Here is a 57,387-nt window from a genome sequence, read left to right on the forward strand (position 1 = left end):
AGAAAAAGGGAAAATAGAGAAAAAAAAAAAAAAGGGGAAATAGAAAACACAAAATAGTCTGAAAGTTAAATGTGTACAGAGCTGATAGGATTCGGCCGATTCGCTCCCAAATGGCCAAATGTCTGGGGAGGTCGTTGACTAGTACAAATAAATTAATAAAACAACGCAGAAAAAAAAGAACAAATTTGCAGACCACAGATGGGTCCATTATCCATCTGCAAAGAACTCATGCACTGAAATTCATGCAGCAAAAACCAGGTCGCTGAATCTCAATTCCTTTTGCATATCCTCAACCTCAAGAAGAAATCATGGCTTTGGAGGTTGTGGGTGGAGCTTTTCTCTCTGCTCTCTTCCAGGATGTATTTCGCAAGATGGTTTCTGGGGAAGTCGTTGAATTCCTCAAGGGAAAGAAATTGACTGATGGATTACTCAAGACATTGGAGATCATGCTGTTATCTGTTAGCGTTGTTCTCGATGACGCCGAGGAGAAGCAATTGAGTAACTCAACTGTGAAGCACTGGCTGGATGTATTGGAAATAATTATGAGGTGTCTTGTCTTTAGCTACAAAAGAAGAAAAGAAGTGTGAAAGGGACAGGAATTATTCCTTTTGCTTTCACTTTCACTTTTCCTTTTTCCTTTCACTTTTCACCTTGTCTCCTTCTTTTCCTTTTCCTTGTTTTATGGCTTTCCTTGTCTAGTTGTTCTTTAATTCTGTTTTGTCTTCCTCCATTTATAGGACCATATCTTGTACTTGTTCTATGAGATTAATATACAGAAAACATCATATGAAGTAATAGTAGAAACATTCCACAAATAGTTGTCTTTCATTTTCTTCATTATTTGTCTTTCATTTTCAACATGGTATCAGAGCAGGAATTCAAAGCCTGACTCTATGCTCCTTCTACTGGGAGTATGATGAATTTCACCTCCAATCCCGCTGCTTTGATGAATGAATTTGCTGCCTATCTCAACAAGAGGCAGATGCATGGTGAAAAAGAAGAATCAACTATAACTGGGAGTGAAAGCCACACTCCACTCCTTGGAAAATTTGCTGGCTTTCTTGCAGAAACTGATTGTGTCCCACATGAAGAAGCCTCAGGTATTCTAAAATCCTTCTCAACTGCTCTAAATGTTTGTGTTGTGGATGATTATTGGATTATAGACTCAGGAGCTTCGGATCACATGACAAATAAGCTTAAAAACTTGCATGATTTTGAAAAATTGTCCACCCTTTCTAAAGTATCAGTAGCAAATGGCCAAAGTGTTTCTGTTTTAGGGAAAGGAAAACTAAAATTACTTTCCAGTCTCATTGATTCAATTGCTCTTTATGTTCCTTCATTTCCTTTTCAACTTCTATCTGTTGGAAGAATTATACATACCTTGCAATGTCTTGTCATTTTCTCTCCTCATAAGGTTATATTTCAGGATCTCATCACCAAGAAGACCATTGGTGAAGGTTTCTTCTTGAATGGACTTTATTACCTGTCAAAAAACTCCTTTCCCTCCAAGGTTTTTCAAACTAGTTTAGCTCAAGATCATCATCTTTGGCATCAGCGTTTGGCTCATCCATCTGAGAATGTGTTGTCTTTTTTGTTCCCTAATATGCACAAGGCAGTTAATCAATGTGATGTCTGCCATTTGTCAAAATCTTCTAGATTACCATTTACTTCTTCTTTGTCTAGGGCTAGTAACCCTTTCGAAATTGTGCATTCAGACATTTGGGGTCCAGTTCTTGAGTCCTATGATGGATTTAAGTATTTTGTAACATTTGTAGATGATTTTACGAGGATTACTTGGTTGTATCTTTTGAAACTAAAAAGTGAAGTTGTGGATGTTTTTAAGGATTTTCATAAACTTATCATCACTCAATTTTCATCATCTGTTCATATTTTACGATCTGATAATGGTTCTGAGTATATGTCCAATAACATGTCACAATACTTGAGCTCACAAGGCATTGTGCATCAAACTAGCTGTGTTGGTACTCCTCAACAGAATGGGATTGCCGAGAGGAAAAATCGAGACATTCTTGAAAAAACCAGAGCTCTTATGTTTCAAATGAATGTTCCCAAAATTTTTTGGTCTCAAGGTGTTCTCACTGCCACATATCTCATCAATAGATTACCTAGCAGAGTGCTTGGTTTCAAATCTCCTCTTGAAGTGTTGAAAGGCAGAAAGATTGATCTGTCTCACTTGAAAGTCTTTGGCTGCACATGTTTCGTTCATATTCAAGCTCATCAACGTGATAAACTTGATCCTAGAGCTGATAAATGTGTTTTCCTAGGATATTCATCTACTCAAAAAGGGTATAAATGCTACAATCATGCTACTAGGAAACTCATTGTCTCCAGGGATGTAAGATTTGATGAAGTTACTCCTTATTTCACAAGGAAATCATGTGATACTGGACAGGGGGAGTTCCTATCTGATATGTTCCCAAGTCCAAATCTCCCTATTGTTGAGGATTGCAATCCTTCTATAAATCCTGTTGTTCCAGTTCAAGATGCTCCAGCTCTCCCTACTGTTGAGGATTGCAATCCGTCTATCAATCCTGTTGTTCCAGTTTAAGAAGTTCCAGTTGTCCTTTCTGATCCAGAGATTGATAGGCAATCTGTTGATGAGCCCACTGCTCCATCTGCAGTTGTTCTTCGTAGAAACCCTCCACGAGAACGAGGTCCTCCATCAAAGCTCAATGATTATGTAACGTACAATGCAAGGTATCCAATGACACACTTCATCTCTTATAATAAATTTTCATCTGCTCATTCTGCATTTCTGAGTGCCCTTGATAATACTCATGAACCTCAAAGTTTTGAGGAAGCCAATCATCTTGCTGAATGGAAGCAGGCTATGACAGATGAACTTCAAGCTCTCAATGATAATAATACTTGGAGTATTGTTCGAATTCCTAAAGGAAAGAAAGCTGTAGGTTGCAGATGGGTTTATAAGACCAAGTTTCACACTGATGGCACGGTGGAGAGACATAAAGCTCGTTTAGTGGCTCGTGGTTTTACTCAAACATATGGGGTAGATTACAAGGAAACTTTTGCTCCTGTTGCTAAAATGAACACAGTAAGAGTTTTGTTATCAGTTGCAATTAATCATGCATGGCCTCTCTACCAAATGGATGTCAAAAATGCTTTCTTACATGGTGATCTTGAAGAGGAAGTCTATATGAGGTTACCTCCTGGTCATTCTCAATCTCATGATCCTGATATAGTGTGCAAGCTTCACAAAGCCATCTATGGCTTAAAACAATCTCCACGTGCATGGTATGCCAAACTTAGTTCAGTACTTGAAGAAGTCGGTTTTCACAGAAGTAATGTAGATTCTTCATTGTTCATTCGCATTGGCTCAACCAGCAAACTTCTAGTGCTTATCTATGTTGATGATTTAATCATAACAGGTGACAATGCTGAAGAGATTGAGTTGCTCAAACAATCGCTTCGAAACAGGTTTGCTATCAAAGATTTGGGGATTCTTAAATATTTTCTTGGTATCGAAATGGCTACTTCTCATAAAGGCCTATTTCTTAACCAAAGAAAGTATGTTCTTGATTTGCTGCAAGATGCAAATATGAAGGATTGCAAACCAGCTCGCACTCCCCTTGACAGTAAGCTGCAACTTGATGTATCAAGTAAGTCTCCCTGTAATCTAGCTGCCTATCAAAGATTAGTTGGTAAGCTTATTTATCTCACGATCACTCGACCTGACATTGCCTACGCTGTAAGCATTGTCAGCCAATTCATGCATGCTCCAACTTTGGCTCATCTTCACATTGTAAAGAGAATCCTTCGTTATCTCAAAGGTTCCGTTGGTAGAGGCATTTTGATGAAAAACAATGGAGACACTCACATAATGGGATACACTGATGCTGATTGGGCAGGTAACTCCCTTGATCGTAAATCCACTACTGGCTTCTGCACATTTGTTGGTGGTAACCTGGTTACTTGGAAGAGCAAGAAGCAAACTGTTGTTGCTCGTTCTAGTGCAGAAGCTGAATACCGAGCTATGACCTCCACTGCTTGTGAGCTTATTTGGCTAAAAGGTCTCCTCTCTGATTTGGGGTTCCCTACTAGTCAACCAATGTCCCTTTTCTGTGACAATCAAGCTGCAATGCACATTGCTTCTAATCCAGTCTTTCATGAAAGAACCAAGCACATCGAGGTTGATTGTCATTATATTCGAGCTCAAGTTCAATCCAAAATTATTGATACTCATTACACTCGAAGTCATGACCAGCTGGCTGATATTTTCACCAAATCTCTCTCCACTGCTCAGTTCCATGGAATTCTTGGCAAGCTTGGCTCAATGAATCTCCTTGATCCAGCTTGAGGGGGAGTATTGGAAATAATTATGAGCTGTCTTGTCTTTAGCTACAAAAGAAGAAAAGAAGTGTGAAAGGGACATGAACTATTCCTTTTGCTTTCACTTTCACTTTTCTTTTTTCCTTTCACTTTTCACCTTGTCTCCTTCTTTTCCTTTTCCTTGTTTTATGGCTTTCCTTGTCTAGTTGTTCTTTAATTCTGTTTTGTCTTCCTCCATTTATAGGACCATATCTTGTACTCGTTCTATGAGATTAATATACAGAAAACATCATATGAAGTAATAGTAGAAACATTCCACAAATAGTTGTCTTTCATTTTCTTCATTATTTGTCTTTCATTTTCAACAGGATGCGCTTAAAGAGGCTGTTTATGATGCTGAGGACTTGCTGGAGGAGATCAAGACAGAAGTGTTGAAGGGGAAGCTCGAAGCCGAACCAGGGAGTAGCACAAGTAAGGTACGAAACCTCTTCCCTTCTTCTGACGCAACACTAAACACCAGGATAGAGGAAATTCTTGTGAGACTAGAGTTCATTGCAAAACAAAAAGATGTCCTTGATTTAAAAGTAGGTGCTCCACAGAGAGTGTCACAGGCTCCGCCTTCAACTTCTTTGGTGGAAGACTCTGGTGTATATGGAAGAGACGAGGAGAAGGAGAGATTGATTAGATTATTGCTATCGGACGATGCGACTGGCAATAAGATAAGTGTGATGCCAATTGTGGGCATGGGTGGGATCGGAAAGACCACTCTTGCTCAGCTCATATACAATGATGTTAGAGTGAAACAACAGTTTAACCTTCATGCATGGGTTTGTGTTTCGGACGAATTTAACATTCTTAGAATAACACAAACAATCTATGAGTGTGTAGTTTCGAGGACTTGTGATATTAGGAACCTAGATCTGCTTCAATCTGAACTGAAGGAGGTCTTGACAGGGAAGAAGTTCTTATTTGTTCTTGATGATGTGTGGAACCAAAATTATATGCATTGGGATTTTTTTAAGGCGTCCCTTTGAATCTGGAGGAGAGGGAAGTAAGATCATTGTCACAACACGCAACGAAGGTGTTGCATTTACGATGGGCAATTTTCAAACACATCGTCTAATGCAAATATCAGAGGAAGGTTGTTGGTTGCTGTTTGCGAAACATGCCTTTGGAAATGCAGATGATAGCATAGACTTAAATCTTGAAAGAATAGGAAGGAAAATTGTTAAAAAGTGTGAAGGCCTTCCCTTGGCTGCTAAATCACTTGGGGGTCTCTTACGCTCTAAATTAAATGTGGAGGAATGGGAAGATATACTGAACAGTGACATGTGGGAGTGGTCGCAAGAGGAAATTAAATAACATTATGCCAGCACTTTGGTTGAGCTATCGTCATTTGCCTTCACATCTCAAGTGTTGTTTTGCCTTTTGTTCTATATTTCCCAAGAGTTATATGTTTGAAAAATCAGAATTGGTTTTACTGTGGAAAGCAGGGGATCTCTTACAACCGAAAAGAAATAAGACGTTGGAAGAAGTTGGAGAACACTATTTCATTGAACTACTCTCAAGATCATTTTTCCAATTACGTAATGATGACAAGTCATATTTCATCATGCATGACCTTATCAACGATTTAGCGAAGTTTGTATCCAGAGACTTTTATGTTAGGTTGGAGGAGAGTGACTCATCAAACTTTGCGAGCAAGACTCGTCATTTTTCATTTATGAAGAAAGATTGCCATAGCTTGGAGAAATTTAAGGCTTTACATGGAGCTAAATATTTGCGCACCTTCCTACCATTGAAACAACAGAATTGGTATAGTTTAGAGCTGAGAATGTTGGATAAGTTGGTACTACATGATCTATTGCCAAAGCTACGATGTTTAAGATTCCTCAACTTATCAGGGTATGATATTTGGGAGTTACCTGATTCAATTAACAACTTGCAACATCTTAGGCATTTGGACATGTCTGACACTTGCATAAAAAAGTTGCCAGATTCATTGTGTACCCTGTACAATTTACAAACTCTGTTGTTGTCAAAATGTAATGCACTTGCTCAGTTGCCTGGTAATTTGGGAAGATTAATCAACTTGAGCCATCTTAATGTCGAAGGTACAAAGCTAGAAAAGATGCCACCAGATATGGGTAAATTAAAAGACCTAAGACTATTAAGTGACTTTGTGCTGGACAAACAAGCTCCAAGATTTCAAATTGTAGAGTTAAAGAAGCTTCAGCATCTGCGTGGAGCACTTCAAATTTCAGGTGTTTGCAATATTGTTCATGTTAGTGATGCTTTGGAGGTCAATATTATGAAGGACAAGAAGTATCTTAATGAACTAGTTTTGGAATGGGGATCAAGTATAACTGACAATTCACAAATAGATAGAGAAGTGCTCGAAAAGTTCCAACCTCATGCTAACCTGAAAAGGCTGTCAATCTATTATTATGGAGGCACAAGCTTTCCGGGTTGGTTAGGATATTATCCCTCATCTACTCTGATTTATCTTGGACTTTCCAACTGTGCAAATTGTTACTCCTTGCCATCACTGGGGCAGCTACCATCCCTTAGAGAGCTTCATATCAGGGAGCTAGATGCAGTGGTCTCTATAGGTCCTGAGTTTTATGGTGACAGCAGTTGTGAAATTAAACCATTCAGATCTCTACAAGTTTTGACATTCACTTTAATGACGGAGTGGCTAGAATGGTTTTTTGTTGGAGGTGAAGATCGAGGTGGGGTTTTTCCTAATCTTCTTGAGCTTCGTCTGGTGGCTTGTCCCAAGCTAACAGGGACATTAGTCTTAGACTACTTCCCAATGCTTGAGAGCCTAAATTTGTTTGGAACTGGTCTATCCCTTGGTAGTTCACAAGAATGTAACTGGCCTAAACCCTTATCATTCACCACATTGGATATGTCTATTTGCCCAAATATTGTGACTTTTCCCTATGGAAAGCTGCACGCGTCAAACTTGACAAAAATGAAAATAAGTGAATGTAAGAAGTTTAGTTCACTCCCAGAACAAATGCACAGCCTTCTCCCATCTCTTCAGTCTTTGTTGATATTTGATTGTCCAGAACTTGAATCATTTCCGGAAGGTGGGTTGCCATCAAAGTTACAATCACTTGGAATCTTTCGTTGCAAGAAACTCATTGCAAAGCGTATGGAGTGGGGTCTAAGAAGACTCACCTCTCTCACAGAGTTGTCGCTTGGCTTCGATGAATGTGAAGAAGTAGATTCATTTCCAGAGGAGGATCTGCTGCCCCCTACTCTTACTTATCTCCGCATCTACGGTCTTTTGAGCCTTAAGACCATGGAAGGTGGCAAAGGGTTCAGGCACCTCAGCTGTCTCGAAACCTTGGTGATTGAGAGATGCCCCGAGCTCCAGTGCTTGCCAGATGAAGGGTTGCCCAGTTCTCTTTCTCGTTTACAAATCTGGGATTGTCCTTTGCTAGAACAACGGTGCCACAGAGAGAATGGGGAAGACTGGCCTAAGATTGCTCACATCCCCAACATAGACATTATATAGTGAAGCTGGAATGACGTCCGATGGGTCGTAGTTCGACTCCTCTCCAAGGTTTGACCTGTTTGATCAATACTAGTATATTGTCATTGTAAATCTAAATCCCATTGAAGTTAGATAATCTGTCTGCCTAAATAATACTTGCCCTTGTTTTGCAGAGGGAGAAGATTTGAGAGGTTGCTCATGGAACAAAATACAAGTCAAAGAATGCAGTACAGTATAGTGTTATGAATCTAACTATCTAAGTATTGGTTCCCAGGTTTGAGTAGGAGTTATATTGTTAGAGTGGATACGCACCGTTTTAATTAGTCAAGTGACGTCGTTTTGTTGGTAGGGTGCTGCACACTGCACGTGTCTTGCTACTGCTCTATATAACCATTTGTAATCATAGTGAGAGGCATCAATGAAAAATCAGTCTTTATCTTCTTAGTTTCTTTATCTTTCTCTTAATTCCTTGCCTCTGCGATGTCATTCCATGGCTACGATCCCGGGGATCGTAACAACTGGTATCAGAGCCCGCAACTGGGCCTGTTTCCGGTGAGTCCGGCGGTGGGATCTCCGGCGCTTGTTACAGCACACATTTTTCTCACCCTCATGGTAGCCCTAGCTACCCACCTCCTCAATTTCCATTCCAACCAAGTTACCCACCTCCACCACCACCTTCCCAAACAATCATCAATGGGTATGTTTTTCCTCACCAATTTCCTTTTCCCAACCCAACATATATGTCCACCCGCCACCCTATTTGCTCACAAGCTCAATTTGTGGTTGAACCAGCCTACCCGGATTTTCGCTCATTTCAGCCTGAGTATGCCATGAATCCATCGATTCCAACATTTCAGTCACCATCAGTCCCCACCTTTTTACCCCATCTCCAATTTCCCAACCCATTTCCATCATTCGTAGTCGGATCTCCCACTACACCAACCACCACCATCGCAGCTTCGACACCTGCCTTCGGCTCAACTCTATCACAGCCTATGTTCAGCTCAACCCCATCTCAGTCCCTGTTTGGCTCTTCCTCGTCACCGACGCCAATTTTCGATATTCCAGAGCAGAATGAGGTGCTCAACTCCAAGCCCGCCGTCCCCGCCATCATGGACGAGCTCGAGAAGCTTCGCCAGCCTCTCTCCGTCACCGTGGCTGAGGAGGTCAGCCTCGCCTCACTGGGCCGGAATCGTGATGCAGAACGCGAACGCGACGATGTCGTCCCCTCCAAGGGCGTCGACCTTGTGGTCTTGGATGAGAACTTGACCGCCGTTCAGTTGCTCTAGGACTTGACCGACGAGGACACTGTGGATGAGAACGACGAGCCCGCTCCAATCCTAGTGGATGCGCTTGTCGACAACAACGAGCCTGACGACACCACTTATCGCCAATCTCCACCTCAAATTGGAGGAGCGTATTTTATGAGCTTGAGGTCAGTGGAGGTATTTGGTTCTCTATTTGATAATTGTGACTTTTGGAGAGCAGTTTCTACTTTGCTTTCGAAACATAGGGAGCATTACAATCATCTTTCCAAAGCTGTAAGTTACCGTCTTTCACAAGATGTCTGGGAGCATGATAGTGCATTCAATATACGGGGTGTTTGGACCCAAAATGAGCATTTTGGCCTGACAAGGCACGTCTTGGAGAAATTGAGCCAATGTCAGTGGCTCAAGCTATATATTGTCGACAAGTTTGAAATATATATATATAGAGGCTAAATAAAGCCTACTATGGAAGCATGAAAAGTCAACTATAGCACATTTTCCTACTTCGGCTAGGAGAAACCGAGCTAAACAGAAGGAGCGGCCGCCTGACCAAATGAACTTGAAATGAGCTGAAACTCTGCAGATCCATTCTAGACAGCCCAAGGATCATTTCTTATGAAGAGTGCCAGAGCTAGTTTTGAGTGGAAGGCCTTCAAACAATCAATCCAATTTTCTGCAGAAGCAAAACTGGAAAACTGGACCTGTAAGAGGTCCAGCAGCATTTCCGGCCCAAACACTATATGAAAAGCTCTGAAAATTTATCAGGGTGATCTACACTCATAGTGGAACATTTCTTATGAAGAAGTCACGGTCAAAAACTGAGTGCTTGATGGAGATAAAAATTGAAGGATAAGGGAGAAGAAAATGACTCAAACCTAACATTCCATTAAGTGTTTAAGTGCTCAAACCTAACATTCCATTAAGTGTTTAAGTGCTCAAACCTAACCCATTATGATTTGTTTTTAAGGCCAAATAGTGTTGCTTGGTAGCCTATAAATAGAGGCTACAACATAGAACCAATAACACCAATTCATACATCAAAACATCTCTAAGATGATCTAAGTTCTCTCTAGAGCAAACCTCTCTAAGAGCAACTCCTTTCCTTCTCTTTCTCTTATAGGTGATCACACTCCTAGTCCTAGTCTTCTCGGAAGCCGACTTTCAGTGCCACCAAACCCTCTGTCAACGTACTTCGGTCCTAGTCTCCTCGGGAGCCGATTGTAGTACCACGACCACAGACCAATTCAAACAACAAGACCAATTCATACATCAAAACATCTCTAAGATGATCTAAGTTCTCTCTAGAGCAAACCTCTCTAAGAGCAACTCCTCTCCTTCTCTTTCTCTTATCGGTGATCACACTCCTAGTCCTAGTCTTCTCGGAAGCCGACTTTCAGTGCCACCAAACCCTCTGTCAACGTGCTTCGGTCCTAGTCTCCTCGGGAGCCGACGGTAGTGCCGCGACCACAACGGTTACAGAACCAGCCAAGCAAGGGTAACGCCCTAGCAACCCAGCCAAGCTAAAGTCACGCTTTAGCAAGATCTCAACACTTCTCGGTGATGTCGCTCTGCTCAATCTACAATATTGAGTATCGATTGTGTGAACAAGAAGAAACTACAGCAAAGTCCTTACCACAAGGCACAAAGAATCCCGCGACGAGGTTGGTGCTCTCCTCGTCTACAATCGCTTGATAGAAGTCAGGTCAAGGGACACCCCCGACGACCGCACCCGAACGGTGCTGGCACGCCCGCGCAGAAAAGAGACTGTTGACCAGCTGCAACAAAATTGGAGCCAAACACGGGGCTATAGTCTTTTGTTCAATTTAGGGTGTGGGCTAACAAATTCGGCTTACTGGCAAATGAGTTTGCCTCTTGCTGCTTGGCTTGATAAAATTCAAAGGGATGCAGTTTTGCCTCAAGTGGCTCAGCTCAAGCTGCCTCAATTTTCCCTGAGCATCGAGAAACTTGTGCTCCTGGCTGGTGCTTTACAACCTGTTATTGATTTACTGAGTTCACCTTGTTTGGAAAGCCAAAGAGAAACTGCTCTATGACTTGATACACATTTACGCAAGCGTACGTATCATTGTCAAGATAGGGAAATATTATGCCCAAGTTTATCGTACCACGGGGATTAGTGGCTAACCCACAATCCTTGGGTGGTCGGAACTAAAGTCATTAAGCAAACAAAATAAAAATAAAGTGAATAAAAAGGCTAATCTAAGGCACCAAGCCTTAGCAATGCTCGGCTTTGGTTTTCACCAAAGCCTAATCAAAACTAAGAGCCTAGTGGTGGATATGCACAAATGAGTCGAAATTTGTAGGGGGTTTTGAATTGGGAATCAACTAAATTAAACGCAACCGAAAAGTAAACTAAACAACTAATTAACGAACTAGAAAATTAAATTTGGGTTTTCAAATTAATGGGAACATGGGAGTGTCGGGTGATTCACACTAACTATCTTGCAAATATCAATGCCAATTTTACAAATGCATGCATTTCCTATATGTGTCAAGTCCCGTATCTAGTACCGGTTAAGGCTACTAAACCAATTATCCTTTCGGTGTATCGATTATGCCGGTTAGGGCCACAATCAACTCTCTAATTTGGGCATTACGCCGGTTAAGGCCGCAATATCCAAAATTAGAGGCCTAGAGTGCAAGATAATAGAGACCCAAGCAAGCTTAGCTACAATTAAGCTAGCTTGCTTGGGTCTCTATTATCAACACTTAAATCCTAGATGCAACAAGACCAATAAGTTGTCAATTTATCAATCCATTCATCACAATTGCCCACAACATAATTTCAAAGGGTGACAAAGCCTAGAAACATGCTTCTAAGGACCAATAAATTCGGATTTAAAGCATACACAATGGAAATTGCATTTATTAAAATTAAAGCATCAATATTTATACAAGATGAGTTAGGGCTTCACAACCCTAACTCCCAAAATTGAACTACTCACTATCCATAGTTAAATACATCATCAATAGCAAATAAAATTATGGAATAGATAATAAGGAAGAGAGGGGAGAGTTAGCTTGGTCACTCCTAGCTATGAGCTAGTATGAACCAAGCAATTTCTTCACCCAGCTACCCAAAATAGAGGTGTGGTGCTCTTGATGATGATTCCCTTGAAGCTTGAGTGAGAAATCCTCCAAATACCCACAAGAAAAATAAAGAAAATAAGAGAAATGGAAGGGGAGGAGTGGAAGGGCAGCAGCCCTCCCAAGGCTGCTGTGCGGCGCTCTATCTGTTGTAGGTTGTGAGGAAGAGAGCTATAAATATAGTCTGGTGACTGCGTTGGTCTCTTGAGTGAGGATAGGATAGAGACACGTGGGCGGTGATGATTGGAGGAAAAGAAATGGATAAGTCGTGCACGTGATGGACTGCTCCCTTCCATTTAATTAAACCTTAGTTTAATTAAGAAATGGTGGAGCTGCATGAACAAAAGAGAACAGATGCTTACTTAATTAAGCAATGCTTAATTGATTAAGCTGCTCCATTTCTTTCATTGTTTATTATTATTATGTTTTTTTTTTCTTCTTCCAATCACACAGCACATCCGAATGCCTCATTTTGAAATAATCGGATTCTTCTTCCTTGCTCATGTTGACTATGGTTGACCCGCGCCACAATTTCATCTTTTTCTCGGAAAATCTATTTTGCTCCAATTTTGCACATTTTTGTATCGGTTTCCGCAATTCCGCTTATTTCCTACAAGTAAATAAAAATGGATTACTTACATAATAATTGACTTGAAGATTAGCTTAATTCTAGTGTTTTAAATATGATTACACGTATATAAATGCGTGTAATCACTCTATTACTTGGTCAGTTAGTTACTGCTGATTTAGATTCTAAGGCACACATTGTTCAAAAGAGTGCGGTACAACCATCAATTAAGATGCTCCAGGCACCTGATTCACAAGTCAGGGTGATGTCGGCCTTTGCAATTGGGAGGTTGGCACTAGACACAAATAACCAAGCTGGCATTGCTCATTATGGTCGCATAGTGCCTCTAGTCAAGTTACTTAATTCGAAAAATGAATCTCTGCAAAACAATGTTGCATTTGCTCTATATGGTCTTGCAGATAAGGAGGACAACATTGTAGCTCTTATTACATTTGGAATTGTTCAGAATTTTGAAGATGGAGAATTCCTTGTTGAGCGAACTAAGGATTGTGTTGGAAAGACATTGCAACGATTAGAGGGGAAGATTTCTGGACGAGTATCGAACAATCTATTATATCTGATGCGGGTTACTGATAAGGCTGTTCAAAGTCGAGTGGCTTTGGCTTTTGCTCATCTTTGTAAGCTTGGTGATCCGCATGTCATTTTCATTGAACATAAAGGAATGTTGTTGGGGCTTCTTGAGTCCAAAAGTCCGAAGCAGCAACATGATGGTTCATTGGCCCTGCACAAATTGGCTACAAAAGCCACTCCACTCTCTCTTGATGTGCTTGTGGAATCTCTCACGACGGTAGCCCAAGCTTTGTGCACTGGACTACATATAATTTTGGCTTACACGTTTTATCAGCACTGTTCTATGTTTGTGGAAGCTTCTATAATTTTGCGGTATTTTTCTCTTCTAGATTCTTCATTGGATAGTGTTGATTTCAGGTCTGCAATGCTCAATTTTATTCATTACTGGGTTTGCCTTGTTCATGCACTAGACTATTTACTCATGACCTATTCTGTCCATGCACTCTCTCTCCCTGTGGCTACAATGTTTCTCACAGATGTTACTGGAGGTAACCCCTATCTATTTGACGTGGCTGTACTTCATTTCCTTTGCCAAACTAAAGCTATCTGCCACCCAAGGAGGTTTTTTGTTGATGAAGTTATTGACTTTCTCAAAAGCAATTTAAAGTTATCTTTTCAGAGGTACTATTTTGATCCACTTCGTCCAAGATATAATTGTGGGTGCTTTGTGACTAATATGCACAAGTTTTTTCAATACATGGTGGGACATATTCATAAGGATGAGCTTTTCATGGCAACATGCTCTTCCACTTTTTATACTCCATTCCATGCACTTGTGAGGAAACTGTTTCTCTTATCACCTATGGTAGCTGTCCATTCATTACAACTGCTTTTGGCTGACATATTGCGAGAAGATGCACAGTTTATCCTTAGAATTATGATGGTTCTCTCTATGAATGAGCTGATGTTATTGAACTCGAAGAAACAAGGCCTTGAAATTGGTGAGTGTCCATTAGAAGCAATGTGGTTGTCTGTAGACGTTATTGAGCTGCATATGAATTTTCTTGAAAACCATATGAAGCTAGATGAGAAGTGCTTGGGATATGTTATGTCTGCCTTGGATGCACCTTATACAATGCAGAAGTTGGGATTCAATTTCAATTATCAGAATTTGCTTCAGTTGCTCTCATCTTATGTTAGTGGGTTTGCTATGGGAGAAGAATTTAGAAGTGATATATTTTACATGCAACCTGCTGGACTTGGTAAGAAAATGTGCAGACTTGGACATAGGAAAGCACATAATTTTTGCAGTTTAAGTGATGATGCACATACACTAGGCTTGCTGATAATTAACAGAGCTAGTGCATTTCTTCTGCTCAGAGTCACACAAATTGTCCAAATTACCAGAGCAGCGAACATTTGTCTTGAGCATTGCACAATTTTTCTTGAGAAAAGAGGTATAGAGAATGTGCACAAATGGGGTTGGTACAAACTCCGAATTGTAGCAAATGCTATTGTGGGAGTTGATTACTTTTTTCAAGCTGCAACTCTAAAAGAATTCAGACAAGAGGATGTAGGAAATGGTATTCCACTAGTCTTTTCACCTAGTATACAAGACAATGAAGAAGTTGGTGGACTTACTGTAAATGATGAAGATGTGAGAGCTGGTGTTGTTTTACATGATGATGGAATGATGATTGTGGAAGATGATATTACTGATGGGGACAAGGAACCTACTATTCCATTGCTTTGGAATATGTTTGTTTATTTGCAGCTGCCTCTTTTGGTCAAGAGAACAACATTAGCTGATGGAACATGCAAAATTCAGGAAACTATGGATGGCTCCATTAATGCTGATTCCCCTCCAATATTTTTAGGCTTTCTTGATCAAGCTCTAATCATGATTTTGTACTCCTTGTGGTTGATTAGAGCCTGGCACAAGAGCATGGATTACTTGCCATTTGAAGACTTTGATTATCCAACAACACCTAGGTACATATACGTTTTTCTTGGCTTTGGGGTTACTCTCTGTGCGATCACATGTTCAGGACCTATTGTTGTAGACACTGCCAATGGTTGTGGGTTTCAAATGACATCTTGCAGCGGTGCCCAGATTGTGTTTCAGAATGTGAAACTTAAGGACACGTTTGTTTAAAGGGGGATGGATTGTTATGAATCTAACTATCTAAGTATTGGTTCCCAGGTTTGAGTAGGAGTTATATTGTTAGAGTGGATACGCACCGTTTTAATTAGTCAAGTGACGTCGTTTTGTTGGTAGGGTGCTGCACACTGCACGTGTCTTGCTACTGCTCTATATAACCATTTGTAATCATAGTGAGAGGCATCAATGAAAAATCAGTCTTTATCTTCTTAGTTTCTTTATCTTTCTCTTAATTCCTTGCCTCTGCGATGTCGTTCCATGGCTACGATCCCGGGGATCGTAACATATAGATGCAGCAAGTGTGCCTCAAATTAATGCTATGTTTATTAGCAGGTGCAGTATTGTTTGAACTGGCCTTTTTGTCATTCGTGAATATTTTTTTTTTCTCTTTTAATTTAAAGATGATCAAAGGGTTTCATTCCTGCCCCCATGGTGACTCATTCGTGAATATTTCAATTCAAAGATTTTTTAATAGGGTTTTTGTCCATTTACCCCATTTTTAGAGATTTTTTTCCCACTTACCCCATTAAGTTTTTTTAATTCCTTCTTACCCAAAACACTCTAAGGAGTAAGGAGGTCTTCCCTAATACCCCATTAAGATTTTTTTTTTTGTTTTAAATTTTTTTTTAATACCATTTTACCCTCACTCCTTTGAAACTTAGAGAGAGAGAGAGAGAAAATGGAAGAGAGAGAAACCATAGGAGACTTCACCGGAGCTCGGTCACTGGCCGCCGGAGTCCGGTCACCGGCAGCCGGAATCGGGCCAACTTTTGCCGGATTTCGGTCATTGGTCGCCGGAATCCGGTCACCAGCCGCCGCCCACCAGAATTTGCTGAAAATCTCACCCGAAAGGTTTTTTTTGCCCCCAATAGACATATATTGCCCCCCAATAGACGTCTATTGCCCCGATAGTCTATTGCCCCCCAATAGACGACTATCAACCATGTATTGCCCCCCAATAGATGACTATCAGCCATGTATTGCCCCCCAATAGACGCCTATTGCCCCCCAATAGACGTTTCGATTACCGAAATGAGAACTAATTTTTCTAAAATTACACAAATAAAACTTTGATTAAAGAAAAAACGAGGAGATTACATTAATTTAAAAATGTCTATTGCCCCCCAATAGACGTCTATTGCCTCCTAAAAAAAATCTCCTTAAATTTAAACAAATAAAACTTTGATTACAAAAGAAAAACAAGGAGATTACATCAATTCAAAACGTCTATTGCCTCCCAATAAACCTTTAACAGACTTCTATTGCTCCAATAGAACCTTTTTTTCTTTTTTCTTTTTTTCTTTCCTTTTAGGCCTGGTTATGAGCAGTGTGATTCTTTGACTTTGCCATTTCTGCGATTCAAAAATTAAAGAGAAAAAATAAACAATTAGAAGAGGAAACGAAACAGAGAGTAAGAATAAGCAGAGATAGAGATCAGATTAGAGCTAGAGAGAGGGAGGCAGAACGAACCGAAAAGAGAGTACGACGCTCCAGCTCTCTCACTCGCCGACACCAAACTCACCGCCACCTCGTCCTCGGCAGCGATCGTCTCCGGCAGCAACTCGAATGCATCGACGACAGCATCGCGGCGAGGCGACGTAGAGCACCTTGTAGATCTCCGCGTCAACCCGATCCATAATCCTTCCACATCTTCATCATCACCGGTTGCCGCGGCGTCGTCGGATCTCCGTCCTTGAGCACACTCACTGGATCTTCTAGTTAACAGCAGCCTCACTCCAATCGAAGAAGAAGACGACAAGGGAGCAGAGGAAAACAGAGGAGCCAAGCGCGATTGGGCAACTGAGACGCTCGAGGCCGGAGAAGCTTTGAAAAGCACTATGACGATTAGCAAATTAGGGTTTGATGAGGGATTCAAAGGCCGGAGCTGCCATGGCAGGCAGAGAGAGAGAGAGAGAGATCGGTGTACTGGGGAGGATGAGAGATAGTGGCATGAAGTAATATATTAATTAAATTGAGGGCAAATTTGTCATTTCAATATAAATTGGGTTAGTGGGAATAAAAATCTCTTGCTGGGGTAAGTGGGATAATTTTGGCTCATTTTGGTGCTTTTGGTCAAGGACCCTTTTTAATATTTGAGAGATATTTTGGTAAAAGAAATATTATGTTTTGGTTGACATACTCTCTTCTCTTAGTAATAATATAGATAACAGTTGATATGAAAGTAAGAGAGAGCCTCTAATGAATATCACTATCATGAGGACTAGTTAAGGACTTTTGCTTAATGGTTATTAGATCCATTTTTCGATTACATTTTAGCAATTCAACCGTTAGATGTTTAGATATTCATGAGAATATCACTTTTACAAATTTTCAACTAAATTGAAAATCGTTAAGTATTAAAAGAAGAAAATGAGAAGAGCCCAAATTGAAACTAGTGCTTTACTTGTAATCAACTTCTCACACAGAGATTAACCTGCAACAGCAAGCAAAGAAATGCAAGGCAGAAGTGGAGGACAATTAGCTCCATCTAATCTAAACTGTACAAGTAAGTTCTAACCTTCCTCTTAGCAATTATTGATAAATCCAAATTTGTCTGTTGATCTAATACGTTCAACTTCTATTTTAAGAAAAAAGAGTAGCTCATATTACTTGTTTCTAGTCTTTGTCGAGAAAGAGTTCTACTACGATAGATTTAGAATTACTGATACATTATTATTAATTCTCTGAAAAAAAAATGCAATATTGCAGTAATTCCAGTTATTTGTCTGATACTGAAGCACCATTTTTTGAAAAATGCAACACTCATAATGTTCTCCTGAAATGCTCATAGAAGAAATTGACATACTTCAGCATTCCTGTCCATCATGAAGTTCTAATTGTTACGATTATGTGAAGTTACGAAAATTAAGCTCCAATAATATCAGAGCTCCTAGGGTTTTCGACAGAAGTTTGGGGAGGTGAATTTTTTATTGGCGGCGCTTGTCCGGTGGCGCCCCAACGTCGGTGAGGGCCAACGGCTTCGCCGGTGATTGGAGGAGGTTGCTACCGGACAGGTGTGTGATGGGTTGGTGGTGGAGGACGCAAGGCGGCTGGGTTTTCTTACCCCTATTTTGGGTGGCGGCGGCTGGGCTCCTCAGGATGTTTCACGCAAGATCTGGAGGCGGGATCGATGATCTCTGGTATCGAATCTGGGCGGATATGGCTGTGATAGGCGGGACGTGGCTGTGCAGATGGATGTTGGGTGGGTTAGGCGGGGTGTGGCTGTGCAGAGGGTTTTTGGGAGGTGGTTCGATGGCGGAGGGTTGGGAGGTTGTAGCTTTATTGCTTCTCGGTTTCATTATAGTGTCCATTGATACCGGCGCCAATCCAGCAGTGAGTGATCTTGGTAGTTTGGCGGTGGTTCATCTTGGCAGTTCTATGGATTCCGGTGGTATTTCTTTGCTTTTTAGTGCTATTTCAGTTTTTGGTTTAGGTTTTTGGCTTAGTCTAATAAGTCCCTACTCTTTCGAGCTAGGGTTTTGGAGTCTTGGTATCGTAGGTGTGTCGTATTATTCCCAGGAATTCAATTTACCTTTTTGTGGTCAAAGTAATGGGGAGAAGCTCCTGCACATGGTCTGGTGGTTTTGGGTCATGGTGTTGAAGGGAGTATCTTTCCTCTTGAGGTTGGCTGTGAGGATGTATTTTGTCTCCTTGGTTAGTATGGATGAAGTGTCGTTGATATGGCGTTATGTCCGGGGACTACATGTTTTACTCTCGGTGTTTTCTTGTTGTCAATGTGGTAGTGACTTGCTCTTGCACGTGGTCTGGTTGGATTAGGACACGGTGTTGATGAAGGGGAAGTGGCTGTGTGTAATGTTGGCTGCAGAGATTTATCGTGACTCTCGGAAGTTGTCTTATGCTGTAGCCCGAGTTGAGGGGCGATTGGTTTGGTTAGGGGTTGGGCCATTTTGGCTCATGGATGTCATCGTGGATGACAGACCCGTAACTGAGGGTGTTCTTAGGGAGGAGAGTGGAGAACTTATGTCCACCACCAGTCATTCCCGTTTTATGTAATCGTGTTATTCTGGAATAAAATGTTTCTTTCATTCTCAAAAAAAAAAAAAAAAAAAAAAAAAAAAAAAAAGAAATTCTAATTGTTACACCCCTTCAAAATTACATAAATACAAGAGCTTTCAGCTGGACCGTATCCGGGTTAGTAAGTAATGAATATTTATGGTAAAGGAAGCAGGACGGCAGGGCGGCAGGCTATCTTATAGAACTCTTGAATTATAACTCATGAATGGAATTACCGGTCCATGTAAATGTATGCAGTATGCCTTATGCCCTATTGTTCATTGAGTGCAGGCTAGTGTTACTTTTGGTTTGCAATGCTCATAGAGAAGGATTTCTCCTCGTTATTAGATAGTTATAGAGAAGGTTTATTTTATTTTATTTTATTTATTTATAATTTTTTTATTTGGATGTTGATTTTGATTTGGTTACTTACGTACTCTCTCTTTTCATAACTTCGTATCCATCAGTTCTCCAAGCATGTATGCCAAGAGATTTATTTGTGCCGAATTGTCGCAAACAGAAATACATGATATATGAACCCTACCCGCCTAGACTAAGATGTGACGACATGCTCATCAGATTAACATACATCAGTCAAAGAGGATATTTTGAGACTGATCCACCTGGCGTTAAGTATCAATTTGATACACCACAGGTTACATATGAATCAAAGATTTGGATCAACTTCTACTCTGATGATAAACGACGAAAGAGCCTAGAGGACTTGTATATATGTAAACCTTATGCTCATGGATGTCGATCGACGATGAAGTCCTGGATGATATTGTGGAAACAATATCGGTTGCTGCAGTTCTTGACGGTGCCGTCTGCCTTCCCCAGTTGACTATTGATTTGACCATTTCGAACATCATTGCTACTGCAGTTGGTAGTTTCGATGATCATGATGATATCCTCTCTTGTAGCCGTGTACGAAAATCGTGGGCTGAGTTTAGAGCACTCAAATGCCTCCATTATGTGCTGTTTGTTTGGAGGATTTTGAAGAAGGTGGTTTTGACGATAAGTTAATTACTCGTTTGCCCTGCTTTCATTATTTTCATGGACGTTGCACTACCCGGTAGGTGAAGACCCATCACACTTGTCCGCTATGCCGACATCAACTGATGCCAACCCTGAATGATGAAAGTGCTGGCCCTCATGATATGAGCAAATAAATGCGACATTTATAATATTAAAACCCTATATTTCGCTAAGTTATTTCCTTTAATTTGCTAAAGCGTGACTTTAGCTTCGCTGGGTTGCGAGGGCGTTACCCTTGCTTCGCTGGTAGTAACGGTGGCGGTTGCGCTCGCAGTCGGCTCGCTGGGAGACTGGGACTGGAAGTACGGTCGCCGGGTTGGTGTGGTGATGATGACAGTCGGCTCTTGGAGAGACTGGGACTGGCGCGCGGTCACCGGGTTTCAACGAGGTTGAAGGTTTGCTCCGGGGAGGCTTTGTAATCGCTGGGATTGATTGATTTGAGAGAGGTCTCTGTATCGTCTTTAGCCTCTATATATAGGCTACTGCAGATTCTCCTTCCAAATAGGCATGCAATACTATATTTTAGGCCACAGTTATTGGCCTTGAATCAAATCAAAACTCTTAATAGTTTTGATATCTATCGTAGGCGATAATTAATAATTATTTTCCTCTGTCGTAGCTAGAATGTAGGCAAGGTTAATTGCCTCTTGGAGTCCCGGACGTAATCTTCATCTTGGATGCGGTAGGATATGCACGTATCTTAATTGCCTTCGCGACGACTCCGTAGCATAGTGGTATGCAGGAATATATACCCCTTGTTTATTGCAATCAAGCATGATTGTAACTTACTCAAACTGCTCCACCTTCATGAAACCTTAATTGCATGGCAGACTTGCTCGCTTGCATGTGATTAGCTGGTGAATGATGGCCCACCTTAATTGCATATATATCCTTTGCCACACTGCGAGGTATCTTCGCGAGGACTCCTTCTACAGTCTTTAATTATGTATATATATGTGTACTCCCACATAATCTTAGCCATGCAGCTTACCTTGTAGACATATATTCCTTGTTACTTGTGCCATGCTTCACGTATCCCTTCCTTAATTAAATCATGCATGAGCCATATCATATACATATATGTTCCATCATCAAGCATGATTGCATGGAAGTATATACTGTACGTGCATGCCATTAATTGCATGGGCAGCCATAATTATTGATTGTGAAGGCTAGTGAAGGGTAATTGTATCCTTCCTTCTTGCACAGTACTTGGCAATCAAGCAAACAAATCACCACTAATTATCAAATCTCTTGATAATTACTAGTGAATCAAGGAATATTCAGATTTGCTTCAAGATTGCTTGGCCTCCAAGTAGGCTTTATTTAGCCTCTAAACAATATATTCCGAGCTTGCCGAAAATATATAGCTTGGGCCACGGATATTGGCCCGGTTTTCCTCGAGTCCCCCTTGTCGGGAAAAAATGTTATTTTGGGTTCAAACAGAAATAATGGAGAAGAGATAGTGAGCTAGACATTTTCCTACTCCGGCTAAGAGAAAGTGAGCTAGACAAGAAAGGAGGGGTAGCCGCCTGACCAAACGAACTCCGAATGAGTTGAAACCTTCCAGTTTCATCCTAGACATCCCAAGGATCATTTGTTATGAAGAGTGTCAGAGCTAGTTTTGAGTGGAAAGCCTTCAAACAGTCAGTCCAATTTTCTGCAGAAGCAAAACTGGAAAACTGGACCTGTAAGGAGTCCAGCAGCGTTTCCGGCCCAAACACATGGAATTAAGCTCTGAAATTTGACCAGGATGATCTACACTCATAGAGGAACATTTGATATGAAGAAATCGGAGGCCCATTCTGAAGTCTTGGTGAAGAAATAATTGAATGAATAAAGGGGCAGAAACTGACCTAAAACCAGCTCAACATTCATCATGTTCATGTCTCCTACCCACATGAAGAAAGCTAGATGCTTTTCTCTTTTTCCTTGGATATATTTTTCTACTCCAATCTCTTTAATAGATCATCATCTTTTCCATATTTTACAAACCACTTCCATACTCCACTTTCATTATTTTTCTTCCATTCATCATTTCACTCTTCTTTTTCTTCCCTATATAAACACCTTCTCCTCTGACTCTCAAACACCAATTCCTTCATCCATTTCATCTTCTTTGTCTCACCATCTCCTCTCCATTCTCTAGTTCTTAGTTTCATTCCTTTTCATTCTCTAGTCTTCTAGTTCTGCATTTTTAAGCAAAGAGGAGAAGAAGAAGAATCTGTGAGCAATCCTAGCCGCCATCGTTCCACCTTGTGCTGTGATAGTGAAGCCTTGCTTTCAAGATTCAAGATCAACGTCTCAAGCTCTTCATCATCCACTCCCTTCACGGTGAAATTCAATCTCTTTCCTTGTAACTTCTTTTGGTTTTCTTTGTTTGGATTTGTAGAACTATGAATTGTAGTTAACAAATAACGTTTAGGGCAAAGTTTAAAACCCGTCTTTATGTTTGAATAAAAGTTGAAAATTATGGTTGGTTTCTATGTTGCTTATGTGAGATTGCTTAATTGATTTTGCATTATAGAAAGCTTTTATATGTTTATGTTCTTTGGTGGCCAACTTAGGATATGTGCATGTAATTGGAGCTCGATTTAGGTAAACAATTCACCTAATAGTTTTGTGAACCTATTTAAAGGCTTTGGACAAAAGTCGAGATCAATTAAGAAGGATTGCAAATAGATGAACTTTTTCATACTAGGTTGTGCACTTTGGTTGACATCCTTTCTTTGTTCTTCATGCATTGAATGTGTTTTTGATTAGCTAGCTTTCTAGACTATGATTGCATGTTCAATAGGATCGATTTAGGTGCTTTCACTTAGATCAATTATTCAAGGAAAGTAAAATATGGGAAATTGTTTGCTTATTAACGTTTCACATTGTCAACTTCTTTTTCATGACATTAAATAACCAACTATAAGAATTGTAACCGAATTTCTTGCATATGGTTGTGGTTTTGATCTTTGTTCCTTACGTTCCACCATTGTAAATGTGTTTTTACATTCTCTTTATTTCATTTAATTTTAATTCCGATTCTATAATCATAAAACCCCCTTATTTGTGTGTTCACTTGTATATATTTTTATTCTTTTTATTATTTTTGTAAATAATACTTTATTATTTTAATTTTTTATTTGTTTACACAATTACAGGTGTACCCTCAATCCTCGGTTTGAACGATCCCTATTTACCATATGCTAACGATGACATTTTACAGGGTTAAATTCCGTGCTACTTTTAGCGTGTCACCTGACTCATGATATTTGTTGAACATTATATATATATATACATGCCTGTTCCAAAGCGGATGTCCGCACTATCGCTAAAGTGTGGGAACGTCGATCTTCTGCAATGTTTCAGGCTGCGATGGTGGCGCGAATCAGGCCGGACAGAGGCCGGAGGCATCCAGACCTCTTCTGGGCAGCGATCGAGGTTATAGGTTTCTGGGCAGCGACCTCACCTGCAACTGCCGGTTCTGGCCAGCACTGCAACCACATTTCTAGCGACTCCACCCAACTACAGATCGGTCCGTCCGACCCCTGGGCTCCGTTCGGCAAGCGGCGCTACGCCGTCGCGGCCTGAGTGGGGCTGCAGCGTCGACGTTCGCTCTTTGGAACGGCTTCGTGTGTGTCTGTGTGTGTGTATATATATATATATATATATATATATAATATTTATCCAGAGCAAGGCCTCGCTCTGAAATTAAAGTACGAGGTTAGAGTTTATGGTCACTTTTTGGTCTCATATTCATATCTCGACCGTTCAGTTTTTAGGTACTAATATATAAATTATCTCTGCAAAATTTCAGCCAAATTGATGATCTTTAAGATATCTAACTCACTTAAACCAATGGACGAACTGAATTTGTCCAACCTGAACCGTATTATCTAAGGTAGTTATCAATGCTTTAACGACCATCAATTTGGCTGAAATTTTGCAGAGATGATCTACACATTAGTACCTAAAAACTGAACGGTTGAGATGTGAATATGCGACCGAAAAGTGACCCTAAACTCTAAAAACGCCCTTTAATTTTAGAGCGATCGAGGCCTCGCTCTGGATAGGATATGTATATTTATTTATTTGCCTTGCGGTTTTGATTCATATATTTTGGAATCTTACTATTGTCCATGGCAATTGACAGCGGTACCATAACTCTTTGCCACTTCTGGTGTCCGGAGCTTTGATAAAATTTTATTATTTACCATGTTCACGAAGTTAGTGATTATGCTTTTTTGACTGTGGTCACACATCAAGCTGTGAAAATCAAATGATAACAATAGTTATTTTTACTTTATATATGTACATCTGGATTTTCCGTATAGGCATTTGATTATGAAGGCTGTATGCCGGAAGAGTCAGATTTGTAAACCAGCTAATTAGAGTGCTACAGGTGAAACTAGCTCTTGATGTTCGCACAAAGGGAATTCCAGATATAGGGACGTCTCTATCTGGCATTTGTTTACATTGTTGATTCTTGATGTGCTGATTAATGTCATCTCTTATCCGTTCTAGTATGCCCTCATAACATTGACGAATAAGGGACTACAGCATAACATAGTTATTTATGTTCTGTCACCGAATTCACTTCACGTTTAATTTTTCCTGCTTATAGTCTGCTACTGATAATTATATATATGCACCTGACTGTAATTGATTGATTGTCTGATATGTTTTGCAGTGATGAAGAACCCTGCTAATCTAGCGAAGTATCAAGCAAATTGTAAGGTGGCTCCTTTAATATCTACAATTGCCAAGATGATGAGCAAATTTGGTAAACCAAACTGAAAGTTTCCGACTTGTCATGATGTTTTTGGGAGATGAATGAGATGGTGTTTTGACGTAGTGCTATATAAGATAGTTTCATGTGCAGTAATTATCCTCGGTAAAATTTTATCAGTCTACCGGAGGGTTAAATGTTTTCAGATTCCCCTTTTTTTTTTTTAGGTTGAGTTTCTTACCGAAACATCTCATACATTTGAGAGCATTATCTAGCTAATTATGCATGCATGATATTTTCCTTTGGATTCTTGATACAATATGGTCAAAAGAGAGGTCTGTTACGGTAGCCTGAAGATTTCTTGCCTTGAGAAGCAAACAACATGGTCCGTCAAGCACTGCCTTGAACGTGAAATCTGTTTGCTGAAAGTCTGAATTAAGCGTTGTTTGACCAGTGCTTGTATAAACTTTGCCACCAAACACCAACGGCGCCCTAGTAGAAGGAGAAACTCTTTCAATATGCGTCTACTTCAACTTATTGGGGTACTTGTTTTCTGGCAATATAGAATATGGCTTCTTTTTCTATATAACAAGCACTAAACTGTAATTAATCACCGGAACAAACAATTACCAATGTCATTACAACCAGCAATGTGATCCATGGACATTGCAGTGCCCAGTGTGATCTGCATGGACGGTGAAGCGTTAGAATGTCGCATGTGTGAATCAGCAGTGTCGATGGAGCCACTACCGCTGCTTCAGTGAGTCCGATCTTCATCCGAGCTCAATTAGAAGCTGCTTCCTCTTCCAATTCTTTACATTCAACTCTTTCATGAGATTCATTTAAGCCTATCCCATAGGCAAAGTCAAGTTCGTGCCTACATTCCAAGTTTCCACTACATCTACTAATGCTTTTAAAGGAAATGCATTGAGCTCACAATCTTCCACCCCCAGCAACAACAACCCAACTAATTATAGGATCATCAATGACCTGCTGAAAGAACTCTTATGTCTGTCCTAGTTCGCATGCACAATGTAGATATATCGGTTGGATCTGGCCGTTTGCTAAAGATAGAAACATGTTCGACTTCTAGATGGAGAACAAGACTTCTTAAATCAGAATTCAGTGAAGATAAATGAAATGTTCTAACAAAGGGAAGAACAAGTTTCTAGTGAATCGTATGTAACATCTGCTTCTCCAAGACAAATGAAAGTTTCAATTAATCACAAAGCACTAAAAAGAAGAAAAAGCCAAGTATATGTACAACTAAGGTTCAAAGCCTACAACTTGAGAAGACATCAAATAAATTCTTTATTATTGAATTGGCAGTTTATCTTCACATGAATAAATCTATCTATTCATTACAGTGCATCTGAAATTATTAGCTCATGAGGTGATGTATCCATTGCTCAACAATTGCGGGAGACCCATACCACGGTCTTAAGATATCATCTGAACCAACTGGTGAGTGGTAAACACCATCTATGCTAATATTGAGTGCACCCTCCAGATGAGCTGATACTTCTGGTACAACTCCATCACCCCAAACATCTGCCTGCCCACAAACCTGAGAAATATGGTATGCATTATGAGAATTGGTCTGCAACCATAAGGCTCAGCTTACATAATATGTATGACAAGGGCATAACTAGAAAACAATAAGTGCCATAATAATAACAATCAATGGATTCTAAATGACATTGAATCATGTTATTTTAATTTGTAGTAACTGCTTAAATGATGAGACAATTGGGTTTTACCTGCTTGTACCCTTGCCCCACGAAGCGTGCACGCAAAGTGGGTGTGGTTGATGTTGAAGTGCTCACATCATTTATAACAGCAACCTCTGATGAGTGTTCTAAACTCTCTATTGGAATTGCAGAATCAACACTTTCACTTGAGTTGCCAAATAAGCGAGCACCTTGGAGATACCTGTATTTTACATATTTATGGCCCATTTAGATCCGTGCAGTTTGCATTCAAGCCACTATTGAATTCTAGATGCAAATAAAAAAGTAAGTGCACTCATATTCTTTGATGGTGTCTTACATTGTCTGTGACTCTGTGAGGTCTACCACAATCAAGATCTCAAGAGTGTTGCTTATTGATTCTTACCAATACAAAAAAAGAAAAGAAAAAAAATATATATATATATATATCTATATATGTGTGTGTGTGTGTATTTTGTTAGTGCCATTCATAGGTGTGGTGTACTGTTCAACATATCTAGTTTATATAATGCTGCAAGATCTTCTGATGGAGCAGTAGCTATGAATACAGACTACTACAATGTATACTACAGCAGTAGCCAATTCATTTACCCAAAAGTAGAGATGGTTTCATAAAGTATATCCATTCATATAAGAACACAAGCAAATCTGAGAGGACCAAACAGGAACAATTTGAGTTTTACCTCCCAGCGATACATACATATTTCAGTTCAGGAGTGTAAACAGCTTTTGAGCAATTCTTTTCAACATAATACAGGAGTCCCCTTGTTTGATCAATAACCCCTGACACACCTTTTGGAGGTGGTCTGCACAGAATATAGGTGACAATTATACGTCAGGAAGAAATTTGAATTAAGCTTTTGTCGATGGAAACACATAAGATAATATAACATATTATCAGTAAGCAAGCAGCCCTCAAAGACACGGTCAGAGGGATCCAGAATTCTTAGCAAGAACTTATCATGAAAAAATTTAATAACCTACTGGTGGGGGGTTCCAAGAGTCAATAACAGGGAAATATCTGATTTCCCATATTCTTCCATGTAGAGACGTGCAAGCCATCCTCCTGCTGAATGTCCAACTAGGGATAAAGGTCCACCTAAAATGAAAAACAAAAAATAAAAGGAATTCAAGGGTTTTAGATCTCTGAGAAATGAAGCAAATAAAACCATTATCGTTGATGGAGAATGCTAATGAATGCTAATGTACAATGACAGAGGACGGCAAGGAAGGACAGACCACATGAATTAAATGGTTGAAATCTAATGGTGTGTAAAAGAACAAGAATTTCTCATGGCTTTTAGGAGTACATTATCTACAAAGAGTGCAAAAGTTCAATCTGTAGGTCAGTTGGTCTACTAAAGCACGGTTCATTTTTCCACTAACAAGGTCTAATTGTGACAGTAAATATATGATGCCTTCTACCTTAGAAAATGCTGCTAAAGTATATCTTTGCATCGCAAAATCTGGTAACACCTATTACTATTGGTACAAGCCACAAGCCTACAAAACACAAACGTGCTAAAGCTAGTTATCTTCAAAGCTGTGCCTGGGAATTCCTCAATTTTAATATCAAGCAAGATGTGGTATCACAATAAGAGGTTGACAGATAAGGAACTAATCATCTTTTAGCATCTTCTGAGTAGTCTAGAAGAACATGGTTTACTCATTTCTGAATAATGTAAAATCTACATTTCTTGAATTTTGAAAATTAGTAATGCCAATAAATTACAGAGGGGATATAGCTAGATGAACCTTGTGCTAGCTCCTTTGCCTCTTTTACAGCCTCATCCATCCTCTTCAAATACCTGCCAAATCATACCAAGCTAAAATTCAACTCATCCTACTATAATGTCATCAAAACCCAAAAGGGTACTCATTAAAACACACCAATCAAGCACAGGACGAGGACTGAGAGTTCCCCGCCAGTAATTCGGGTCCACCAAACCGGCTGCATTCCTCAGCCAATCAATTCTTGCCACCTTAGCAACCACTGTGGACACTCCATACCCTCTCAATGTAATCTCCAACTTCTTGTAGTCAGCTGAGTTGTTCCCCAAACCCTGAAATCAAACAAACAAACAAACACACATCAGAAGCTGAAGCTATGTATCAAATGCCAAAAACCCAAGTGCATACTAATTCAAGTTTTCTATAAAAACTGAAGGCAAAAATACAGATGAGCTTAACTGGAAGAAGAACAGCTGGTCTGTATGATGATGATGGGTCTTGAGAAAATGCAGAAGTGGAGTAGGCCAAGGGTTTCAATGGTGATAGAAGCATAGCCATCACCATACTTAAAACACCATAAGAAACAGGGGAAGGTGAAGCCAATGGCTTTTGTAGTTTCGTATTTGGGTGAGGGTCACCTGGCTTCACAGTTACTTGACACGTGGCCTCTCTAGGCTTCACACTTCATTTTCTATACCCACTAAAATCTAAACCGTCCGATCTGTATTTTTTAATGATCGGACGGTGGTGGCTTGTCTTCTCCGTTTGTATTAAATTTTGACAGAGGGAGCTTTACAGATAAGAGAAAAGGGAAGAGATGGGTTCTTGCGTCTGCTTACGTCAGCACTGCTGCTACGGTGGTTTGGGCGGTGCATTTCAAAGAAGGGGTCTTTCTAGTCTGTTTCGAAAAGGGGTTGTTGCCCCAGGTTTAACGGCGCCGTTTTATCAGTATCACAGGAACAGAAGAAGAGTGGAGGCCTGTGTTTCTACTGGGTTTAAGGAACAAGAGCTGAGGAGCCCGGACCTTGTGGCCTTGGAATATGCTGATCTTAATCTCACCCACAATGTTTCCCAGGTCTGTGTTTTTGTTCCTATAGTCCTTTCCTTTTCGTTTGGGGAAGCAGGAAAAAAGATTATATTTTTGATGTAAAGCTCATATTTTTTTTTTGTTGGGTTGTGTTTTTTTGAATTGCAGGAACTGGGTCACGTCAGAATTAGGCAACATGTGAATCCTCTTAGCTCTTCTTTATCTGTATGTGACTCTCACGGTGTTCTTCTTTTTCTTTCTTGCTTATATAATAGGGTTTATTAGCTGCAGATGAAAATTTGATGGCATTGTGAATAATAGGTGCCTCTCGAAGCTTTAGTAATCTGTTTTTGGTTAATTGGGTAGGTGCCTGTGGAAGTGCCTGATTGGAATCAAGTGTTCAGGGACCCAACATTGCCGCTCATGGTGGACATTGGAAGTGGTACTGTCTTATTACTAATGGACTCTCTCTCATGTTTATCTGTGGCTGTAGTCTTAGTGCTTCTTGATTATGAGCAATTAGTTTTTGCTTTAAATTTTGGTTGTTTAATACAATGACAAGAACGACAATTCTGCAAATGGAATCGGCAATTTCTTGGGGATTTCATAGTTCATTTATTGAGCATTTAGTTCATTACAATCTGCCTTCCCAAGGATAAATATGGCCATGAGTCTCTGTTGGCCATTATCTCAAAAGTAGAGAACTTCATGTGGTTTATTGGAACTTAGCAAATATGATCTACATCTCTTTTATGATTTTTCATAATGTTTGTTGTCTTTTTGGTCATGCACTGAGAATAAACAAAAGGTACTATTGTTATTGGCTTCTTTGTGGGCTTCAGTCTCTTCCTAGTTCAGCGATTGTTCCTTTTAAGCTGTTTGTTTAAGTTGGAGTACTGCCATTGTTTAGCTTCTTAGAATTATGCTTTGTGTTGTTGTTTTTGTTCTCACTAGCTCTCTCAATTGTGTGTTTGTAGCTCTCTGAGATCAGTGGTTTTCTTATCAATTGCTTTGTACATCCTTCCTTTTCGTTTTTGTTTTTTGTTTTATAAATATTTTCTGTTTCCTATTTTAAAAAAAAAAAAACAAATAAATAAATAAATTTGAGAAAAAAAATTTGTTTAAGGCTATCATTACTCAATTTTTATAAACTACTGCTGAAGGAGTGAAGAGATTATGCAGATATGGTAAGGCCTTGAATCTTTGTTTTTGGGGGGATAGATGGATAAACTATAATACATGATCTGCCATTAGTAGTTTACATGCACTTTCTTGAGTGTTCAGAATGACAATTTTGGGCATCATATTTTTGATTACCTGACCATGGTTTTTGTTTCTTCTCAAAATAAAATAAAGAGAAAAGAAATAAGTCAAAGAACTGATGAGGGTTGGTGTTCTTGTATGAGGACAATTCATAGAGTAGCATGCGTGGAACTACAATATTATGTGAAAATACAATGTAGTTTTTCACAATTGAGGCTTCTTTGAGTTCTATAACGGTAAAGACGTGAGGTGGTGATTCATGTTCTAAGCTTATATATTAAAGCAAAACATATATTGTTTAAGCTTAGTGTCAGAAATTTGGTAGATTTTAAAAGAAATTTTAACAGTAAGGAGGCAAGGTACGTATCACGATGGCTGGTTTTGTTAGAAAGAGTCAGCTTGGTGAGTTAAGATTGGATGCTGGGAGATGGAAGCTTGTATCTTCTGGTTCCTTATCCTGTAATTCCTTTCCTGTGATTGCTGTTTGATGATCTTTCAAAACAATTTTCTGTCCTGCAATTTTATCTGCAAAGCTAAGCTTCCATCGAAGGTCAAGGTTTTAGGCTACTTGGTACCACATGTGTCAGATGCCAAGTTATGGGATAGAGTGTCAATCATGTTTTTAAGAACTGGCAAGTTTCTTCTCCTCTACGGAAGAATTTATTTAGGGAGGCTGGGGTGAGTTCGGAGACCCCAACAGGGAGTCCTGCACTTTTTTATTGCTTTTGGCTAGGGTGAAGAAGGCAAAAGTTCTTTGGGGTTGCAGCGTACTGGCTGTCATTTAGTTGCTCTGGATGGATATATATAGAAGGAATTATATAGGTATAGCGATGGAGGAACTTTGGGAGAGTAATACTCTGATAACTCTTTGGCCTTCTGTTTCGGCAGCGTTCAAAGACTACAGTTTCTTATATTTTGCTAAATTGGTGACAGCAGTAGGATAGGGTTTTTGTTTCTTTGGCTGGTGTGTCTGAACCCTAGCTACTGTGGATGCACTTTTTTTTTTCCTTCTGTTGTGAACCTGCTATTGATCAATAAAATAAACAAAACGTATCTATTTAAGAACGAATTATCCCTCCCAAAGGATAATACTATGAAATTGTGTCTGTGTACAATTCCATGCACTGAAACTAAGCAAAAACACCGGTGACTTCTGCATCTTTTGTAAGATTATCATAATGTGTATGGTCTTTGTTTAATACAGCAAAACTAAGTAAAGATACTGCTCACTTTTGCATGTTTTGTGAAATTTGTTATAACTCATAACCTTTGTTCATATTATAGATGTAGAATTTTGAATTTTTCTTTGATGTTTAAAGGTTTTTAATGTCATCATTGTTAGTGAGAGAAAGAGAGTACTTATTTTCTTTTAATTATGAGTTATCGATCTAACTATGTAACATTCTCAGGTAGTGGTAGATTTCTCATGTGGCTGGCGAAAAGAAACTTAGTTGTGAGGAATTATTTGGGACTGGAAATAAGGCAGAAAGTATGGGAAAACTCCTTGGGCTAATTTTGATACACTTGAAAATTCTTCTGATTAAGTTGATGTATAACTACAGGTCCTAATTCCTCCCCTTTTAAGACAATATTACAGCATTGTTCAAACCACTAATGTACTGTTCTTTGTTTTTCCTGATGCAGCTTGTCAAACGTGCTGATGTCTGGGTTAAAGAGCTGGGTCTTAGTAATATGTGAGTTCCCTTGATCATATTGGGTGTTGAAACCTGTTGTATATTATTTGTTGGCAACTGATATGTTATATTTAACTCCATGCAGACATTTCATGTATGCAAATGCCACTACTTCATTTAATCAACTGGTGTCTACCTACCCTGGACCACTGATGCTTGTTTCAATCCTGGTGAGTTCACCTATTGCACTGAAACAGTTAAGGATATACCTATTTATGTAGTCCAAAAAGGTCCTTTACGTCTTTTCAATTGTGAAAAAAAGAAGTAGCTGCAGTAACATTATTTAAATGAATTCTTTGCTCATGTTTATATGCAGTGCCCAGATCCGTATTTTAAGAGAAAGCATCACAAGAGACGGGTTGTACAGATGCCTTTAGTAGATTCCATTGTGAATAATTTAGCTCCCCACGGACAGGTTTGTCAACTATAGATTATGGCAAATAATGAAGCATCTAACAATTTTATGAAAAGTGACCATTAGGTCCATTACTTTTGTTAGTCGGGAAGGTTTCTATTACTTTGGACTCTTCTAGTTCTGAGTTTGGTCATGTAGTGCTCTATCTCTGTTGTACTATTGCTTCTTTTAGCGTCGACTCCTTGTCTGCTGTTTGTGTAGTTTTACTATTTTGTTTGAGTTTTAATGGAAGTTTCTTTCTTCAAAGGAAAAAAAAAAAAAAAGACCATAACATCAGTAGTTAAAAAGGTTGTCAAGTTTAGTTTATGCTTGAGGACGAGAGTTATACAAATTATAGATTTATTAGTATCTAAATCTTGAAAGTCCCATCTTTGGAAGACGACGGGGCTGGTCCATGGATTTTTTTCCTTTTGCTGCATTTTACTCAAGGGTTTGAAGGGAGATATGTCCCATAAATTGGCCAAATGTTTGCATGGTTTTGGATATAAGGGTAGGGAGAGTTAATGATGTAGGGAGCAGCCGAGCTACTTTAGTACTTTTTTCTAATTTAAATTTGTCCTTTTGTTATGATTGGTCCTCAGTTTCATGCTGCTATAAAAATACTGCAGGTGACTCCTATTTGTCATGCATAAACCAAATGGTCAAAAAATTAAAACCTTTTCTTCCTATGGATAAATGAATCTAAAGTGGGCACAATTATATGGCTGAGGTGCAAGTGTTAGGCTGGGGTCGGGATAGGTCTATAGGATTGAATCTCCCCAACCCACAAACAAATGGAAAACAAATAAAATTGAACACTTGGAAGAGAGAGAGAGGAACAGAATTGTCAGTTCTATCATTTAAGTCCTCTATAGTGAGTATTGAATCTTTTCATGACTGATGTGTAACTCAATACATGCTTACCCTATCCACACAAACAAAACTTGAGAATCACAATATTGTTTAAATTTTTGGCATCCTCATTAGGACTGCCAAATACCTGACATGCTTGTCATATCCAAACTTAATTCTGTTGTAGTACCTCTGAGCTCACATGAGAATATTAGGCCACATCTCAATAATTCTGTTGTATACTGAGTCTTACATGGTTGTATGCAACTTCTATTTATTTATTTTTTAAAAAAACCCCTAGCCCACCCACCCTTACATATGTCATTGAGAATTTGAACCCATAACCTTTACAATGTTGGATTTATAACTTACCAACAGGTTATAGCTCACCGACATGGTTGTATGCAACTTGAGTTTCATTTCTATAATCATTTCTAGGGACGCCATTAGTGACTAGTCATTTCCTAGATCATGTGAAATGACATCAAAGCTAATGCAAATACTGTTGTATCTGCGTGGAAGTACATGTTAACTTTATCCCCTAACAAGGACTAGAAGTTTTATCATGGTGGGTAAGTGCAGGGATTTCAATGGGATGTAGTGGTGTCAAACTTGTTTGTTTTTGGGTGGTGCATGACTGCGCGTGTGTATTGAGTCTCATTAACTTTTGTTTGTGTTATTTTCCCTTATATAAGGGATTACAATGAGGAGCTTCTTTAATTAGTAATCCTTTCAATGCTATGAGCATGTCCTGGTGACCGATTTTATTCCTTGATTAGAGAACATTCAAGCTCTATTTCTCACAAAAACAAACTAAACCTCAAACTCATGCTTGTAAAAGTGCATGCCTTTTAGGGGATCTCTTTCAAAGTTTCAATGATTTTGGTTTCTCATCCAATAAGGGTGTGTTGTGTTGAAGAAATTATTCTTTATGTCATTAACTTACCTGCAGGCTTCAGTGATATATCTAATATTATGTCTGCGCAGGTGTTTATACAGTCCGATGTACTTGACGTCGCACTTGAGATGAGAAACCAATTTGATTCTCTGCCCCATGTTCTGAAGCACATAGATGAAATTGAATCCAGCGTGCTGTGTGACGGTGAGGGATGGTTGTTGAGCAATCCAATGGGAAAAAGGACGGAAAGAGAAATTCATGCTGAATTTGAAGGGGCAAAAATTTACAGGAGAGTGTACCAGAAGCAGGTACAGAAGGCTCTTGGATGAAGTAATGCGGAATCAAGTGAATGGTTTTTGATAGAGATTTTTGTAATTTGAAATGAAATGTGATCATCATTTGTAGAGTTGTTCACATCAAGTTTTATGAGGAAGTAGCATATAATCAGACTTTAGTGTGATCAATCCATATCTAGCCCTTTTTTTTTGGTTCGATTACTGTAGCAGTATTCAAACTCAAAGAGGTACATCATAATCAGACTCAAGTGAGGCACAAGCATCTTCTGAAAATACAATTCTTGTGAACTACATGTATGCAGTCTTATTCAAAGTGATATAGACTTCTTGAGGGAAAATTAAGCTTCCAAAATCCTCAACATGAGCTGAGTTTTTGGATTACTTCCATTACTCTCCAATTGGAGCCAAAACAGCAGATTTCATCGGGAACTTGCCATTGAAGAAAAGGTCCTAACTGAACTCATAACATTTCTCACGTTTGTTGATCTACCCCTTAACTGTTCAGTTTTGATAAATTATACCCTTTTTTTTTTTTCAATTTCGGTTGATTTAACTTTTGTCATCAATTTTCAGTAATCTCATTCACAAACTTCGATAAGTTCATAGTTTTCATTCCAACACGATATTTTTGTATTTTCAAATATTCAATCTATCCAAACAACACATCAATACCATGACACATCTACTGCGCCGCGCCATGTGAGTTTAATAGAAAACCAGATTGAATTGCTGAATATTGACGATATCTAATAAATCTGCAATTTTTTTTTTTTTTAAAGAACTAGGTAATTAAAAAAAATAACTAGGGTGAAATTTATAAAAGTTAGAAAGTTACTGGGGCAAACAGGTAATTTCACTTTTCCCACCGTTCATATTTCTGTTACACTTGACCGTTAAGGCCTTTCCCATCGTCTTCAACACTAGTTCACACCATGCTGCTGCGACGGAACCTCTCCCCCAAACCCTTCTCTCTTCTCCACTCAATCACCGCCGTCCCCTTCTCCACCTCCACCTCCTCCGCCGTCGATTTCCTCCACTCCTACACCGTCACCCCTCCGATCCAAGACTGGCCCCACCACCTCCACCCAAAGCGCCTCATCTCCCTCATCACCCGCGAGCCCAAACTCGACCTCGCCCTCCAAATCTTCCACCACGCCTCCAAATACCACCCCGGCAACGATTATGACACCTACCACGCCATCATCCGCCGCCTCCTCCGCTCCCGCGCTTTTCACCTCATCGACCCCCTCCTCTCCGACCTCCGCGCCTCCAATCTCCGATGCAGCGAAGACCTCTTCATCTCCCTAATCCGCAACTACGGCGTCGTTTCACGCCCCAAACTCGCATTCAAGACATTTATCACCATTCCGAAATTCGGCGTCAAGCGATCCGTGAGGTCCTTGAATGCTTTGCTGAACGCTTTGGTTCAGAATCACGAGTACAGATTGGTTCACTCGGTGTTTCGGAACTGTAGGGAGAGGTTCGGGGTGGCGCCGAATGTGTTTAGTTGTAATATATTGATCAAAGCACTGTGCAAGAGAAATGATTTGGAGACTGCACACCAGGTGCTCGACGAAATGCCTGCGATGGGATTTGTGCCCAATGTGGTGACTTTTACTACCATTTTGGGTGGTTATGTGTCGCGGCGCGATATGGTTGGTGCCAAGAGGGTGTTTGGTGAGATTTTGGACAGAGGGTGGTTTCCTGATGTGACTACATATACTATATTGATGGATGGGTATGTGAAGCAGGGGAAGCTGGCTGAGGCTATTAAGGTCATGGATGAGATGGAGGATAATGGGGTTGGCGCCAATGAGGTTACTTATGGGGTTATGATTGAAGCTTATTGTAAGGAGAAGAAGTCGGGTGAAGCGGTTAATTTGCTTGATGATATGGTGCAGAAGAGGTATATACCGAGCTCGGCGCTCTGTTGTAAGGTGATTGATGTGTTGTGTTGCGAAGGGAAGGTGGAGGATGCTTGTGTACTGTGGAAGAGGCTTTTGAAGAAGAATTGCAGGCCGGATAATGCCGTATTGGGCACACTCATATACTGGCTTTGTAAGAAGGGAGAAGTGTGGGAAGCCAGGAAATTGTTTGATCAGTTTGAGACGAGTGAGCCTCCGGACGTCATGACTTACAACGTGCTTATTTCTGGAATGTGTGAAGTGGGGGAGTTGTGTGAGGCAGGGAGGTTATGGGATGACATGGTGGAGAAAGGATATTCTCCGAATTCATTTACATATAATGTATTGATCAAAGGATTCTGTAAGATTGGAAAAGCGAAGGAGGGAATTAGGATTTTGGACGAGATATTCGAAAAAGGCTGTTTGCCAAACAAGTCTACTTATGCTATGTTGATTGAGGGGCTCTGTGATTCAGGAGAGGAAGCTGAAATCACTACAGTAATATCTATGGCAATGTCAAGTGGACACATTGACAGTGATTCCTGGGAGCTTTTCCTTACAAAGGTTATTGGTGATTTGGATTCTGGGGAAAGTGTTCTAAACAGAATACTGCTGGAGAATGCTGATTAGAGCCCCAGACCTTGTGGCCTTGGAATATGCTGACCTTGATCTCAATAACAATGTTTCTCAGGTCAGTATTTTGTTATTGCATCCATTCTTTTTTTGTTTTGGGAAGAAATAAATGTTGCTTGCAATTTGTTTATTGATAACTTTCTGCCAATAACTTACTGTAGTAGATTATACTATTGAAGGGATTATATTGCTGTAAAAATGTTAAAAAAGAGTTTGTATCATTGATGTAAGCTCATACTTGGTCATGTCAAAATTAGGCATATGTCAACCCTCTTAGCACCTCTTTATCGGTATGTGACTCTAAGGGTGTTATTCTTTTTCACTCTTAGATTTACAATAGAGTTTGTTAGCTGTGCATGATAAAAGTTATCATCACAATTGTTACATCCTGATGCTTAGCAATCTGTTTTCTTTTCTCGATGGGGTAGGTGTTCCTTATTGGAGTCAAGTCTTCAGGACCGAAGATGGGCACTGATGGTGGATATTGGAAGGGGTACCATTCTTATTCCTTAACTAATGAACTCTATCTCATGTCTATTTAAGGTTGTAGTCCTAGTGATTCTCAATTATAAGCAATTAGCATTTCCTCCAGATTTTGGTTCTTCAATTCGATGGCAAGAATGATCAATTTATTTAGGTAAAGAAAAAGTTGGAATTTGATTAAATCCCTTTATATGTTATGTTTAATGTATCACTCAATATGGTGATGATTCTAATAGAAACCGTGACTGTCATGATCCACAGCTCTTGATTAACCCATATTATGAATTTATAACTACAAATAACAGATCTGTTGGACACGTACTTCCTTTATAATTTTTCGCATTTGTGGAATGTTTATCGAGCTACTTGACTTTAGTCATAGAGATGAACAAGCTCATAGATACAAAACAGGAAGTTGTTAGGGAGTATGTTAGTTTTAGTCCAAACTTTTCCATAAACCTTTTGTCCTAGAAAATCACTACTTACTCACTCCCGTCCTGTGATGTATCACAAGTAGTACAAAACTCTATGGCAAACCATTTAGCAATTAGCACGCACATCAACACATCATGATCGTGGATGGAGTAAGAATGTTTTTGTAGACAATAGTTAATTATGTCAACATGCAAGGCAGTTCTTATTTCTTAACAATAGAGGCTTCATTAACATACAAATAAAGAAGCTATCTGTATTTCAAATTGTCCTTCATGTTTTAAGGTGTTTTTCATCATCCTTGTGTGTGTGAGAGGGGGAGGGAGGGAGGGAGGGAGGGAGAGAGAGGGAGGGAGGGAGGGAGGGAGAGAGAGAGAGAGAGAGAGAGGGAGGGAGGGAGGGAGGGAGAGAGAGAGAGAGAGACCATACAATTAGTTGTGAGGTAGCAGCAGATTTCTCATCTGGCTCGCTAAAGAAACTTAGTTTTGAGATATTATTTGGGACTGGAAATACGACAGAAAAGCACTTGGGCTAATCCGTTGCCAATTTATTATCAAACAATTCTTGGATCCACCCCCGGGTGAACCTGCTTGTTCACCCCTCTCCCAATCTACCAATCAGAAATAGCCACATATATTTTGAATAAAGAAATAAAACTCTAGCTTAACTATTTATAAAAAATAAAAAAATAAAAAATAAAAACAGAATTCTGACTCAATTAAGGAACGGACGTTAGCTAACGCCGTTCCCAAATCCCAAATCCATATCTTGCTCTTGGCGAGGACGAAGAATAGAGGAAGTTTTGAAACCTAGCGACGCCTCAGTCAATGCATACTGACTGAAGCTGCAACTATGGATACCATCTCTGACAAGGATTGAGGTAATTTTCATTTGGGGTTTCTGTTTCTTTTCTTTAGCCTTTGGATACCATCTCTGACAAGGACGAAGAACAGATTGCGCTAATTGGACTGAGGTAAATTTTATTTGGGGTTTCTGTTTCTTTTCTTTAGCCTTTGAATTAAATTCTGAACAACTTCTGTCATCTGCATCAAGATCCTCTTCCAAAGTTTGGAGTCATACTACCACAATGCATAATTGAGTCTTATGCCTGAAAACCAGATTATGTGCGAATGTGGGTGCAGATTAATGAACTATCAGGGTGAATTCTCAGTTAATACACTAGGAAGAGTTGGTTGATTTTCATTTAAAAACAGAATACACAAAGATTTCTCGTAGTCATTTACTCATTCAAGTGAAGTAGTCAATTCACATTTAGGATAATCACCTAATATGATAATTGTAACTCCAAGAAGTAGTGTTTGCTACTTAAAAGAAAGATTTCTCAAAGTAATTCTCACTCTTTCAGTTGTTTTTCATTAGGTTCAGTTTTGATCATCTAGCTGAAGCTGCAAATCCAATTGATACACTAGAAACTTTGCTGGATCATGACTTTCAAAACAGCCAAAGAGATTGTAAAAGCCATTGTAGGAAACTTGGAGAGTGAAGAGATCAGTTGACATGCTCAACCAGGATGACATTTGATTCTTGCCACTGGTATGTGTAGATAAAATTGTTTATAAAAAAAAATCAAGAATACTCTGAATATATATATATCGATGTTGACCCCAGTCAAGTTGTTTTACAGCTTTTCTGAGTTTCCATTCAAAGGCCAGACCAAGTGTCCTTGAAGATGTTTCTTATATCTTATCCAGTAGCAGTAGTAGTACTATTAAAAATTCTATGTATTATTTTAGATGGTTTTGGTCTTCTGCTTCCCTATTAATACACCTGCATATTCATGCAAGTATCGCTCAATATGTGTTGTTTGCCTGTTTTATATTAGCTTAAGCTAGCTTTCATTTTGGACATGTGGTTCTCCAATAATACTTGGTGGAAATGTGAGTACATTCACCCATCAAGAACTTGGTAACAATACCTAGGGCTCATTGGCAGGGGGAACATCCTCATATCCTGTATCTATGGCTTATAAGTGGGTTTTGCTCATTGGCAGCGCTTTTCACTTTTTTGGTCAGTTGTTTGTATGATCATATGTTCCAATGTTTAGATTACTATCTATTAGCTTGATTAGTTATGATTCTTGTGTTTCTTTTAAACGATCTTTTAATTTTGATGCTCTCTAGAGTTGGAAACTTGGAATTTAAATGCTCTTAGTAAAGAAGGAAGTTTGATCATGATTTTATTAACCATGACTGCTGGAGCAATGAGTCGCTCTGCATACACAAAACCCAAAAACTAAGCAGCAATTGTTTGTTCATTAGCATATTATCAGTACTTTTAAATCGAGTTTGAAATATGGCAACTGCTATATGCTTTGGGAAAGCTTAGAGCAGAGAAAGCTGCATGGACATTAGCCAAAGAAACTGGGTTAAAGCTTACTAGAATCTGCCCAGGTCTCATTACTGGCCCTGAATTTTGCTCTAGAAACCCAACAGCAACAATAGCATATCTCAAAGGTAATCATTATTCTGAGCCCTTATACCAGCCATTTTTTCACTAATGGATGACAGTAGACTACAATTTTTTCATTATTCACCAACACCCTTTTGTTTTCATAGACTTGAACCAAATTCGAATCACTTTCTTGTGAATGTATTATTATGCAGGAGCCCAAGAGATGTACCAAAGTGGCGTGCTAGCAACCATGGATGTTATGAGACTGGCAGAAGCACGTGTGTGTGAATTGTCGAATAAGAAGCTTACAATTTATTAAGTTTTAAATTTTTGTTTTGGTTTAGTAAGATTGAGTTTATAAGCACACTAGAAGGTTTTGGAAGCATTAGAAATAAATTTCAGTATGTCTGCTTGGATACACCATTATTTGTTCTGCAGATGCACTGATCTTCTGGTTAGCATCATCAAATGAAATTGTAAGGAAATCAACCATAGCTAAGAGTATATCTGCAAGCTAATTAGTAGTAAACAATGATGACCGATATCCTTAAGGAAGAAAATTATTGAAAAGTTGGATATCTGGAAAAGCTTTTGAACATTTAAGCCAAGATAATTCTTTGAAGTTTAAATAACCCATCAATATTATCATTTCATATCCAATGAAAGAGTGTCATGGTCTGAAACTTCTTATCAAACTACAAAACTGTCCCCGTGTCTATGCAATATAAATGGCACTAACACAATTCAACAAATAAAAAAAGTAATTTTCTGCATATCTTCAACTTCCCAACTGCTTTTTGCCTTCTTCATTACTTTGTGAAGAATTAGCACCATTATTTGAAATTTCCTACAAAATATAATTCAAAATATCTAAGTGATTGAAATAGATTAAAAATAATTAATACTAACTAAATTAGGCAATTTACCTGGAGCATTTGAGTGAAAGAAAAGTCATTCTGCGAAGTTACACTTGTACCATAAACTGATACTTGGGTACTAGTGCTAAGATTGGATTCCTATGAAAAAATATATCATAAAATATTATCCCATTAGTATATCCCACTTTAACAAGATGGGAAAAAAAAATGAAATCCAAAAAGAGCGAATTGCCAATATTAATTGTGATTAGAAATAATTTCTTACTTGAGTTGCAAAATCAAGCATTGGAACTTCATATTCATTGACTTCTTGTTGCTCGCAATTGTCACTAATAGGAATAGAATCCTGTATTATCCCAATAATAATGAGTTACAATTGATTGAATCTGAAAACTGAAAAAAAAAAAAAAAAAAAAAAAAAAAAAAAGAGAGAAACAAATCTAGTTAATAGATAAATTTGCTTAGTTTGTTTGTTGTTGAAGGAAAATCAAGTTTAGTGTGCCTTATCAAACTAGGAATAGGAATAGGAGAGAAGGTGACAGGACCTGCTCCCGGATTTCACCCCGAAATCCGAAGTGGCCCTGCGGGGCCCACTTTAGAAGAAATTCTACCAAAAATTTGGCGGAACTTCCCCAAAAAGTAGGCTACCCGAAACCTGTAGGAAAACATTTACACTTCTAAATCATCCATCCTTAATCTCCTGGAGCCATCTGCTCCCCAAATCACAACTCCAATTTCACAAATATCAGTCTCAACCCAAAAACAATATTAATCCCATAGGTTATCAGAGCAATACTAATCCACTAGGTAACAAAGAAAACATAAATAGAATGAGTACGCGGGAGCAATGCTGTTAGCTATGCCTCGACTCCATGTACGCCCGACCTCAACTAATTTCGCCTGCAAACTGGGCATTTGAAACCGAAGGGCCCAGGGGAAAGTACGTGAAAACGTTAGTGTGAGTGGACAAAAATAAATAATTGTAAATAAACGGAATTTATACTTTCCCACATTTATTCATTAAAAACCCGATGCATGCAACAGTAAGAAACACCTTTAGCTTTAAAACCACAAATTTCAAAACGATAAACCGACTAGCCTCGCTAGAACAACATTCGAGAAATATAACAAAAAACCAAAATCTCGTTTCTCAAGAAGATAAGACCAGCCCCGCTGGCTATAGTGAAAATCGGACTAGCCCCGCTAGTCAAGCAATGATAAGATATGGGGAAGAAATTTCACCATACGGGTATAGGAGCCCTTAGGCTCTACCCTCGACTGCCACTCACACATAGATTGTGCGAGGAGGAGACCTAATAACCTCGACTACCACTCATGTGAGGAGGAGAATAAGCTACCTCAACTGCCACTCACAAACACAAAGTAAGTGAGGAGGAGACCTAATCGAATGACCCGAGTATGGTGAGGAAAAACATTCAAAAACCAGTAAATCCATAAGGCTTCCCCACATTTCTCACGAGATAAAATGTAATCCAACGACGTGACCCCGCACCCCAAAACTTAAAATATATAAGTGAGAAAATAATAACGAAACAACGGCGTGTCCCACACGCCAAAAATATTCTCTAAAACATAATTGAAGAAGCAATGAATAATATATAATAATTCCCTCGAGAAATCTCAATTCCAATGATATTCCAGAAAAATCTTAAAATCGACGAATAAAATTATACTTTTAAATTCCGGAAATACTTCGGAAGATAATTCGTCAAAAATCGCATGAATCATAAATTCAAATAATGATCATATATCGGATATAAACACCAAAAACTTAGTATCCACGAAATATATCACAAATCCATTTCTTAATCATAATTGAGAATAACTCATAATTAATCTCCAAAAATTTAATCGTATTCCCGAAAACAAGTAAATCCAACTCCGAGCATAATAAATTCGTATCCGAAATTTATATGGAAAAACAATCTCAAAATTATAATCCAAGGCAAAATATTATGCTCGATAATAAAATGATAAATAAATTATTATTTCAGGAAAATAAATGCATGCATCATTCTTAAAAATAAAAGTCCACTCACACATTGTTAGGTCAATCCTGACGTCGCTCGGTATTTTCCTCGTATAGAGAGTCCTCTCGTCCTGTACGAATAACACTGATAATTATTTATTTATACAGGACGAAAATTGCTTAACTATACTTAGAAATCGAAATTCACAACACTTCCTTCCATAACCCAACTCTTCAATTCAATTCAAATTCAAACCGTAAATTCTCCAACAATAATCCTTCATCGACCCATAAATTATAACGTGAGTTCGATATCGATTCGGCGTTCGAATTAGCGGAAACGATATTCGGAAATTCCCAATAAATTCACAACTTCTCCAAAATTTAACAAACTTCACATAAATATTCTACACCAATTATATGATTTATTGGGCTAAAAACCGAAATTATACTCAATTGTACGCGCCACCCACAGTGGCCCCACGCACCGGCGGCCACCACCTCCGATGGCCACCAAAAACCACAGACCCAACAACATTCTCAACTACAACTTCTCTCAATTTTACCTTTAAACGTCCGGATTAAGCCCGTGAAGAAAACCCAGAAATGGGTTTCGGATCCCCTCTTCGATTCGACCTCTACACCGGAAATTGCAGCAAGAGGGGTTGGGGAAAACGTTCACCAGTTCGAGGAGTCCCTGCTGTCCACTTTTGGCGGTCGGAGGTGGTCGGAAACGATGGAATCGCCGGAAGGATCGAAATCGGATCCGGAAGGAACTTCACGTCGATTTGAGCTTTTCCGGCCAAATCGTTGAAAATCAAGGGCACCAGCGTGAAGGTGGGAAGGAGGCGAGTTTGTGGTGGCTTGGAACACGCCGGGGGACGGCCGGACGGCGTCGAATTGCAGCGAGGAAGCTGCTGCCCGAAGAGGAAGGGGGAGAGCGCGGGGAAGAGAGAGAGCTGGGGTGAGTTTCCGGAAATGGAAACCTACCTCGGTAATTTTCCATATATATTAAATTTTTTTACCATGAACAGTAACTTTCACATTTTCGCGTATAACTTTCGCATACGAACTCCGATGTTTACGAACCACATATGCACGCGCTCGGTTTAACATCCTCTACAACTTTCGTGAAGAAAATTTTCTCGGATTTTGACCCGAACAAAAAGTCATATTCTAACCCCCCCTAAACTGTAAAATGATAACTGCGAACGGTAAAACGTACCATAATTCACATACACACAGTAAATGAGGTTAAATCGGATATGGGGTGTAACAGAAGGTTCTAGATTTCCCAATCCTACACGGATTGGTATTCCTTGTATCATTAGAACTAGTACTTTGTAATCCCTATATATAGGGCTCCTATTCTCAATAATATGACACACAATTCTCTCTACATTCTCTCTCGAATCTATTTTACTTAAACACGTTATCAGCACGAGTTCTAACCACAAAGCAAAAACCCAAAACCCGAAAAATCTTTTTCACCAAAACTGCCGCAGCACCTAGCCCCTTGCTAGCCCGCCTGCCCCTGCAGCCCTCTCGGCCAGCCAAGCCTGCAGCTCCGCGTCACGCGCCCCTGCGCTCTGCTGCCCCTGCAGCATCCGAGCCTACCAACTAGCTTCCCTAGCTGCTGCTCTACCTTATCAACCGGCAGCAACTGCAAGGCTGCAGCCCGCTCACCTATCGCATACCCCTAGCATTCCAAGGCCTTCCCATCGAAACTCCATCAATCAACAATCGCCCAAGCTTCCATAAGTTCAAGATTTCAAGAATCAAGGTTTCAAGCTTCAATTAACCAAGTAAGTTTTTATAATTAAAGTTCCCGCTTTCCGAATTTAAATTCCTCCTTCTTTTTCTTCGGGGACTTGCAACCTCCCTTCTTCTACATCCCACCTTTCTTATAACGTGGGTTCGATCATTGAAAAGCGGAATCGTGGGGATTCACGCAATTAACGAACTAAAAGCGTTCGTAAGACTTCGGACTAAGAGCGTCCGTAAGCATCGAATTTTGACCATATAAACATCATTGTTTCGGTCTAATCCAATTATTCTTGGAAATCGATTTCTTGGTAGCATAGCTCGGAAATCTTATTATTTATTAGTTGTCGTGGAAGTTTTAACTCCGAAACTAATATATTTCTTCTTCTTATTTCAGGATGTCGAAGCCAAAGCTTGACTTTCCTATACTTGACTCAACTGGCTCGGAATATCATAGTACGTTGGGTCACAGATGTTGAGAACCACCTCACTTCAAAAGGGATCCTACCCGTAATTCAAGCACCAAATCCCGACCTCATATTTGAGCGTACGGCTACAAATAATGCCACCGCTCTCATCTTGATGAGACGCCACATGGATAAATCACTCCGATTGGAGTACATGGCAATCAAGGATGCTAGGGAATTATGGGTTGCGCTAGAAGAGCGTTTTGGTAATGTTCAGGATACCCTCCTCCCCGACTTGAAAGTTCAATGGGGCAATCTACGATTCGCCGACTTCAAGTCTGTAGCTGAATATAATTCAGAAGTTCTACGCCTCAAAACCATGTTGGGGTTCTGTGGACAACCTGTCACAGAGCAAGAACTAATTGAGAAAACTCTCTCCACCTTCCCCGTCTCAGCTATTTTGCTATCAAAGCAATATCGAACCGAATTCAATACTGGACGGATCACGAGGTTTCATCAGCTAATTAATATCATGTCTGTAGCTGAAAAACATGATAATATCCTCGTGAAGAATTATAATTCAAGGCCTATAGGAACTAAGAGTGTTCAAGAGGCGAATTATAATCATGCACCCAAAGGAGGGCGCAAGGAGCGGAACCCTAAAAATAAGGGACACAACGGACGTTTTGGTCCATATAACCGCCCTACAAAGGAAGGAAATCGTCAGAATGAAGGACGAACACGTGGCAATTAATACATGGCAACGTGGGAGAGGAGGCCGTGGGGCTCCAGGACGTGGAAGAGCCGCCCAAGGCCGTGGGAATGGCGCCAACCCCTCTAGGGGACGCCACCCAAGTGCAAATAATGCACCTCAATTAAGGGGAGGAAATCACAATGACATGTGTCATCGATGTGGATCAAGTGAGCATTGGTTCAAGCAATGCAATGCAAGCAAACAATTAGCTGCACATTACAAGGCATATAGAGACTTTAGAGAGCATGAAGCCAATCTTGCCGAAGAAGAAGATGATGGTGATGATGCCAACGTCAATCTCACCATAGCGGACTTCAAATCTGACAAAGAATTGCACAAGGATGCTGCAGATTTTGATTAGTTTAGTCCTTAGTTTTATTTCCAAGAATTGTGTAATGGCAATATGCCTTAGTCAATAAAAGACATTTTGTATTAATTCTATCTTATGTGGCGCATCTAATTAAATATGATGTCAAGGAAAGTAATTGAGATTAGTGGTACTTAAGAGAGCTTTGCTCCACCGACATCTCTCTCTACTTCCCTGGTCATATTTGATTGGAGTTACCAAACGGATAGAGTGACTACAATTTGTCTACAATTTGATTTTTATGTTGGATTAGATTTTGGTCACGAAACTTTGATGTAATCATTGGCTATTATTAATAAAGTATCGATTTATTTTAATTCAATGTCTTGGACATATTTTAATTTCGAACTTTATTATTTTTCAGTATGTTTCCCGGAGAGCTAGAATGCCTCGTGGATAGTGCAACTACAAATACCATCCTTCGAAATAGGCAACTATTTCTATGGGTGACGCCATCTCGATCTTCCGTGACTACGATGGCTGGATCATCTCAATTAATTCATGGTAGAGGTCCAGCCCAATTTATGCTGCCAAATGGCACAATTTTCAATGTCACCGAAGCTCTTTACGCTCCTAGGGCAGGAAGAACCCTATTGAGTTTTAAAGATATAAGAGCCAATGGTTTTCATGCGGAAACGCATTGTGAGAATGGACAAGAGTTCCTTTGCATTACCTCTAATGACTACGGATATAAAAGAGTCTTAGAGAAACTTATGTGTCGATCTAGTGGGTTGTATGCAACCACTATTCGAGTAATTGAATCCAATCATGTTATGAGAGATGATTTATGGGATTCTGACACATATAGGCTTTGGCATGACCGTTTGGGACACTCAGGTCGTGATATGATGATCCGTATATTAAAGATTTCACACGGACATCCGTTTTTCAGAACGAAAAGAAGTAAAACTTGGTTTTTGGACACCGAAGGAGCCCCTGCGCCTCACGGCGCCATTCACCCCGAAATCCGGCCATCCTTGGCCGGCGCCGCCATCCCCCTGCGGCCTCAAGGTGGCATTGACGCCACCAAGGCTCCTTTGTCTCCAAAATTTACTTCTAACATCCATTGTGACTTCATGGCTCAACCAAAATCCTCATTGGTTGTTTCTAAAGCCCATCATTCGTTCTGCAAAGCCTGCTCTTTAGCAAAATTAGGATCGAGACCATCCTATGCAAAGGACACTAAAGAAAATATTCCATTCTTGCAAAGAATCCAAGGTGATATTTGTGGACCTATTCAACCACCATGCGGACCATTTAGATATTTTATGGTGTTGGTTGATGCATCGACACGCTGGTCACATGTCATGCTATTGTCCACTAGGAACGCTGCATTTGCTAAACTCCTAGCACAAATTATTAAGTTAAGGGCTCACCACCCTGATCATCCTATTAAGTCTATAAGATTAGACAATGCTGGGGAGTTTACATCAAAAACTTTTGATGATTATTGCATGTCCATTGGGATTGAAGTTGAACATCCAGTTCCTCATGTTCACACCCAAAATGGTCTCGTAGAAGCCGCCATTAAACGACTACAAATGGTCGCTAGAGCATTGGTCATGCGCACCAATCTTCCTATTTCTGCTTGGGGCTATGCAATATTGCATGCAACCGTGCTTATTCGTCTGAGGCCTACTGCCACTCAACCCTTTTCTGCGTCCCAGATGGTGACTAGGTATGAGCCTGATGTCTCACACTTACTCATATTTGGGTGTGCAGTTTATGTTCCAATTGCGCCGCCACAGCCGCACCAAAATGGGTCCTCAACGACGATTAGGCGTTTACGTTGGATATGATTCTCCAACAATTGTCCGCTACTTAGAACCCCTTGACAGGCGATCTCTTTACCGCAAGATTTGCGGATTGTCACTTCGATGAGACAGTCTTCCCGTCGTTAGGGGGAGATAAGAACATGAATGTTCAACAGGAACGATAGGAATTGTCGTGGTCTGTCCCCACTCTGTCTCATCTTGATCCCCGAACCGCACAGTCCGAAATTGAAGTGCGGAGAATTCTCGATGTTCAGAACGTAGCAGAATCGATGCCTGATGCGTTTTCTGATATCGCTAAAGTGACGAGATCACACATACCTGCTGCAAACGTGCCTGCAAGGATTGATGTCCCTAAAATTAGAGGACATGACGCCATCTCAAGGTTACCAGAGCATGGCGCCAACGTCCCCACTCATAGTGATGGTGACGTTGTGGCTAGGCCCATGGCTCCTGCCAGGAAGCGCAGGAGGCCGATAGGTTCGATGGATTCTCGCCCAAGAAAGAAAGCGAGTTTGGCACAAAATAATCCATTAATCATCGATGTGAATAATCCATCTCATGAGAATATTCCGGATTATGGTTATGTCCAAGAGACATCATTGGGGGACGCTCCAATGTCAAATCCAGAGAATAGAGAGATCTCCATTAATTACACTAGTGTACATGAGATGATGGATAGAATTTCTATGGCAATTGATGATGCATTTGCATATCATGTTGCAAAAGGAATCATAGAATATGATGATATCGAACCTCGCTCTGTCGAAGAATGTCAACGAAGAGCGGATTGGCCTAAATGGAAAGATGCGATCCAGGCTGAATTAGATTCACTAGCAAAGAGACAGGTATTTGGGCCCATAACGCAGACACCCCCAGATGTAAAACCTGTTGGCCACAAATGGGTCTTTGTTAGAAAGCGTAATGAGAAAAACGAGGTGGTTAGATATAAAGCCTGTCTTGTGGCGCAAGGTTTCTCACAACGCCCTGGAATCGACTACGAGGAGACATATTCTCCCGTAATGGACATTATAACGTTCCGCTACCTTGTCAGTTTGGTAGTTTCCGAAAAACTTGACATGCAGCTTATGGATGTGGTTACTGCATATCTCTATGGGGATCTAGATTCAGAGATATACATGAAGGTTCCAGATGGACTTCAATTACCCAAATCAAGTGGCTCTAAACCACGGAGCGCATTTTCAATAAGATTAAAACGCTCACTATATGGATTAAAACAATCCGGACGGATGTGGTATAACCGTCTAAGTGACTACTTGATTGGGAAGGGATATATTAATAACGAAATATGCCCATGCGTGTTCATTAAAAGAACAAGTTCAGGATTTGCAATCGTAGCAGTTTATGTCGATGACATGAATCTAATTGGAACTCTAGATGAGTTAAAGGAGACTGCTACATATTTAAAATCCGAATTTGAGATGAAAGATCTTGGGAAAACACGGTTTTGTCTCGGTTTAGAACTCGAGCACCGTAGTGATGGGATTTTGATCCATCAGTCTGCATATACTCAGAAAATCCTAAGGCGCTTTAATGAAGATAAAGCAAAGACTGTGAGTACTCCCATGATCGGTCGTAGTCTTGAGCCCGGAAAAGATCCGTTTCGCCCAAAGGATGAGGACGAAGAACCATTAGAGGCCGAAGTGCCCTATTTAAGTGCAATAGGCGCATTATTGTACTTAGCTCAATGCACAAGACCAGATATCTCATTCGCAGTGAACTTGTTAGCTCGACATAGCTCTGCGCCAACACGCCGCCATTGGATTGGTGTAAAGACAATCTTTCGATACCTAAGAGGTACGATTGATATGGGCCTATTTTATCCCTACAGAGAGAAAAGGAATGACCGAAGAATGGGATCGGACCCCATTAGGCATGGAGCCACCGTCCACCATGACAAAGTGGCCGGCCATGTTGCCGCCAACGCCGCCACCACCACCAAGGGTGGCCGACCTCACCCTATCCCCCTCCATCAAAACGACAGTGATGTTTTGATGGGTTTTGCTGATGCAAGGTACCTCTCTGACCCTCACAAAGGTCGCTCTCAAACGGGTTATGTCTTTACCATGGGAAGCACTGCAATATCTTGGAGGTCTACAAAACAGACCCTTGTTGCTACTTCCTCAAATCATGCAGAGATTATTGCTCTACATGAAGCCGTACGTGAATGTATATGGCTAAGGTCTATAATTAGACATATACAAGGAAGTTGTGGTTTGAAGTCTACCACGGATGAACCTACATGCATTTATGAGGATAATGCAGCTTGTATTGAGCAAATGAAGTTAGGTTTCATCAAAGGCGACAACACCAAGCATATATCGCCTAAGTTCTTTTATAATCAGCAACAACAATCACTTCTAAAGATTAAAGTGAATCAAACACTACTAGCAAAACAGGCATCTCACACAGATTTAATTCACACAGATTTTATAAAGCCACAGACATCAGTGTGTATTGGCAATATATACAGAAAACCGTGTGAAATAAGTAAAATTGGGCCCACAAGAGTTTATGGAATAACAATAGCCACAGAAGTCTGTGTGAAATAACATCAGATACAGACTTCCGTGTGAAAATTAAAATATTTTATTATCAACTCACACGGTTGTCCGTGTGAAGTTTAATTCACACATATTTCTGTATATATTAAATATTAGTTTATTAAAAAATCTTTTTTTTTTTGCGCTATATGAATTGTACAGGGACGGTTGTCCGTAGCTAAAATATTTTGATACAGACATCTGTGTGAATTTTTTTCTCACACAGATATCTGTGATAAATGAAGATACAGACATCTGTGTGAGAAAAAGATATGCATACGGAATTCTGTGTAAATCTTCAAATGTGTATCTCACACGGATATGAGTGAGAGTTTTGAATGTATCTCACACGGATTTCAGTGGCAACAAAAAATTATATTGTTCTGAAAAAAAAAAAAAAAAAAAAAAAAACACACTCTGCCCTTGACAAATATACTAAACCTAATACCCTTTCAGCCTCTTTTTCCTTTCAAACCCGTGGTCACAGGCTCCCACACCAACTCTCCGTCTCTGTTGTTTCTGACGCTTGCCCACGATCTTCAACACCTCACACCGCCATGGATGAGCTTGTTGGTATGAATTTCCTACCGCCGCGACTTGGAGTCTGGAGACTTGGACTCTTGGAGCACAGAGGCGCAGAGCAGTCCGACTCAGCGACCCGACGATCTGTAAAAGTGCAAGGCTGGAAGCCTGGAACCAGCAACCGATCTCCGGTAGTCCGGTCTCCGAGCTCCCCACCGCCACCAGCAACCCGTCTGGGCCGTCTGGCTGTCTCCGTGGTATCTCACCATCCCTCTCTCCCTAGTTCTGATTTCTGAAGTTCTGAGTTTTAATTAGTAAATAATCGATTTCCTGATTTCCATTTGATGATTGATCTTGTGAAGTTGTGATTCTTGTCTTCCATTTAATCTATATCACTATATGTCTATATCAGTTCTGAGTTCTTGTTGGTTTTTAAGTTTTATAGTTGAAAACTTGAAAATTGAAATGGGTAATGGCCAATGGTTTCGATTTCGGTTGGTGCTACTGTCCTACTGATGTTGATGGTATAATTGCTAAATTGCAGATTTGCAGAAATGATATAATTGCTTGGCCTATGGAGTATGGAGTATGGATACTGATTAACTGATGGTGACATGGTGTATTGATGTTGATGAGTTGATGTTGATTACTTGATTTTAATAAAGGTAATGATACTGATTGAGTGATTGGGTAGTTAGAAATGGGTTTGATAACTTGGTTTCCGTATAATGTTGATTTCTTCTTCAATTGCAGTTTGTAACTTTGTATGATTCATGATTCATGAGGAGAAGGCCTCAGACCTCAGAAGCAGAGGGCCACAATTCGTTTGAGAAAGCTTGAAAAAAAATAAAGGTAATGACATTGCTCACATAATTCGTTTCAGAAGCAGGTCATCTTTTTGAGATTTTGGGTATCTTGTGGTAATAATGACATGTTTCTGGGGATAGATAGTTGCAATTGAGTTTTGAATGATCTTATTTGTTAAGTAGTGATGTGTAGTTGGTGTTGCAGGTTCTTGCATTGCTGAAAGTCAAGACACTGGGTCTTCGGCAACCTCATCAAGATTTGCAGTTGGCCAGTTGTCTACTTATCTGGCCTCAGGCCTGCAATTTCAATATCATCAACAGGTGCTTTCTGCATTGAATTTGGAAGTTTACTTTTGAGTAAAGAAATTGACAGCTTTTTGTGTTAGACAACATTGGTTTTTGTACTTGGGAATTGTATGGCTCTGGAGGATATTGAATATGCTGCCATGTTCTTTATTTGGCTCATTTGCGGAGTATTTGGAGGAAGCTTGTCCTTTTCTTTTGCTAGGAAATCAATGGCTAATAATTGTTACTTATGTAATTTGATATCTGCAGGCACATAAGGTTAGAGAGCTTCATCTTTTTTGCATTTTCACCCATTATGAAGTTGCATCGACAAAGAATTTTTTTTTTTTTTAAAGGTCTGAAGAGTTGTATATATTCATTTCAAGTTATAACTGCTGCTGTATATTTTTATTTGGTTCACCAAGTTGTGGACCTTGATGACCATGCCCTCCCAGAAAATTTGGGTTTGCTTCCTATGAATGTGATTATTGATGTTGTAGGTGGACTGCATTGTGTTCGACAAGACAGGGACTCTTACAATTGGGAAGCCACTGGTTGTTAACACACGACTCATGAAAAATATTGTGCTTCGAGAATTCTATGAACTTGTTGCTGCAGCTGAGGTAGGCTTTTAACCTGTGTAAGCAATTGCTATATCTGCTTTATTAGATGGACTGAAATGTTTTTCAGAATCAAATCAACATCTGAGCATGTATGTTAACAGTTCTTTATGACGCATACATTTCAGGTTAACAGTGAACACCCCTTGGCCAAGGCCATTGTTGAGTATGCCAAAAAATTCAGAGAAGATGAAGAGAATCCAGCCGGGCCAGAAGCGCATGACTTTGCCTCCATTACTGGTCACGGGGTGAAGGCTATTGTTCAGGGCAGGGAAATAATTGTGGGGAACAAGAGCTTGATGGTGGACCAGAACATTGCAGTTCCACTCGATGCAGAAGACTACCTAGCAGAAGCTGAAGGGCTGGCTCAAACTGGGATTCTAGTAGCCATAGATGGAGAAGTGGCTGGAGTTCTAGCAATATCTGATCCACTGAAACCAGGTGCTCAAGAAGTAATTACCATACTCAAGTCAATGAATGTTAGAAGCATAATGGTGACAGGTGACAATTGGGGAATTGCAAATTCTATTGCCAATGAAGTTGGTATTGATACTGTTATAGCCGAAGCGAAACCTGATCACCAGAAAGCAGAGAAAGTGAAGGAATTGCAGGTACATACAATGACTATTACATGAGGAAGTCCTTAAGTTCATTCATGTTTATGTTAGTTATGCACTTATGCTAACAGGTTATAAACTTCAAATATCTTATTCATAGGCTTCAGGCTACACTGTGGCGATGGTGGGAGATGGCATCAATGACTCACCAGCACTTGTGGCAGCAGATGTAGGAATGGCAATTGGTGCTGGCACTAACATTGCAATTGAGGCAGCAGACATTGTGCTAATGAAGAGTAGGTTTCCTCTTTATTTTCTGTAAGAAAGACAAGTTTATAGAGGGAACTTGTCTCAGATAATTGGAGTAAATTGATCAATATATGGTTGAGATTTTTTGTTTCCAGTATTAATTTCTGATGGAAATGACATTAGTTAGTTGTGGGTACAATATTGATTGGGTTGTGAATTATGTTACTGTTTGGATTCTGATTAATGGAATTGTATATTAAAAAAAAATTATTCTGTAATAATTTAGCACCAATTTTTTTTTTGAATAGCACCACTCTTACACACTGATATCTGTGTGAGTTAGGAATATATTTCACACTGAAATCTGTGTGAGTTAGGCATATATTTCACACTGATTAGGATATCAAAATATCAGGAAAACAAGTGGGACCCACAAAAAATTTCACACGGACTCCCAAAACCGTGTGAGTAGAGCATTAGCGTCCCCTCCGAAGGCAACCGAAAAACAATCCGTAGCTGCACTGTAGGTAAAGCCCTTTACACACTGACATCCGTGTGAAATGCTAGTATTTCACACAGATTTAAATCTGTGTGAGTTGCCCGTTTTGCTAGTAGTGAAATCCGATCAGAGGATAATGTAGCAGACTTATTCACTAAGTCGTTACCTGAATCCACATTCGAGAAACATGTGAAGAGCATCGGATTGAGAAAGTTATCCGAACTCCCACGATTGTAGCAATCAGGGGGAGATATAGACATCAGGGGGAGTCATGATGCCTACATGTTCGATTTCGAAGAGTCGAGGACGTGTTGTACTCTTTTCTCCTCCTCGAGCGTGTTTTTGTCCCACAGGGTTTTTCACTCGAGCAAGGTTTTTAACGAGGCAACGGATGAAGCGTCACCACCAAGTTTGAGCGGCACAAGGGGGAGTGTTGAAGGAAAATCAAGTTTAGTGTGCCTTATCAAACTAGGAATAGGAATAGGAGAGAAGGTTCTAGATTTCCCAATCTTACACGGATTGGTATTCCTTGTATCATTAGAACTAGTACTTTGTAATCCCTATATATAGGGCTCATATTCTCAATAATATGACACACAATTCTCTCTACATTCTCTCTCGAATCTATTTTACTTAAACATTTGTCAAATTGTTAAATAAATACCTGGAAGGATAGTTGTTTCTTTGCGGCTTTACTTGCTACAGATGTTGATGATTTAAATGTGGCTTTACAATTTTTCCCTTCAAGAACACCTTTAAATCTACCATGACGACCGCGTGGTCGTCCAACAGTAGCTTTTCTTTTAACTCCACGTGCATTTGATACTTCACCTTCCAAAGCTCCAACATCTGAAGTTTGAATTACCCATGCATCTTCTTTCAAAAGTTTCTTCTTCTTTTCTTCCAAATTTTTAAGCAACTCGATGGCATATTCATCTGCATACTTTGTTATTTCCTCATGTTCTGCGGCAAAGGATGCAATCGCACGATAATTACGACACAAATGGCTATACCGCTTTCCAATCGACTGCTTGAGATTTTCATTAGTGTTTGGTCCATGATAACAAGTGATGCTTCTTGCCTTAGCTTCTTTACTCCATCGATTTAATAGGCAAGTAGGAGGGATTCTTCTCACGTTCTTCCTATCCAACACTTTCAATGCATGACGGCATAAAATCCCAACAAAATTAAACTTCATGCAACTACAAGTTATTGTTTGCTCTGAAGCATCAAATTTTACCAAATGCTCTCGAGTAAAACCACGATAAGATACTTTGTATTCATATTTCATCTCAGACTTGCTAACTTTATTAGCAACATAATCACCAATACTTGTGTATTGTTGCTGGAAGAGTCTAAAAGCTTCTGGGGTATACACCTCCTCTGCATGTTGCAACATCTCTACGTTAGCAGATAACACAGGAGAGGTTTGCATCATCTTGAAGTCAGCAATTAATTATTCATATCGTCGATCAGCCAAAACTCTCTCATAGTGTTCAAAGAAGCACAACAGGTCATAACTAGGCTTCAAGTATTTTTTTCAAAATATTATTCATACTTTCACTACGTTGTACTCATCATATCTGCAGTAAAAGTATGCCGCACATATACCAATGCCCATTTTTTTCTCATATCAAACAAATTCTTTAACCATTTATCCTCCTTCAAATTGTGTTTCTCGAGCTTATTACTCTATGCCAATAACCAATCATCTTCATCCTCATAGTCGTATACACACTTTCCAAAATCATGAGCAAACTGTTCTGATCCGTGAAACACACGACTTAACCTCTTTGTAGCATTTTGATAAATATGCCAAACACATAGTCTATGATAAGTTATAGGAAATACTTCTGCTATTGCACTAGCCATTGCTGCAGATTGGTCTGTAAGTATGGTTCTTGGTTGCTTTCCAGACATCGCTCCAAGAAAAGTCTCAAAAAGCCACTTAAAGGACTCAATGGTTTCATCATATAATAAAGCTGCACCAAATACCACTGTTTGCTTATGATGATTGACCCCAACAAATGGAGCAAATGGTCTACCATATTCATTAGTCTGATAAGTTGTGCCAAAACAAACGACATCCCCAAAGAGACCATAATCACTTACTGAACGCTCATCTGCCCAAAAAATATTTGTGCTCATATCATCCTCATCAAGTTGCATTGAATAAAAAGAAGATGAATTATCCTCTTTCATTTTTTGGAAGTATTGAAATATAGCTCCAGCATCTCCTTTTTCCATCTTCATCCTTCGCTTTCGATGTATGTAATTCCGATAGTCCTTTTCCATAAAACCAAGATTTTCTCGTCCCCCAACTTCTCTACTCATCAATTCAACTGTTGCTTTTGCTGAAATTCCTGACATCTCAGCATCATCAGCA

The 57,387-nt window shown here is 39.7% G+C and overlaps 4 protein-coding genes and 1 pseudogene across 8 annotated transcripts; 4 read left to right on the forward strand and 1 right to left on the reverse strand.

Annotated features, from left to right (window-relative positions):
• The first annotated feature begins 4,681 nt into the window (after positions 1 to 4,681).
• On the forward strand, positions 4,682 to 7,840 carry LOC133715973 (putative disease resistance protein At3g14460; annotated as a pseudogene).
• Positions 7,841 to 26,511: 18,671 nt separating this feature from the next.
• Positions 26,512 to 29,273, reverse strand: LOC133715237 (uncharacterized). The gene is made up of 7 exons (XM_062141656.1): positions 29,139 to 29,273; positions 28,839 to 29,011; positions 28,704 to 28,756; positions 27,933 to 28,047; positions 27,632 to 27,754; positions 26,979 to 27,150; positions 26,512 to 26,785 (listed from the first exon to the last, which is right to left on the reverse strand). Exons 1-7 carry the CDS (start codon positions 29,241 to 29,243, stop codon positions 26,600 to 26,602), a joined length of 927 nt encoding a protein of 308 aa, XP_061997640.1. The 5' UTR covers positions 29,244 to 29,273; the 3' UTR covers positions 26,512 to 26,599.
• An 83-nt stretch (positions 29,274 to 29,356) lies between these two features.
• On the forward strand, positions 29,357 to 35,405 carry LOC133715236 (uncharacterized). Its single transcript, XM_062141655.1, has 8 exons — positions 29,357 to 29,754; positions 29,875 to 29,931; positions 30,073 to 30,148; positions 32,379 to 32,458; positions 32,614 to 32,663; positions 32,749 to 32,833; positions 32,980 to 33,078; positions 34,897 to 35,405. Exons 1-8 carry the CDS (start codon positions 29,497 to 29,499, stop codon positions 35,134 to 35,136), a joined length of 945 nt encoding a protein of 314 aa, XP_061997639.1. The 5' UTR covers positions 29,357 to 29,496; the 3' UTR covers positions 35,137 to 35,405.
• Positions 35,406 to 36,004: 599 nt separating this feature from the next.
• LOC133715687 (pentatricopeptide repeat-containing protein At5g16420, mitochondrial-like) lies at positions 36,005 to 41,395 on the forward strand. 5 transcript variants are annotated; one of them, XM_062142294.1, is made up of 5 exons: positions 36,005 to 37,698; positions 38,069 to 38,133; positions 39,936 to 40,109; positions 40,201 to 41,029; positions 41,180 to 41,360. In XM_062142294.1, exon 1 carries the CDS (start codon positions 36,036 to 36,038, stop codon positions 37,635 to 37,637), a length of 1,602 nt encoding a protein of 533 aa, XP_061998278.1. In that variant the 5' UTR covers positions 36,005 to 36,035; the 3' UTR covers positions 37,638 to 37,698; positions 38,069 to 38,133; positions 39,936 to 40,109; positions 40,201 to 41,029; positions 41,180 to 41,360. The 5 variants fall into 5 exon arrangements, 4 of the variants coding, with proteins under 4 accessions (XP_061998278.1, XP_061998279.1, XP_061998276.1 ...); XM_062142295.1 differs by having other exon boundaries at positions 40,697 to 41,029; positions 41,180 to 41,355; XM_062142292.1 differs by having other exon boundaries at positions 39,936 to 41,029.
• An 11,426-nt stretch (positions 41,396 to 52,821) lies between these two features.
• Positions 52,822 to 54,720, forward strand: LOC133717562 (probable copper-transporting ATPase HMA5). Its single transcript, XM_062144285.1, has 5 exons — positions 52,822 to 52,837; positions 52,997 to 53,112; positions 53,577 to 53,699; positions 53,825 to 54,307; positions 54,414 to 54,720. The coding sequence occupies exons 3-5, from the start codon at positions 53,649 to 53,651 to the stop codon at positions 54,573 to 54,575; spliced, it is 696 nt and encodes a 231-aa protein (XP_062000269.1). The 5' UTR covers positions 52,822 to 52,837; positions 52,997 to 53,112; positions 53,577 to 53,648; the 3' UTR covers positions 54,576 to 54,720.
• The last annotated feature ends 2,667 nt before the right edge of the window (positions 54,721 to 57,387 follow it).

Source organism: Rosa rugosa, chromosome 6 (assembly GCF_958449725.1).
Source record: "Rosa rugosa chromosome 6, drRosRugo1.1, whole genome shotgun sequence".
NCBI classification, from domain to species: Eukaryota; Viridiplantae; Streptophyta; class Magnoliopsida; order Rosales; family Rosaceae; genus Rosa; species Rosa rugosa.

Coding starts and splice junctions, on each gene's coding strand:
- LOC133717562 (XM_062144285.1), top strand. CDS start 53,649: ATGAAAAATATTGTGCTTCGAGAATTCTATGAACTTGTTGCTGCAGCT. Junction 53,700..53,824: donor AACTTGTTGCTGCAGCTGAG/GTAGGCTTTTAA, acceptor CATACATTTCAG/GTTAACAGTGAACACCCCTT. Junction 54,308..54,413: donor AGAAAGTGAAGGAATTGCAG/GTACATACAATG, acceptor TCTTATTCATAG/GCTTCAGGCTACACTGTGGC.
- LOC133715237 (XM_062141656.1), bottom strand. CDS start 29,243: ATGGTGATGGCTATGCTTCTATCACCATTGAAACCCTTGGCCTACTCC. Junction 28,048..28,703: donor GGCAAAGGAGCTAGCACAAG/GTTCATCTAGCT, acceptor TTTTCATTTTAG/GTGGACCTTTATCCCTAGTT. Junction 26,786..26,978: donor TGGGGCAAGGGTACAAGCAG/GTAAAACCCAAT, acceptor CATATTTCTCAG/GTTTGTGGGCAGGCAGATGT.
- LOC133715236 (XM_062141655.1), top strand. CDS start 29,497: ATGGGTTCTTGCGTCTGCTTACGTCAGCACTGCTGCTACGGTGGTTTG. Junction 29,932..30,072: donor CTCTTAGCTCTTCTTTATCT/GTATGTGACTCT, acceptor TTAATTGGGTAG/GTGCCTGTGGAAGTGCCTGA. Junction 33,079..34,896: donor ATTTAGCTCCCCACGGACAG/GTTTGTCAACTA, acceptor ATGTCTGCGCAG/GTGTTTATACAGTCCGATGT.
- LOC133715687 (XM_062142292.1), top strand. CDS start 36,036: ATGCTGCTGCGACGGAACCTCTCCCCCAAACCCTTCTCTCTTCTCCAC.